Source organism: Helianthus annuus, chromosome 13 (assembly GCF_002127325.2).
Source record: "Helianthus annuus cultivar XRQ/B chromosome 13, HanXRQr2.0-SUNRISE, whole genome shotgun sequence".
In the NCBI taxonomy this organism is placed as follows: Eukaryota; Viridiplantae; Streptophyta; class Magnoliopsida; order Asterales; family Asteraceae; genus Helianthus; species Helianthus annuus.
Window position 1 is genome coordinate 76372416 of NC_035445.2, and position 72089 is coordinate 76444504.

The 72089-nt window shown below is 36.7% G+C and overlaps 4 protein-coding genes across 6 annotated transcripts in view; 3 read left to right on the plus strand and 1 right to left on the minus strand.

Annotated features, from left to right (window-relative positions):
- Positions 1-11323, plus strand: part of LOC110898247 — a 14847-nt gene extending 3524 nt beyond the window's left edge. Inside the window, exons 3-10 of the mRNA XM_022145006.2 lie at positions 1-45; positions 239-408; positions 492-625; positions 900-1077; positions 1759-2317; positions 4842-4954; positions 6904-7144; positions 10997-11323. The exon at positions 1-45 is cut by the window's left edge and continues 54 nt beyond it. Coding sequence (XP_022000698.1) covers positions 1-45; positions 239-408; positions 492-625; positions 900-1077; positions 1759-2317; positions 4842-4954; positions 6904-7144; positions 10997-11251 — 1695 coding nt within the window. The 3' untranslated portion in view covers positions 11252-11323. The remainder of the gene's footprint in view (positions 46-238; positions 409-491; positions 626-899; positions 1078-1758; positions 2318-4841; positions 4955-6903; positions 7145-10996) is intronic.
- Positions 11324-17845: 6522 nt separating this feature from the next.
- LOC110898246 (endoribonuclease Dicer homolog 3a) lies at positions 17846-27854 on the minus strand. The gene is made up of 15 exons (XM_022145005.2): positions 27586-27854; positions 27263-27431; positions 25892-26029; positions 25673-25807; positions 25503-25572; positions 24741-24805; positions 24365-24662; positions 23595-23869; positions 22473-23004; positions 22152-22390; positions 20742-21434; positions 19281-19880; positions 19029-19182; positions 18306-18417; positions 17846-18218 (listed from the first exon to the last, which is right to left on the minus strand). Exons 1-15 carry the CDS (start codon positions 27720-27722, stop codon positions 18017-18019), a joined length of 3819 nt encoding a protein of 1272 aa, XP_022000697.1. The 5' UTR covers positions 27723-27854; the 3' UTR covers positions 17846-18016.
- Positions 27855-37933: 10079 nt separating this feature from the next.
- On the plus strand, positions 37934-41152 carry LOC110898245 (plant cysteine oxidase 2). Its single transcript, XM_022145004.2, has 5 exons — positions 37934-38302; positions 38382-38485; positions 38922-39078; positions 39170-39373; positions 40879-41152. The coding sequence occupies exons 1-5, from the start codon at positions 38035-38037 to the stop codon at positions 41010-41012; spliced, it is 867 nt and encodes a 288-aa protein (XP_022000696.1). The 5' UTR covers positions 37934-38034; the 3' UTR covers positions 41013-41152.
- A 30927-nt stretch (positions 41153-72079) lies between these two features.
- Positions 72080-72089, plus strand: part of LOC110902838 — a 1040-nt gene continuing 1030 nt past the window's right edge. For all 3 annotated transcript variants that reach the window (XR_004877218.1, XR_002571451.2, XM_022149208.2), the window contains exon 1: positions 72080-72089. This exon is cut by the window's right edge and continues 126 nt beyond it. The gene's annotated coding sequence lies outside the window, so the exon portion shown is untranslated.

Sequence of the window (72089 nt, forward strand, 5' to 3'; positions counted from 1 at the left end):
CAAGATGAAACACCCCTGTTCTATTCAGACATCCTGCCACTTTTAGTAAGTCACCTTCTTGCATTCACAAATCACATATTTGTTTTCATATTCAACTTTATGTTTGTGCCATTGTACATCTCATTTTTCTAACAATACTAAGTAAAATATCTATGCTTGAACTGTAGTTAACTATATTTCTTATGCCTTTACAGTAGCTTAATGGTATATTTTGTAATCCTATATTCTGTGTTAGTAGGTTAACGATAAGCCAAGTGTTGGAGAAAATGCATTTGTGTGGTTGGGATCATTAGTTCCGTTGGTGGCTGATTTCATAAACGGAAGGTTTACTTTTGAGACACTAACAGCATCTACAGAAAACCGTCTTCACTTCCCTGCTTACGACAAATTCCTTGAAGAAATGAACAAGTAATTCATCTCATATGTACTGAAATGGACATGATAGGTTATCTACAATTTGATATTCCATTTTTGTGGACTGTTGTTATCAGATGTGTACATCATTTGCAAAAGCAAGCAACACCAAAGAATGTTGACATGGCAGATGACGAGTTTATTCTGCACGTTGAGGGGACTGCAAGTTCACAAAGAGTTATCCGCCATATAGGGAAACAGAGCTGGCCTGGTTTGTATAATTTTTTTTTATATCCATTCTCTTTTAATTCTTCTTAGAAGTGACGTCATTTATTATGAATGGTTGATTTCGGTTTTGTACAAGTCAGATGGGTCGATTTGAATATGGGTCAAACAAGTTGAAAGTCCTGCATAAACCCTTCTAAATTGTTTAATTCTAAGATTTGGATTTTGTTGATTAATTTTAGTTCTTGTACATAAATAAAATATCTTGAGAAGTGATCTGATATTGTTACTATATGTTCTCATGTAGCTGAATTTTGTAGGTAGGCTTACATTAACTAATTATGCGCTCTACTTTGAGGCATCGGGGTCAGTGTCATATGAAGATGCAGTCAAACTCGACTTGTCAAAGGACATAGAACAGTCAATAAAGCCCATAGCCACCGGCCCATTTGGTGCTCCTCTTTTCGACAAAGCCATTGTTTATGAGTCTGCTGAGCTGTGAGATTAATTACCACTTCATGTACTATTTCAGTTTAATTATCTAGAAACATCTAGTATGCTGATCGCTGTTTCTTCTTGCTTAATTATCTAAAAACTTCATCTCCACCTTCATGGGCCTTGCCCTTATAAATATACTGCATTTCTTACATTTTATTATATTTGTATACTTCTTTAATTTTTTTCCTTTTTTTTGAGTAAAATGCCATTTCCGTCCCTGAGTTTTGGCCAGCTTTACGACTTTCGTCCAAAGGTTTGTTTTTCCGCATCCAGATCCAAAATGTTTGAAATATTGTCATTTTCTTCCGTCTCGTTAACTCCATCCATTTTCTCCGTTAAGTCAGGGGTATTTCTTGTCTTTTTTTTTTAACTTAAAGGGCAATTAGGTCTTTTTCACTTTATGTAAAAAGATCGAATACCCCTGAAAAAGACCGAATTGCCCTTTATCTTAACATGAAAAAGACCTAATTGCCCTTTATCTTAACAAAAAGATGGAAATACTCTTGACTTAACGAAGAAAAATGGATGGAGTTAACGAGCCGGATGAAAATGACAAGATTTTAAACCTTTTGGATCCAGATGCGAAAAAACAAACCTTTGGACGAAAGTCGCAAAATAGGCCAAAGCTCAGGCCTCAGGGACGAAAATGTCATTTTACTCTTTTTTTTGGACAACTTTCAGGGAGGAAGGTTTTTTAATAGAGTTCCCAGAATTGACTAGCTCCACAAGACGAGAGCATTGGCTTGCTCTCGTGAACGAGATTATGTTATTACACAAATTTTTAGTGAAGTTTAAGGTTGACTCTCCTCTACAAGCATGGGAGATGCATGCAAGAACCATATTAGGGATAATAAGACTCCACGCAGCCCGAGAAATGCTCAGAATCTCGCCACCAAATCCCAAAAGTTTCCTAATCTTTGCATTGTTTGATGAGTTGCCTACAGGAAATAACGTGTTAGAAGAGCTTGCTGAGAGTTTAAAATCGGTAAAAAGTGGAAACCCGTGCAGTGCTAGCTCGATGTTAAGGAACTTGAACGTTGCGCAGGCTTGTATCCCGTGTGTTGACGCAGAAGTGGGGCCCAAACAGTCGGAGATTGTAAGTAACCAGCCGGAAAATATTTCGTCTTTGGAGACAGCTGTTGAACAAGTTAGAGAGGAGGCTAAAGAAATCAACACCGCTAAAGCTGCTGCGGATGAAGTGAAAGAAGACGGGATTGGTGACAGCGCTCTTATATTGATGGTACAATGCTTGAAAACATACCCAAAAATTCACTCATTGTCATGTTTTTAATAGCACATGCATTATTTTTTGTAGTGTATCTTTTCACAAACATTTACCATCAATTCATATTAATTTTTATAGAAGTGGCCCCTCGTGCTTCGCAACGGGGGACACCAATTTTGAAGGAAATTTTAATGGAAATGTAGTCGAAATAGTAAAAACAACACTAATAAATTAAAAAAAAAAAACTCAAATTAAAATATTACAAAAGTAAAATAAAACAAAACACGATTTAGTTTCCCGAACCCCAATCGGTCCAAGGAGGTTCGGTTTATTTTTTGCCCAAACCCTGTTTCAAGCCCAATCCGATTTGGCCAAAACCGGTTCTAATCCTTCTTAAAAAAACCCGAACCAGTTTGAGAAAAAAAAAAAAGTCTGCAGGGTTCTCATGGCTATAAAAAAACATCCGAACATACGTTGTTATTATTTACTGCATGCCATTATTATTAATATTTTTCTATCCATTATAATATTTTTCTTATGGGATCTAGTTATATTTCTAGTATTTTTTGTATTTGTATGAGTGTAATTGATGCGGGAGCATATGGATACGAACCCAAACCATTTTAATCTTTAATTATTTGAATTTTTATCTTTTTTTATTTAGTTTCCTATTTTGTGGGGATTTAAATTTCCTAGTATATCTCTTTTCATTCTTTATAAATTAGGATCTAGGGTTTATGATTTAGTAGTTTTTGATTGAATTTTAATAGAAAAGAACATTGTTCTTGAATCTATCGGTTCGTTATGAGACTTTGATTAACGAAGTGATCTTGAGCCATTTGATCGCACGCGAAACTGCATCAGGTGGTATCAGAGCTTTGGTTTTCAAATGGCTCTACGTGAAGACAAGTGTTTTCTTGTTCGAAGAGTCGCCGACCGAGGCATCGACAAGAACATTGGTGATTCACGTGCTCGTGGAGATCGATTCAACCGTGATCGTAGATTCGCCACGCGAGGCAACAAGATCGGAAACCGTGATCCACAGGATATTATTAAGATCAAAAGACTCCGACAACGAGTCCGAGATCTTGAAGAGATCAAACGGCTTCGACAACGAGTCCGAGATCTTGAAGAGATCAGACGGCTCCATCAACGAGTCCGAGATCTGGAGTTGCAACGGGAGATGCACAAGACGGAAACCGAGTCGAACACCATCGTCTGGGACGAAGGTGGCGACGGAGAGGAGCATCCGTTTGGCTGTCACCCACCCAGGTTCTACGAACCGACCTATCAGGAATGTTTGGCGGAAAACCCACCGAAATTCGATACAGACGGGATTGAACCCAATGTGGAAGAATGTGCTTTCGTGCAAAAGGTTTTTAGTGGGATTGCTATTCAAGATTACGAGGTCATAAAAGAAACTGATCACGAGTTTGCAGAGGTTTCTTCAAGTATGTTTGATGTTTTTAATAAAAATGCGGTTGTCGACGGTTGTGCTAAGGTGACAGTTGGTTGTGAGATGGTGGTTAAGAGTGATCATGCGTTATCTTTGGGTAACACCAAAATCTTGTAGGTTCATGTGATAAATTTGAATGTTAGCGATTGCATAAGTTATCTCCTACGAAGTTGGGAATGATTATAAATTTGATGGAGGAGATTCGGTTGCTATAGATAATAATTTTGATGCTAACTTGATGATATCTAAAAATCAATTTGAAGAGATAGAGGAGGTTGCAGAAATTGCGGCTCATCATAATGATAATTCTAATTTTGTAAACCAAATCATTGGATTGGTTCAAAATAGTGATAATCTCAAAGCTAGGTATAAAAGCTCAATAATTCCTAATGGTCATTTACTTGCAACTAACCTGGCCCAAGGTCTAAATGAACCATTGGTAAAAAGCCCAACACCAACATTCTCTTCTTACCAGTTAGATCTACTTCAAGTGTCTATGGATTTAACAATCCAAGGTGGTACATGTTCAAAGCCGGGCGAGACAAATTGTGAAGTTGGACTCTTTAGGCAGGTCGTGATAATAATAAATTGGAAGCGGGTTGATGTTCCTTATGATCCAGGTGGCTTTAGTCCTAAAGGTAGAGGAGTTTTTTCGAAGATGAGGAGTATGATGCGGGAACATATGGATACGAACCCAAACCATTTTAATCTTTAATTATTTGAATTTTTATCTTTTTTTATTTAGTTTCCTATTTTGTGGGGATTTAAATTTCTTAGTATATCTCTTTTCATTCCTTATAAATTAGGATCTAGGGTTTATGTTTTAGTAGTTTTTGATTGAATTTTAATAGAAAAGAACGTTGTTCTTGAACCTATCGGTTTGTTATGAGACTTTGATTAACGAAGTGATCTTGAGACATTTGATCGCACGCAAAACTGCATCAGTAATAACTTGTGTAAAGAAAATGCATTTAATTAGAAGTTTATTAAATAATGTATTAATTAATGCGTCTTAATCTTTAAGGAAATTTACAATACTATCCTCCTTCGATGAAGTTAAATTACCTTGTTTGTGTTGTACAGGAGCTTGTGAAGCCATTTAAACGTGCATTGCCATGGTTTCAAGAGATTATTGGATGGGAAAGACCTGCAACTACCATTATGGTGATTGGCAGTTTGCTAATCGTTGTCTACAAGTAAGTAATTTGTAAATCATAGTAATATGACTGAAAATTTCTGGTTGTCTATATGCAAGAGAAGGTTTCTCTTAGGCCTGTAAACGAACCGAACGTTCATGAACTTGTTTGGCGGGAAGTTCGTTTATGTTCGTTTATTTAATAAACGAACGAACATGAACACAACTTTTAACATGAACATACGTCGTGTTCATCCATTTATGTTCGTGAACATCTGGTTTCGGCTTTTTCGTATTATTGCACATGTGCAGTACAATTTTTTTTTTTTTTGAAAATTTTTTTTATATATTATATATAGCGAATTTTAATAAAAAAAAATAAAAAAAATGGTATGTTTTTTAGGCTTTTTTAGTTAGTTTTTTTGTTTTCTCATTTAAACTAGTTTTTTTCATGATCCATCCCCTATTTATATAAATATTAAACATAAAGGAACTTTCTAACTACTTATAAAATGTAACTAACGAGTTGATATTAACCCGCGCGTTGCGGCGGGATGTTTATTATTAATGTAATTATTATTATTATTATTAACTATATAAGATGGGAAAAAGAATAGTAATGAACGCTTGAATCTCTTGAAGAAAGTTTAAGAATATTATTTTTATGTAAGAGAAACAACATGTCTTTAAACAAAACAAAAAATTAATAGTTCATCCCTATGCAATACCCCAAAGTTATTAAAGGATGATAAACCCACAATAATTTAATGTCTTGAAATATAATTATGGACATAAATTAAGTTACACATTATCTAAATTAGAAAAACTGAAAAATCTATCCAAGCGATGAAAAAAGTAAATACAGACCAATGCAATGTCTACGTAAACACAAAAAAAAAAAAAAAAAAAAATAACGGATGGCAATAAAACAAATCGGTATGAATAAATATATATGTATCGTTGTTTTACGGAATTTGTGTTAGAAAATGAATCGCAAAACAGGGGATTATGATGTAATTGATAGATATTAGAGAGAGAATATGCAATTATCAAGTTGTGAATGAAAACAAATGCAAACAAACAGAAGGTTTGTAAACATGAGATTCAAGTGAGGGAGGGGTTCTTGGAGGAAATTACCATTCTTGTGGGAACTTCCGATTTGTTCATCGATGCTTTCAATTATAATATCAGAAAGAGAGGGTTCTAAAATAAGATAATTTAAAGAGATACATGTCTTATATTATATATATGTATAAGATACCGAATGGTGGTATACCACTTTGTGAAACATTGTAATGGTTTAGAATGAAGTTTTTCTTTGTGGGACGAAAGCTTTGTCATATCAACCAGAAGGAAGGGGTGTGTTAAACAAAAGATCAATCAATTAAAAGGAAGGGGCATGTGTCTTAAATAAAGGAGTATATGTGTTAAACAAAAGGGTATGTGTTAATCAAAGGAGTATGTGTGTTAAATAAAAGGGCATGTGTTAATCAAAGGGGTGTGTGTTAAACAAAGGGGTATGTGTTGATCAAAGAGGTGTGTGTGTGTTAAACAAAGGGGTGCATGTTACTTTTTGTATAAGAGATATAATTGGTAATTGGGATTTTTAGTAATAAAAATAAAAATGGGTTTTCCAATGAAATATCGTAATTAATCACTAATTTATATAAAAATTTTACTTTATGTTCATTTATGTTTAGTCAGTTATCTTCATTTGCGTTGTTTATTGTAGTTTAGTGATGTTCGTTTAAGTTTGTTTGTTTATGGTCGTTTACGTTCATGAACAGTTCGTTTAGGTTCTACACGAACAGGAACATGCTCATTGTTTTGATAAACGAACATGAACAAAGAAATGTGTTCGATTATATGTTCATGTTCGTGTTCGTATTCGGTTAAAGTTAAATGAACAAACATGAACATGCCTTTGTTCGTGTTCGTTCGGTTCATTTATAGGCCTAGTTTCTCTTAATCGTTTTTGGTAGTGGCAATTTAATGGTAATTTGTTTGCAGAGAGTGGGTCGGGCAGGCCATAGCGGGATTGTTACTGTGGATGGTTTCAAAGATGATAAAGGCAAAAAAAGACGAAGTAGGTAAACGAACAAAGTTCGTTGCCTCTGCGCCTTCGGATCTAACAACAATGGATAGTATAGTGGCAGCACAACATGGAGTGAACACTATATACGACATTGTGCACAATGTCAACGTTTCGCTACTCAAAATATGGTCAATATGGCTTGCAAATGCTCCCAAGGTATCTCGTATTTTATTTTCAAAATGTTTTTTTAATTCCAGAAATGTCCTAGTACATGGTTTTCTATAAGTCGTTGGAGAAAGCTTACACCAAGGCCACCATAATACCAGGGGTGTGAATTTCTAACACGACACGAACCTAATATGAAATTGCGGATTTAGGTTTAGTCTAAACAGGTTCGGGTCAGTTTCAGGTTGAACCCCCCCCCCCCCCCCCTTTTATATTATATTATATAACCCTACAAAGAGTAACATAGGGCACCATTGACTAACGTAATAGTTTTGTCTCTTAACATCACACCCTTTAAATAATACCCTTAAATTAATAACCACATATTATACCACCGATGCCATGCACTTAAATGGATGTTGAATTATTAAAAGCAAATGCAGTCACCATCCGTAATATAACCGACATGTCCATTCAAAGTTCAAACACCCCGTTCAACAAATAGTGTGTTCCGTTCAAAATTTATAGGGTGTTGAACTAATAAGCCACGACCGGCTATTGGATCGTCATGTCCACCCAAATCACACCGTTCAAGTATCATTTGCAACACCGGACAATACAAAAACCTTTCGTTAACTTTTCTTTTAACCGTTGTTTCACATTAACGTCGTCTTTTACAACAGCGGACAAGAGTACTACGTTTATGGTGTATGACGGTTACCCACCAACCATCGCATCGCTTCGTCCACTGTGTGTGATGGGTACATCATTACATTATTTTCAAATTATTAGTAGTGTTAGAATTAGAATTAATCAATAAATTCTTTTTTATTAGGAGTCATTGGAATGAAAACGTCAAATTGTTCAGATTCAGAACGTAATGTTTAGCAACGGTTTTGACCGTTAGTTAGGAATATAAAAAAACAGTTAAATAACCGTCAATTGCAAGGGTATAAATACCATATATTTTACCCACATTTGGTGTGTGAAATATATAGCAGTAGAAAGGAGACCATATAAATTATTTTAATTAAATAATGGCATTGTTTAATGTTTGTGGCCCTATACATTTAGTAGAAAACTTTATAAAATTGCCATCCATTAAAAATATATTTGATTTATTGTTCCACTAAAATAATGTGACAATAAATAGTTCATATTTAGGTGAAATATTTATAAGATTTAGAAATTTTAAATATAAAGAGATTCAACCTATTTCATTATAATTTAAGTTTTAATATACACATTTAATACGTTACAATTAGCATTACCAACAGTGGCGGATCTTGCCAGTTGAACGTGCCAGAGCCGAAAGACACGGGCCCTAAAAAAAGCCCGGGCTATAAAAAATTTCGATCGAAATGCGGAAAATTAGCACTACGCCCGAAAAACTTGTCCGGGCTGTGGCCCTGCCAGTGGCCTTCTAAGAACCGCCCCTGATTACCAACATTTCTTACAAATATTTCTTACCCTTTTTTAGTCGCATGCTTCTAACCAACACTTCTTACAAATATTTCTCACCGTTTATTTTTAATCACATGCTTCTAACTTTTCTCTTTACAACATTTAAAACACACATGTTAATAATTTAATGGAGTTTTTTTCCAAACTAGTGTTGGTGGAATAAATATTTACCAAAATAATGTTTCTTGAAAACTATTTACCAAAAGAGTGTTCTTTGTTAATTTGGTATTTATTAATCAAGTATCTCTTTTTATTCTTTAATGATTTATATTTTTTCAATCAATCCAATAATTTTTTTATAAATCTTTGATTTCTCCAATATATTTTTATAACTCGTTTACGTTCGTAAACACATATATAATAAAAACGAAAGTGCGTTAAAAATTTAATTCGGAACATTGATACAAACAAAGATGCCTCCACCTAAAATTCATAAAAAAACAAAGAAACGAAAAACCATTTGAGAGATTATTACAATTCACAACTAAAATTTTGTTTACATATTGCAGCTTAAAATATCTTTTACAAATTTTTGGAATAGAAATTAAAGAATAAAGATGAACTCAAAAATACAAAGCCAAATGATTCGATTCTGTCATTTGGTGCGTAACCCAACAAACAAATATGCATATTAAATATTGTTGATTGTGGTATTATCAATAACAAAAGTATGTGGCAAAATTTGAACATTATTAAAAAGTTCTTGGGGAACTATAGTGCCCAGTATCTAAGTAAGTTTTATTTTAATATTATTAGTAATAATAACTTAGATTAATCTTAAAATACTGTTAAAGATGAAGATAAATAAAAGATCAATTCTTATTTAGTAAAGAAGTTAAATAAATAAAAATAGCTACTGGATCAATTTACTATAAACATAAGTGTAATATAATAATAAAGAAATAGATAATGATTTAATTGTATAGCGAAAAAAAGAAAGCTAATATGTTTTTTTTAAAGGTATTACTAAAAAAATGTAAAGAGTTGATCGGAGAAATTGAAGAAATCAAAGAACTAAAAAAAATATTGGATTGGTTGAAAAAAAAAATATAAATCATTAAAGAATAAAAAAAATAGATACTTGATTTATTTAAAAAAATAGAGTTAATTACGTAGTTAGTCCCTGTGGTTTGCACAGAGTAACATACTTAGGTACTAATAGTTTAGAATCACATTCTAGGGTATTAACTTTTCATTTTGTAACGTTTGAAGGTATTAACGTTATTTGTAGGCTTAAAATCACATTCTATTAGAGTAACTAAATATGTTATTTTGTGCAAACCACAAGGACTAACTATGTTAATACCCTAGAAGTTAATACCTCCAAATGTTACAAAATGAAAAGTTAATATCCTAGAAGGTGATTTTAAACTATTAGTACCTAAGTATGTTATTTTGTGCAAACCACAGGGACTAACTATGTAATTAACTCAAAAAAATATTATAAAAGTTTAATATGTTGTTTAAAAAGAAAAGCAAATAAAAAATAAACAATAAACACCATTTTGGTCAATAGTTTTCAAGGAACACCATTTTGGTAAATATTTTTTTTTTACTAACACTAGTTTAGGAAAAAACTCTAACTTAATGTACATAGCACAACGCCCGATAACACCATTTTCACCAACACCATTTAAACGGTAAATGATAACTATGATAAAAAATTATACTTACAAAATATATCATCATGCTCATTTCACGCTTTTGAAGTAAAATGTTATAAGCTAGGGATAAGCAAAATAAAAAGGTTTGCACAAATTTAAGAATTTTCGTAACTCATTTACCGATACTAAAACATTCATAATCAACCACCCCCCGCAACGCGCGGGTTGGCTTCAACTCGTTATATTATATTTTTCACAATATGTTTTATGTCATAAACTAAATTGGGCGTATACTTTATGACGTAATTATAACTTAAAAAAAGAATTCACATAAGATTTTATAATTTAAATGTAATTGTATTATATACATTTATGTTTTTTTTAGTAAATTTTAATTTTAATAAATTAATTTGGGGAAAAAATTAAAAAATAAAGAAAATCGGGTTGAACGTCAACCCGTGAATATCCAGGTCGTGTTCAGGTTCATATGTATGATAGATTTTCAGGTTCGGATTCGTCTCGTCTAAAATTTTCGGGTTCAGATCGGGTTGAACCCGCGAACACGACCCGTCTAGCAACCGTAAATAATACCAAAATAACTTCACAAGCCACCCAAGTAAAAGCTTGGCTTTATTACTTGCTGGAGAATCATTACTGTTGCCTTGGGCCACCCAAGTATAAATTTGGCTTTATTACTTGCTGGAAAATCATTACTGTGGCCCTGAGCCACCCACCCAAGTATAAATTTGGCTTTATTACTTGCTGGAGAATCAGTACTGTGGCCCTGTTGTTCTGAAATTTTATTTGAACTTATATGATGACTCCATGCATGCAGCACACAGATGCAGTGATCACCGCGATGATTGCATGCGCGGTAATATTACTAGTCATCCCTCTCAAATACATCATCATGACATTGGTGTTATCGACATTCGCAAGGACGTTAAAACCAGGAGACGGAAGGAACAAGAAAAATCAAATGGGAAACCGGCGATTGCAAGGATGGTGGGACTCGATCCCGGTTATTCCTGTTGAAGTTGTCCAAACGTCAGAACACACTCGTCAAGATTCTAGGCAGAAAAGAGAGTGATTTGTTCTACCAAGTGCTTTTTTTTTTTTTTACATCTGTACTGTTATCTAAATAAAGTTAGTTGAATGTTTACTAACAGTTTATGTAGATATTATGACTGGTTAGTGAAAATATATAAATTTCGATATTAGTATTGTATATTACTAGGTTAGAAATAAATGTAACTTTATATACTAAATAATAATAGAACAATTTATCTTTAAAAATCTCTTTTATTATACGGGTTGAATAAATGATTTTACATATTAAATAATAAAAAAAAAACTTGTATCTCTAAGAACCCCGTGTATTGTACGGTAGAATAAATGTAATTTTATACACTAAATAGTAAAAAAAAAAATTATATCTTTATAAACCGTATTACATGGGTTGAATAAAATGTAATTTTATATACCAAATAATAGAAAGGTTATATTTAAAAAAAAATTGTGTATTTCACAGGTTGAATAAATCTAATTTTATATACCAAATAATAAAAAAGTTGTATCTTAAAATATCACGCGTATTACGCGGGTTGAATAAATGTAATTTATATCTTTAAAAATAAAAAAATGTTATGGCAAAAAACATTGCTTTATATAATTGTAAATGTAATATTTATATCGCTTGTCTTTTTTACATTTTGTTTTGCTTAATTAAGTATTCATTAATAAATGTATTAATCTATTTTTCTATGTTATTATATATTGTCTCGCCTATTTAAGTTTATATTTAAAGATCTACCCTTTTATTCTTATATTTGTTAGTTCATATGTAACTTTTAACTTTATTTATGATTAATGTTTATCAACTTAATTTTAAAAGAATTATTCAACATTTAAAGATAAGATTTAATATTAAATTATTATTTATTTAATTAAGATAACTAGGAGAGAATTTTAGGATGAGATTTCATATTAATTTATTATTTAATTAATACAATCTAAAAGAGAGTTGGGAAATAAAAAAATTGGATGCCTTCAATGAATAACACGTATCACACATTGATTTATTTTATTATATAGGATCAAGATATAGATATAAATATAGATTGAACAAGTGAGCAATATGATTAGCTATTTGTTCAATACTCAAAAACTATTTAAAACGTTTTAAACTAATTAATTAGTCATGCTTTTTTGGAAAATAGCTAAAAGCTATATTTTTTACATGGCTATTTGAAAAAAAAAAAACTATTTTAATGTTTTATATAGAAAATGAAATTTATAATTTTAGGGTAAGGATATGGTAAAAAGTGTCTAAAATGTAAGAAGGGTAAGAAGTGTTTTAAACCATTGGATATTTGATCTAATGGTTGAGATCAATAGGGTATAAAAATGTAAATTGTGTTTTAATTAGAGGGACCTTATGTAAAATTGAAGGGCAATAGTGTCTTTTTCAATGTTTGAAATATGGTAACCATATCATACACAACCAAAAACTCCTACATTCACTCCTTTTTCCTTAAATATAGGAATTAATGATTCACCTTAATTGTAGGAGGTCTTTGGTTACATATTCGTCATACATTATCATAAAAGAGAACTGTAATCAGATTCATGGCGTGGTGTTTTAAAACAACTGGATAAAATTGACTATGATTCAAGTCATGGTGTTTTATCTGGAGACATTGTTCATGGCGTGGTGTTTTAAACATCTATGATTCAAGTCATTGTGTTTTATCTGGAGACATTGTTCATGGCGTGGTGTTTTAAACATCTATGATTCAAGTCATGGTGTTTTATCTGGAGACATTATTCATGGCGTGGTGTTTTATCAATACAAAACATTCCCAGATTTTAAAACACCATGACTATGATTCAAGTCATGGTGTTTTATCTGGAGACATTGTTCATGGCGTGGTGTTTTAAACATCTATGATTCAAGTCATAGATAAAACATCACGTCATGAACAATGTCTCCAGATAAAACACCATGACTTGAATCATAGTCAATGTCTCCAGTTTTTTAAAACACCATGCCATGAACAATGCATGATTAAAAGATGTTGCGATTAAAAGATGATGAAGAATATAAAACAATCAGATGTATAATGTTTCCTAAAATTTCTCCTAATTCAAAATTCGATTCAAACCTTAAAAAACTCATCGGCGGTTTTTTTTTTTTTTTTTTTTTGCAGTTATTCTTGGAAATCAATTAAATGATAAAAATGTCAAATTACTAATATACCCTTTTGAATTAATTAGGATAAAGGACACTTGTCATTCCCAAATTATTTCTCACACTTCTCACAAAAGTCCCACTTTTTACAGGATCCTCTACCTATAATTTTATTAGAAGTATTGTTATATTTTTTAGGTAAATTGTATAAAAGTACTATGTATGGTTTTAGTTTTTAAATCACCATTTGAGAGGATACACTTTTACAAGTATTGTTAAAACATTATTTTTTATGAAGGCGACCTTTTAGTCTTTTACATCTGGATCATGTAACCGATCACTTGGTGTCCTTGGTGGTATTTGATGTGTGGCATGAGTATTTGATGTGTGGCATCACTGGTTGTCATTTTGATAACAAACTTGAAATAAAACATGAATTCTTTTTGTCATATGGGTATCTGACAGATTACATCTCAGGATACATATACAACAAATAACTTATTTTATTTTCATGTAATTAGAAAGGGTTGGCTAAACACACCTCTTTTTTACTAGTTATACCTTTTTTTTCAGGGCTGGCCCTCAGAATTCGTGTACCCTGTTCGAGCTCGAAAAAATGTGCCCTTAGACCTTATCGAAATTGAGTATTTGGCTCAATAACGGTCTAAACCTAATGCCAAAGGGGTTAATAACTAATTTAAACCATAAGAATAGTTTTGTTAGGGGGCCTATGTTAGTGTTTGTATTGATATACCTGATTAAAAAATATTTTACATATACATATCGGGGTTTTTCATAAAAAAATGTGCCCCTCGAAATATCGGGCCCTGGCCGGTGGTCCTCCCCGCCCACCCTTAGGGCCGGCCATGCTTTTTTTTAAATATATAATTTAAAAGTTGTTAAATTTCACCCATCTATAAAATTCAAATATTTGTTTTTGAAACACATTCTCTAACTAGTATTTTATTATGTTTCTATAAAACGTCATTAGTAATCAATAAAAAAGATATTCTTAAAGAATAAAAAGTTTCAGAACTTTTTTTGAAAAACAGTTGATTTTATATTTTTTATTTATTTTGTATTTTAGTTCTCTCATCTTCTATTTCTATTATTATTATTATTATTATTATTATTATTATTATTATTATTATTATTATTATATTAAAATGTTTTTATAATAAAACTAAACTTTTTATCTATTAAAGGAATAAAATGCATTATTGAAATACATTATTCCTTTATTAAAAGTAATAAAATGCAAAAAGAAAATAAAACGTTAACTAGCACACTAGGTAGTATAATGATTTGATCAAACAAGTAATATCAATTTATAATTGATATAAGTTGGAATTTAATTATTGTGAGAGTATGTTATTGATTAATCAAAATCATTATCTATAATTTGAGTGTCGTGATTCTTAGATATATTTCTCTTCTTTTAACTCCAAAACTATATTAAGTTGCCCGCCTTTAAAGCTTCATTTAATTTTTTATGTATTACTTTTTTTTTACAAATTGTATTCGAATACCCACTTCAATCCTTATAAACAAAAAAAAAAATCTCACTTCAAAATTAAAACGACTCGCTTTAGTTTAAAACTTAAGAAAATGATTGTTTTTTCAAATAACCATTTTTTTCTTTTTAAATAAAACTAGAATTAAGCACCCCCGCGTTGCGGCGGGGGCCTAAAACTATGTCAAATAACATCAATGTCACACCGCTGGTAGCGACTACCAACACTGAAGTTGCGGCGTGTTAATGCGGAAATATAAGAACGAAACATATAACATGATAAAAATAACTATGTCGATTTAGGACACACGCGTTGCGACGAACTTGTTACATGGAAAAAATAGACGCAAAAACGTTGAACCACACACACACGTTGCGCCATGTTAATTCGCAAAATAATGTAGAAAATAATAACTAAGTCAATGTTGGATCCGCCCGTTGTAGCGAACTTGCCAAAAGGGGGAAAGTAGACACATTGCTACATACCTGTCAAATGTGAAAAAATAGACGAAAAACGTTGAACCACACACGCACGTTGGGACGTATTAGCTCGCAAAATTTAGAACGAAACGTAAAACAAAAAACTTGCGAAAGATAAAAAGTATGGGGACCAAAGTAGTAAATAAAAAAGTTTTGGGTTAGAACTAAACAAATTAAAAGTGTTAAAATCCAAAGATTAACACTTTTGGGTTGAAAATGAAAAATCACAATTTTTTTTTGAAAAACCCCCCAAGCATGGGGTACAACACATAATGCAACAATTTGTTACAAATTTATATTATGGAAATAACATCTTAAAACAAATACTAGTAAGAATAATAATAATTAAAGATAATAAAATGAAAAAAAAAGAGGTTTGAATTGTATTAATATGAAAGTTAAAGAAGATGGTACGTTCAGTAGAAAAGGGGTACATTTAGCAGTACCCAATTAGAAATCATGTTTGGTATTGAATATAGTAATTATTTAGCAATCAAGTATAGTATAGAAGAAACCATGGACGGCACTGGGGGTGGGTGAGGAGGACCACCGGCCAGGACTCGATATCTTGAAGGGCACGTTATTTTATGAAAAAAAAACCTGATGTATATGTAAAATATTAATTTTAATAGGGTATACCGAATACGCATACAAAAACCAAGATAGGCTCACTTACAAAATTAATCTTATAGTTTAGGTTAGTTATTAGGCCATTGACATTAGGTTTAGATCTTTAATGAGCCAATACTCAATTTCGTTATGGTTTAAGGACACGTTTCTTCAAGCTTGAACAGGGTACACGAATTCTCAGGACCTGTCGTGGTCCTGGGAGAAACAAAATCTTAGACGTGTAGAAATTATATTTCTGAGTGTTAGCAAGTCAAATTTCATCATTGTATGTATAGACAATTCAGAAAAATCACTATGTCCCTTCAAAGTAGTACTTATTACATACAGACATACAGTTTGTACGACACTTTGTAGGTGAACTAGGTGATGCCCCGCTGACGTTGCGGAACGACGGCCGAATAATTTTCAATCAATTAAAAAAATAATACTATAGTTTTGCTTGAAAGAAAAAGTAAAAAGAGTGTTAGGCAGCTGCTTGACACGATTTTTAACGGAGGGCAAAGTCATATTTTTATTTTTACTTGGGGGAAAAATCAATTTTTTTCCCGAGGGTAAAATCATAATTTTTAGCTAGGGAAAACCATATTTTTATTTTTCACTGGGGGCAAAAACGTAATTTTGAACTGAGGGTGATATCGTAATTTTGAACCGGGGGGAAATCATAAATTTTAGCTGGGGCAAAGGCATAATTTTATTTTGAATTGGGGGCAAAGACGTAATTTTAAACTAGGGGAAAACCGTAATTTTAAAGTGGGTATAAAATAATAAACTGATGTAAAATCGTAATTTTGAGCCGGGGGGAAAAACAAAATTTTATTTTGAATTGGGGCGAAAACGTAATTTTGTCTGAGGGTAAAAGCGTAATTTTTTTACCGAGGGCGAAATCGTATTTTTTTAGCTCGGGGCAAAAGGGTAAATGTATTGTGAAGTTGGGGCATAACCGTATTTTTTAACTGGGGTCAAAAACGTAATTTTAAAGTGGATATAAAATAATAAACTGGTTGGTCCAGTGGGTATTGCCCTCCACCCATTTGAAACAATGGCAGAGAAACACTATTCAGGGGCAAAACCGTAATTTTAAAGTGTTTATAAAATAATAAACTGGTTGATCCAATGGGGAGGGTCGGCCGCCCATTTAAACCAATGGCAGGGAGATACTATTCCATGCCATGGTAAATGTAGATGTTGAAAATGAACTGAGTGCAAAATCGTAATTTAAGCTAGTCCAAAACCATAATTTTATGTTGACCTGGGGGCAAGATCATAATTGTAAATCGAAGGCAAAATCTTTGTTTTTAGCTGGGGGCAAAAGTATAATTTATTTTGAATAGGGGCAAAAATGTTATTTCGAGCTTCGGGAAAAATTGTAAATTTAAACTGGGGATAAAATCGTAATTTGGAACCGAGGGCAAAAGCGTATTTTTTAGCTGAAGGCAAAATCGTAATTTTATTTTGAATTTGAGGCAAAAACGTAATTTCGAGCTTCGGGAAAAATTGTAAATTTAAACCGGGGATAAAATCATAATTTGGAACCGATGGCAAAAGCGTATTTTTTTAGCTGAAGGCAAAATCGTAATTGTATTTTGAATTTGGGGCAAAAACGTTAAACGGAGGATGAAACAGTAATTTTAAAGTGGATATAAAATAATAATTTGGCTGGTCCAATAAAGGAGTGCCAAGCAAGCTACCTGCCACTATTCCCTTAACTTTTTTTTTTTTTGTATATATAGGATAATTTATCCTTCAAAAAAGATCATTGTTTGGCAACAATAACTCTCATAAACTTTTCTAGAATTGGGTAATATAAAATTCAAGGTTGTGTGTGTGTTCAAAAAATTTAACTTCCAATATTTTCTTAGATATTGGGTTGGTTTTGCATACTAATTGTAGTTTATTATATCCCTTGACACAATTAAAACATGTCTTATAGCAGTCTTTTTACAATTTCAGAACAAAAACAAAAGACCACTTAAAATAACTAGATTATTTTTTATTCCCCAATTTATTTTTACATTGACTGAGCCACATAACATGTAGACTTTCTATCCAATTTTGAGCATTCTCTGTCTCTGAAGCTGATAGAGCATGAGTAGAGCAGCAGAGTCGCATGAACTCTTCTTATCTGCTCGTGGCTCACCCATGAGTTTAATAATACCGTAATTAGGAATATTCAGACTTATTTCAGACTCGAACTTATTAAATGCTGTTCGTTTATCGACGCCTTCACCAATTTCAATCAGAGTTCTGCAAAATCATGATTCAATTTAGAATATTACAGCTCCGATAAGAAAAGAGGTTACTAAATTTAATTTAAATTAACCGTTTACTAACCTTGATTTTTCTTCTGAGTGAGTAAAGGTAGGCATTGTCCACTGCATTTTCCTGCATAACTCAAAAAGTGTAGATCTTGGTCCTCCCTTATTTTTGTTAATCGACTTTATCACTGCGATTAAAATAAACATCAGTTAAAAAAAAATTGAAAAAGTTGCCTGAAAAAGGGGAATTGGCGTGTAATAATCTCACCTAGACCTTATTGGCCATTAATAATCCCACCTCAGAATATTCCCCCCACCAGTCCCACCTTTCACCTATTTTTCCTACAATGGTCCCCCGTTAAAAAAACTTAACAGAGTTAAGCTTTTTTCCAAATTACAAGGGCTTTTGATCAAAACGATGATACGAGTCCATTGATGTAAAACTTACTTCGTAATGGTGCTCCAAGTGACTTGATTTTGGTTAATTGGAAATTTAGACACCCGAATTGAAGCGTCGTTTTCATCGTTTGGAGCACCGTTTCGAGGCAAGTTTTACATCAAAGGACTCGTATCGTCGTTCTAATCAAAAGCCCTAAAAAATCTGTTTGTAATTTCGAAAAAAGCTTAACTCTGTTAAGTTTTTTTTAACGGGGGACCATTGTAGGAAAAATAGGTGAAAGGTGGGACTGGTGGGGGGAATATTCTGAGGTGGGATTATTAATGGCCAGTAAGGTCTAGGTGAGATTATTACAGGCCAATTCCCCCCCTGAAAAAATAAACAAATATCCAAGAAAGTTACCAGGGATTTCAGTTTCCGAATTTGATTCTTCCTCCATTTTCGAATCAGCAATGGAGGTATTTGATCGAGATGTGTCGCTTTTTTTAACGTCTTTATTACCGATTTCTCCATCTCTATTATCTTCACCTTGATTCTTTCTTAAAATTCCTTTTTTCTGTCGAACAAAACAACACAAACATGTCAAAGACGAGCTTAATCGTCTAATTAGAGTGTTCCGATTACAATCAGATAAAACGGCATTTCGGTACAAACCTCAAGCTGACTCAACAATTTAAGAGCGGCTTGGCCTCTTGCGACTTTTCGGGTGGGACTCGTAGCCTCTGCAATCAACAAATCATCTTCAAGCTGCAAACTTAATTCCGCTGTTACACCATCACCCAATCTTCGACACTTGTCTTTAATAAAATAACCCTTGGAGTCGCAATATTCGATTAATTCCCGTAAAGGTGGAAGCTCAAGCTTTTCCGGTGTGACAATCGGAGTTAACAACAGCTCGAATATTCTCCAAACTTCATCAAGATTAAGTTTCGTATCAAGTAATACGGCCCCCGCGATACTCTCCACGAGGTCACCAAGTGCCTTTGGGCTTTTGTTGGTCTGGAGTGAGTTTGTATCGGTTGATGAGGTGGCGACAAACTTTACATAATCCGAAATTTGTGTTTGGAGCGTGACGGAACGGCATTGGAGGTACCCGTGAAGATTTCTTCTTACGGCAGCGTATGCAAAATTTTCATTATTAACAGACGCTGAACGTAAGTCGGTTAGTTCTCCGGGGTCAATGTCCTTGTGCTTGTTGAAAAGGTACCACGTAATGAGCAAGTCCAATACCGAGTCACCAAGAAACTCTAACCTCTGCAAGAAAAATACATACAAAAGTTCCAAATTTTATAATTAAGAACTAACTCGTATTTTGACCCACCGCGCGTTGCGGCAGCGTCGAAACTTGAAGTAACTCAAATTTATACTGTCAAATAGTTGACCCGACTCGTTTACGGACAAAATTTAAGTCAAAGCGTAGACCAACTGAAAACGCACATAAAAATAAGCACGAAAACGTACTATTTAACCTGACTCATTACCGAGAAAAAATTATGTCAACACGTAAACCAAGTTGGATTTATACCGAAACTTACTTAAAGAATGGTACCGCGCGTTGCAGCGGCGTCGATATATAACACTCGGTGAAAACATATTATATTTTACCGAACAAAATTTATGTGAAAACGTAGAACAACCAAAAATGCACATAAAAACAAGCATGCAATTTATTATATTCGACTCACGTACATAAATATAAGCTCGGAAAACTCGAGGGAGTCAAAATGACATTTTACAAAGTTTTTAGAAAACTGAGGGAGTATAGATGACAATGCTAAAAGTTGAGGGCAGGGCTGAGGTATAAAAAAACAAAAAGAAATTTTAAATTTAAAAAAAATTATGTCAAAACGTAGAACCAAAAATGCACATGAAAATAAGCACAAAATATATTATATTCAACTCACGTACATAAAAATAAGCTTGGAAAACTCGAGGGGGTCAAAATGACATTTTACAAGTTTTAGAAAACTGAGGAAGTATAAATGACAATTCTAAAAGTTGAGGGGTTGGGGTATAAAAAACAAAAAAAAGGGTCTTAATAAGAAAAAAAAGTGATGTAACTAGAGTAACTTTTGTTTTATAATTGTTATATTTATAATTGCTAAAACCATTCACCTGGTAACAGTATCCAACTCGTTGATCGGGATTTTGATCCGTTGCGTGTGTTATAGCTTCCAATAACAAACCTTTGACCACAAACTCATAACCGAGCTTTGACTCCAAACCTTGAAGCACGTCAAGTTTTGGGGTGTACACATGAAGCGATGCAATTTTAATAGCTTCATCGACACGTGATGAGTCAAGCTCGCAACTTATACCGAGCCATTTCATACAGTGCAGAGCACCGGTCAAACCACCGTCCACAAAGTAAGCTCCAACAAGGGCCTCGACACAGTCCGATACGGTCTTGGAACCTAACCATCGGTGGCCCATATCGCAGCACTTCCCAGTCAAAATTTTCGGATCTTCGGTATGGTATTTGGTATCAATCGGCACCTCTATGGTCTCGACACCATGATCACACGCGCAGGGTCGTGATGGAAGCTGACCTGGCGCCGTCCAACGGGTAGGATCGAATGCAACATCTCTTATGTAATTTTGTAACCGACAGACGATTCCCAAGTTATACAAGGCGGAATTGCTAACTTGCGATGATCGCGCAGAAGATAGTTGTCCTTCGTGTTTATTCGGATATCGAAGATAGAGATCGCAGCTCACTGTATACTTGAGCACCGAATCACCAAGCAACTCCAATCGCTCCATTGAAAAGCTTTCGTTGCATCGAAGAGTTGTGATTGCCTCCAAAATCTAAACGAAATAAGAAATCACAATATTAAAAAGAAAACAAGCACTTTCCAATAGGCCTGTAAACGAACTGAATGTTCATGAACTGTTCGTGAACTTGTTCAGCGGGAAGTTCATTTATGTTCGTTTATTTAATAAACGAACGAACATGAACGCACATTTTGTTCATTCATTTATGTTCGTGAACGTCCGTTTATGTTTGTTTATTAACATTTGTTTATGTTCGTTCGTCTGTGTTTGTTCTTCCATTTTAAATACATTATTAGTAGTTATATTTATATAAATATTAAATATAAAAGGAACTTTCTAACTACTTACATAAATATAACTAATTAGTAATTGGCTTTCTAGTAATAAAAATGGGTTTTCCAATGGAATTTATCATAATTAATGACTAATTTATATAAAAAAAATTACTTTATGTTTAGTTAATTATGTTTACTTGTTTTCATTTATGTTTGTTGATTTATGTTCAATTGTGTCGGTTATTGTTTGTAAAATTATGTTCATTTAAGTTTATTTGTTTATGTTCGTTTACGTTCGTGAACTGTTCTTTAGGTTTTAAACGAACACGAACATGAACAAAAAAAATGTGTTCGAATATGTTCGTGTTCGTGTTCGGTTAAAGTTAAACAAGCAAACACGAACATGCCTTTGTTTGTGTTCGTTCGGTTCATTTACAGGACTGTTGATGTCTAAAGAACATGAATAATAACTAACCAGTGAGCTTGAAACGTGTATGTTGGTCATGTGGCCAGTGATCTCTTCACGAAGCTGGCTAGCCAACATTAACGCCTCGAGCCGGTGCATTAACGATGGCAGCAAATACAACGATTTCACAACGTCAAGTCTTGCATCGATAGTAACCAAAAGTTCAGGCGGTAAACGAGCGTTATATCTCTGTCTGTCCGTATTCACCTTACAACTTTCAGCCTTTATCTTTTTTCCGTGCAAAATACCTTAAAAAAGAAATAAATCATCAATCAAAACGATTTGACGATTATCGGTAATAAACCGCATAATGTTCGATAATCAACAGACCTTCGCCGTTGAAGTCCACAAGAAGGTTATGCGCTCGATGACTTTGCTTTAGCAGCAACATGTTCTGCTCCGGGTACACTAGATCAATTTTGTACTTCTTTTTAAAATAATCTTCAAACGATAAATATTTTTTAATATCTCCGTCAAAAGGACTACAAGCGGTTTGATCTTGCAGAATGTCAATAACAGAGTACAGTTTTCCGGTATGAATTGCGAAAACGACCATATTTGTGATGTCATCTTTGTGAACACACTTGTTGGCAAAATGTATCATGCTTGTGTTTTCGGAATATGTCATGATTGAATCGACATTCTGTTTCTCGGCACTTGAAACAGACGATTTCTTGACGAATTCGATTGCGGATACGCATGAGTCGATCATTTTCCAATTGATCTCGAATGGATCAAGCGACTCTAGTGGCAAAAGTAAGTACATGTATGACGGGGTCCACAGTTTTGGGTCGGTTTCTGGAAAAAACTTCGCGTATATTCCGTTGAAGAACAGCTCTTGAAAGCACTTGCCATTTGCTACCTAGCATAAGCAACAACAACAAAAAGTAATTGAATGTAGAAAAATTTTAAAGAGTTAACTGCCATTTTCGTCCCTGTGGTTTGTCCAGTTATGCCAGCCCGGGCCAAATTTCAAATTTGTACCGTCCCTGACATTCTTGAAACATGCCAGTTTAATCCAAAAAGTTAACGGTTGTTAACTTTTGACTGTAAAATGAGGGGTAAAAAGGTAATCTTCCGTTTTTATTTTCTTTTTCAATTTTTTATACTTGTTTAACGCATACACACATATCACATATATACATACGCGCACACACACATATTATATATAGGTATAAATATATATACAAACACAGTCAAAGTTAACGACCATTAACTTTTTTGATTAAAATGGCATGTTTCAAGAATGTCAGGGATGGAAATGGTATAAATTTAAAATTTGGCCTGGACTGGCATAAGTGAACAAACCACAACGACGAAAATGGTATAAATTTAAAATTTTGGCCTAGACTGGCATAACTAAACAAACCACGGGGACGGAAATGGCAGTTAACTCTATTTTGAGTTAACCGAATATAAAACACAAGATAATTCACAAAGTTGTGGTCAAACCTGTCGTGCATCGAGATGCAATTTCGCACATGAAGAGACTTTGCAATTTACAAACTTTGACACCAGGTATAACCTCATTTCAAGATTTGCCACGTCATCGTCAAGCTTTGACTCAAGCAAAAGAACGAAACTTGAATATTTAACATCTTTAACGCTACAAACGAAACTGATTCCGTAAGCATAAAAGTCCACACCATCATCATGGTTATCGCCCCAAGTTCCGGATACGGCTCGAATCGGCATCGTCCCATGTAACTCTTTCCTCTTTGTAGTTCCTATAAAAATAAAACAACATAAAATATAGAATTTCATGGAAAACGTCGTATTTTGAGTTAACTACCATTTTCGTCCCTGTGGTTTGTCCACTTATGCCATTTCAAAATTGTACCATTTTTCTCTCTAACATTCTCAAAACGTGCCATTTTAGTCCAAAAAACTAACCCCAGTTAAAAAACTCAGTTAACTCAGGGGTAAAATGGTCATTTTACATAGATTATTTTTCTTTTTCTTTTTAAACTTCTGTAAAATGACCATTTGTGTGAAATCTCAAGGGTAAAAACTCAGTCCACTTATGTAAAATGACAATTTTACCCCTGAACTAACTGAACTTTTTAACTGAGGTGAGTTTTTTTGGACTGATATGACACGTTTCGAGAATGTCAAGGAGGAAAATGGTACAATTTTGAAATTTGGCCTGAAATGGCATAAGTGGATAAAACACAGGGATGTAAACGGCAGTTAACTCTTATATTTTAGTTAGTGCATCCTACCTGCACCAGAAGGTGATTCTTTGGTAACTTTCAAAGATTTGTTCCCCGAAACAGTCGGTGTGACATCAGCACCGGAAGGTGATTTTTCGCTAATTTTCAAAGATTCGTTCGCTGAAGCAGTCGGTGTGACATCAGCACCGGAAGGTGATTTTTCGGTAATTTTCAAAGATTTGTTTGCTGAAGCAGTTGGTGTGACATCAGCACTGGAAGGTGATTTTTCGGTAATTTTCAAAGATTTGTTCGCTGAAGCAGTTGGCGTGACGTCCTGTAGATCGGTCCGGTTTTGTATTGTGTAAACCTGCATATTCATCATTCTTGTCATCGAATTTCGTATTCCAAATTAACTTTGGATTAAAGAGTCAAATTTGTAAAATACCCGAGAATCCAAAATATTTTCAAGCATGGTTATACGTGCTTCACAATTTCCAGGCGAAGAGGTACCTAATGCAGAATCATATTACAAAGACGCATATAACACGTTAATTACCAATTTAGCATAAACATTTGAAAATGTGTGCTAAAGATTTATTTAGATTAAAATACAAGTTTTATTAACAGATTTGAAACGTCTATAATCCATGTGTGCCCTGTTATATTCTCAAATTGCATCACTAAATATGATCCACATATTGTAACCATATTGAATGACGCATAGTGAGACGCAAGCGTTGAGCCAACACGGATCATAACGTGGCATTGTTATAATCAATTTTAAAAGTCTTTTAGTGCGAAGAAATTAAACAAAGAGTAAACTTCTGTTTTGCTCCATGTGGTTTGGTCACTTTAACGGTTTTGCCCCAAACCTTTCAAAATAGCCATTTTACTCCCTGATCTATGAAGGCCTTCATGATTTTGCTCCCCGCCCCTAAACGTCATCCATTTTAACAGTTAGGGTTTTAAGCTGGAATTGTGAAGGGAGGGTTGGGAAAAGACATAATTGCCCCTCAGGTGTTTTGCACGTGATAGACTTTAACTGTTAAAGTGGATGACGTTTAGGGGCGGGGAGCAAAATCATGAAGGCCTTCATAGATCAGGGAGTAAAATGGCTATTTTGAAAGGTTTGGGGCAAAACCGTTAAAGTGACCAAACCACAGGGAGCAAAACAGAAGTTTACTCTTAAACAAACTAAAACCCTGACCTTTTTTATTCACCAGGAATGCAGTCATGCCGAAAACCTTTGGCTTGTTAACAGATTTGAGATAAAATTCCTTCACAAAAAAAAAAATAAAAAAAAAAATTTCTCAACATGTTCACAGTCACAATCACATATACCCAACATGTTGTTAGAACCGGATGATTAATAACTACCTTCATTATGCTTGCGTAAGGATGATTACCGCTAGCATGATGACACTCGTCAATAATCAATAAACATATCATTTCAAACTTTATAAACCCATTCCTCAACGCATTCAACAAAATCGTAGGTGTCATAACCATTATCTGTAAAACAATTTGCACATATGACTCAGATAAATTTCATCGAAACCGCTTTGACAGACAAAAAAAAAAAAAAAAAAAACTCACGTCATTTTTGTCGGTTTCGTGTTCCCAAACCGGAGCATCCCAATCATCAACCTTCTTTCCGTCGTCAACCGTTGACACTTTACTCCCATGGTAAAAGTCAACCCGGAGGTCTGTGTTTTCCCTAACAACATTGCATTGCTGCAACACACAAAAAAAAAAAGTTGACTTTGGAGTCAAACCTAAGAGTCACATATAAATATTATTTCATATCAAATGTCGTATATCTTTATGAACTGCTTCACAATGTATTTAACCGTTTACCAAAACGGGAACTCACACAGCGTAGCTGACTTTTAGCATGTATGTCAGGTTAAACAGATACTTGATATAAATCGATAATGTCATATCAAATGTTCTATATCTTTATGAACTGTTTTACGATGTTTTTAACTGTTTACCAAAACGTGAACTCACTCAGCGTAGCTCAGTGTTGTAGGAATCGTTAGGCGCTAGTCGGTCGGTGGGTACCGACTAGCGACTAATAGGGATTAATCGGATTGGGATTTTTATATATAACTTTTAGTTATATATATACACATACTTTTTATAGAGTAAATTACTTTTTGAGTCCGTGTGTTGAGTCCAAAATCAAAAAGTTTAACGCCCTGAGTCCCTAGCCATTTATTTTATAACGTTTTGAGTCCAATTTTGTTCATTTTATAACGATTTGAGTCCAAAAAATTGGACTCAAAAGGTTAAAATTTGGACTCAAAAGGACTCAAGTGGTTAATGAAAATGCTTATAGGGACTCAGGTCGTTAAACTTTTTGCTTTTGGACTCAACTAGTTAAAACCACTAAAACACAGGGACTCAAAAAGTAATTTACCCCTTTTTATATGTAGTTTATTAAAGTAAACATATTTTAACCCCTCATTGACCCATTTTCTTAAGTAATTGGCGGGAATTTATAAGGTTTGGTTGGAATCTGGCCAAAATTTGGCCATAATAGGACCGCCATTGGCCGCCTAGCTATTAATCGGTGAACCACCAGTTAGTGATTAATCGGCGACTAATCGGAGACTAGTCGGGAGCTGACTTTTAGGATGTATGCCAAGTTAAACAAATACTTGATATAAATCGATAATTCCATATCAAACGTTGTATATCTTTATGAACTACTTTACGATGTTTTTAACTGTTTACCAAACTCTGAACTCACTCAGCGTAGCTGACTTTTAGCATATATCGATAATTTCATATTAAATGTTCTATATATCTTTATGAACTACTTTATGATATTTTTAACTGTTTACCAAAACGTGAACTCACTCAGCGTAGCTGACTTTTAGCATGTATGTCACGTTAAACATATATAAATTATAAACACCAATCATGAATCAACTACTGAATAATAACATAATCAAAGTACACCTGTTCAACAAGCTTCCGAGTTGGGGCTAAAAAGATGATCAATTTCTTCTGAGATAATTGTTCTTTTGCAAATTCTTTAATAATCATAACAGCAATCATCCCACCACCAGTGTCAATATGTGCTATAGTATTCTGCCCCATAGCCACCTTAAACACATCCAAATCATACCTAATTTCAACAAAAATAACAAAAAAGGATATTAATTAATTTATAATAACATTTAATCAACCAAAAACATAATTAAATTTATTTAAACACACAATAATATCAAAAAAATGACCCACATTTTTGTTTATAAATTCAAGAAAGTTGAAACACTTACTGTGTGGATTGTTGGGGGTTATTTATCATGGTTTGAAAGTTTCTCTTCAAAGGGTTTGTTGGGGTTTCCGATGACTGCATGTTTCCGATCAAATTGGGAGGATTTTGTAGGGGAGAAGACGAACTGTTTGTGTGCATTATGAGTGTGGAGAATACTGTTTAACTTTTGAACGAAACGAATAGCGTGAGAATATTTTCAGAAAGTGGTTGGAAATCACCGTACGATCATTGAACACACAGTTTGTGTTTTTGATGCAGGGTTTTTCGTTTGTAACAATAACATTGGGGGTTTTCTTGAAACCCATTAAAAATATAAATATATTAATAATAATAATAATAATAATAATAATAATAATAACAATAATAATAATGAATTTCAAAGATTGTACTTTATCTTTATACCTATTGTCAGGTATTGTCCTTTATGTTCAAAATTGACGAGTTTTATCTTTTATGTTTTCATATCATACACGTTTTGTCCTTTAGGCCTAACCCAGTTAGTTTTTTCAGTTAAATTTGGTCATATGCTTTGTACATGAGAGCATTTTTGTCAATTCAAAGGTTTCAAAAGCTTTGAGCTGTAAATATGCCGTTGAATTTACCTTTGAATTAACAAAAATGTTCTCATGTGCAAAGCACATGACCAAATTTAACTGAAAAAACTAACTGGGTTAGGCCTAAAGGACAAAACGTGTATGATATTAAAACATAAAGGACAAAACTCGTCGATTTTGAACATAAAGGACAGCGTCTGAAAATGAGTATAAAGATAAAGGACAATCTTTGAAATTCACTCTAATAATAATAATAATAATAATAACAATAATAACTAGGATCCATTATGGTACGGGCATTCGGTATAGCTATTGAAAGAGACAACTCAAAACATAAAGTCGTGACAAGACTAAAAGCTATTGAAAAAGACAACCGAAAAAACATAAAGTTTTGACATGACTAAAAGGATGTTGATATATGTTTTACATCAATCGAAACTCATAAAACAAATAAGGGTATTGGTTCTGGTAATATATATAACGGTACGGATGGTGTTCGGTTGAAATCAGGTATGTTCGTCACGGTACTAGCACTCATATAGTTTTTGTTATATCAACAAAGGTTATATTCAAATGTCGAGGAAAAAGAATTAGACAGTTGTGTATTTGGTTTCTTTAAAAATAAGTTAATGACAAAAATTAAGCATGATTGCGTATTCAGTTTTCGTTTAAAAGTCAAACATGAAACGATGAAAACATATGGTTAGCCGACGGATCACCTAGACGAATGATGCTTTTTTTACTAATTTTTCGTATTTTGTTTATTTGGTTTGAAATATGTAATATTTTAAATTTAAATGAAAGTCTAGTTTAGTTATTTTTATTGAGAATTTGTTCTTTATTTAAAAAAACAAAAAAAAATTATAGGGCAATTGAAAGGAGTATTGTAATTGTAACGCTTCGTATTTTTGTACTTTCCTTATTTAGAAAGTTGTATTCTCATTTCCATTTTTAGAAACTTGTAATCGTGTTGTATTTGTACTTCACTTCCAAACGTATAATCCGAGACTTCGATCATGATGGAAATTCACTTTTATACTTACACTTGTTATATTTGTACTTATACACAATCCATCTTTGGATACACATTTGTGTGCAAACTAAGACTTTTATACGCGTGAAATACCAATGTTACGTACACGATACTCATCACATACTTACGTACACTTCCCATACCTAAAAACAAGTTTAAATACAAGCTTATGGCTTAAAATAACCTAACAACCAAGTGCGGGAGCCAAAAGTGAACAGAATAAACAATTTTTGAAAACCTTTCCCCCGCGCCATGCGCCAGATACCCTGGCACCCGTCACGTGGCGCAACGCAACGGTGCTCGATCCGGAGTTGAGTGTTTCCAGCCTACGGGTTGGTCCAAATTTTCACCTCTTTTATCCTCGAATCACCTCCTAACTCGTATAATACTAACCCTAATTAACCCCATTATAAATAGGAGCCTCTATACACTCCTAAACACTTTCCACACACTTAATCTACCTTCAAACTCTCTCAAAAATCCCAAGCAAGGCATAATACTTTCAAGTGTTCTAAGTGAGTGTTTACTCACTTTTCTTCACCTTTCTTCTTCAAAGTAGCATATCAAAATTTTGTTTTGAATCATCTTTTTATTTATTGTATATATTGCTTTAAACTCGGTAGAATCTTATACCCACCTTGCTCCCAACTAAGCTAATAGTTATGGGTTTGTGTTTGGGTGATTTCCACAAGAAATTAGGCTAAAAAACCTCAATAAAATTCTGCCTTAAAGGTCCCAAGTGACCTACAAAGTGTTGAAACTATCCAAGCTTTGAAAGACTTTGTTTTGGTGAATGTGTGAACCATGGAAGCTTTGGCTCTAACTTTGTTCCACTACCTCACTTGTTGATTTATGATATTTATACCACAAAATCTCAAACAATTTCCAACAAAGGGCAAGGTTACATCACGTCCCCAAACACTCTCCATGTTTGGGATGCACGAATCTAGGTAGCTCACTTTGTTGTTTTTAGATTTAGTAGGTTTGAGTTCTTATTTTCATATTCATGACCAACCGAAATCATCACCAAGTTGATGATTTTGTGCTTTGGTGAATCATATAATGAGGTTAAATGGATGAAATTCATCCTACCTCCTTGCATGACCACTCTCATGGTACGTTACTTTACATTTATATACGTTAACTCTTAAATTCCGAATTCAATCTGTTAAATAAAACCGCAACTCACACACTTTTGTTTCCATTTTAGGGTAACTTCGGTGTTCCAAAAACTCAAGACTCGTCAAACTCACTAAGTGGAATTACTTCGCAAATTGTGAGTATACATGACCCTCTTTTCGTTTTCACACTTCTGGGTGCAATATATATTACCATATCAAAACTCACGCGGACACACATGTGCAAATACTTTATTCATACAAACGAATCCGATATACATGCTTTATACGTTTATACTTTAGGAATACATGCATGCTAGAAGCCATTCTTGCATTATACTTTGTCATTAACTTCGTACAAGTCTTCCTTAACATGTATAGCGCTGTAGGAGTAGCACACCGCCGATTATAGGTCTATGTTAAGTAATCCAAACATACAAACAGTCTTGTCGTTGCACGACAATATTACACTAGTGGAATCTTTGGGTTGACACGTATGTGATGCATGCTAGTTCATGATATGTTATGCCTTAGTATACGTTTTTGCCATGTGGATCTCTTTGAAATCTTTTATACATATGTTAGTACACTAAACTTGTATGCTCACCGATGCTTTTGTGTTAACATGTTACTTTAATATATATTGCAGGAGCTTGATGTTGAGGTGTTGAAAAGAAATCTAGTATGAAGGACTAGAAATGCACTTACTTTAAATTTATGTTTTGTTGTTCAATTTGTTATATTTTAAATGTTGTGTGTTCCTTTGAAACAATGTACTTCCCTTTAACATGAAATGAAGAATCGTTACTTTAAATACTTGTCACAATTAGCCGTTATGAAGTCTCGAGCAATCTTGTTTTCGTATCACTCCGATGTTTCCGCCATCGGTTTGGGTGTGAAAGTCATCCCTTAAAGTTTCAGCAGCAGGGGGTGTGGAGGAACCATTGATGTGAGGGAGCAGATTGTGGAGGGAAATATGGGAAGCATTTGGCTTCGCCACGTCAAGTGATTGGATGCATTTAATTTGCTGGTGAATGGTGATCACGTGGGCAACAACACCGAGATTAAAGGGTGTTTAGCACTGGAAGATCTGGCCATTGTGTAAGAAAAAAGAGAGAGATGGGCAATAGGTGAGAGGGGAAGAAAGAAGATCAAATAGGAACGCAGAGGAAGGAGAGGGGATCAGAAGGTCTCTATAATATCATATAAGAATATGAATTAAATCGCATGATTCCTTGTTAGGGATAGCCTTCTTTAAATAGATTAAGCATTTTGTACATACATACATAAAGATTAGGAAAAATACATGTAAATACAGAAAGTTTATAAAAATACAGTTTCAAGTACGTTTAATAGTAATGATAATCTGGTGCTTCAAGATATCAAGCATGTATATGTGATGCTCAACCATAAGTAGTGTATAACAAAAACCTTCATATTATATATAAAGACATGGATCACATAGACAAAAAGTCATTTAAACTCATAAAAGTGTAAAGAACATGTATAGAGAGAATATAGTTGACCATTTAACCAATATTGCACATAGAAGCCACTAAAGTAAATTTGGAGGCGTTAATGATCGTAAGAACAATCGTTGTTTATAGCTGGTTCGTAATGTTTTAATCAACTACTCATGCGAGTGAATAACATATGAGAACTACTTTCTTTTTGTTGAAAGATGGATGACACTTGTTTATGGTTAACATTTAGTTGTTGATGTAGGATTGGTTAAATTTGATTATTCTCTACGCCGCACTATATTTTTGAGATGTTCATACTTCATACATTTCAAAGGCTATAATCTACTATAGTAGACTAGTTGAATATGGATACTATGTGTCACACATTCCTTATTTCACGAAACAATGGTAGTTTACAATTTCATGCTATCGTAGTCTTGTTAAGAGAGTCGTATTTACCCGAATCTCGCAAGAGACTTACTATTACCAATTGCATGATGTTTGTGGCGTTATGCTCGGTCTTAAACTGGACTTTGTCTTTACTTGCTCAACTTAACAAAAGGCAATGCTTATATGCCTCCAATCCAATAGTCATTCTTTCTAGATGTAGGAAATTGGTTAAATATTAATAATAAAATTAATAAAAGAATAAGAATGATACTCTCGTTATTCGTGTAGAATATAGGTTAAAATTTAATAAAAAATAATAATGATACTTTTGTTATTCATGTAGGAAATAAGTAATACCATATCGGATACAAATCCGAATGGAAAATAAATGTAAAATACAATTTTATTTGAATAAAGTGATTCAAACCGTTGTCTTCGACAAGAACTTGAACCGTGACTTTTTGTATGATCCTTCACCACAAGAGTGAACAAATTGTGTTGACGGCTGTGGCTAAGTATTCGAGTTTAACACGGGTCCCTTAAAGTATGTCTCCCAGGATACAACAATTGAAGTAGTGTGTAATGCCGGAGATGGCTCACTCACCCGAGATTACACCGAGTTAAGGTGTTTTTGACTTATGTGAAAAAAAAATGAAGTTGATGATGGTGGAAGAAAAATAATTATAAAAATGCTTATTTGTAAATTCTATAGAACTTTGGCAAAAAATTTCTCTCATACTGTCTTCATTTTTTTCTTCATTCTTTTCTCAACGGATCCCAAGTTTCATTTTATAATCAAAACCAAAATTCCATATTTAATTTATTTTATTTAAAGACAATTATAATAACATTGTAAATCATATATAACCTTTATTTGATTCATGACATCTTAATGTCAAATTAAATAAAATTATGAGACATAATCAAAACCTTCATGATATTTGAAAAGAAAATTAAGAGTCAAAACAAATAACATTTTAGAGTCACCAAAGTTTAGAGATATTTTCTTCAAGTACTTAATTTCGGGCATTAATATCTAATTCATCTTAGCTTCGATTTGAACATAATTGATTTTTTGTGAAACTTTCATATGCTAGAAGACAAACCCATAAATAATTATTTATATAACTCATCAATAAATACAATCATTTACATCAAAAATCATTTTGACCAATATTTTTCCAACACTAGACTTTGTCCAAAATAAAAAGAACATAGTGGAAAAAATGAAAATAGTTACTTCACTAAAGATTTATACTCTTTTAAGATAGTCCAAAATAAAAGAACATAGTGGAAAAAAATGAAAATAGTCACCTTCACTAAAGATTTATACTCTTTTAAGATAAGTTGGTGTCTTTTCAACCAATTTCTGAACAAGTGAACAAGGTATAATGACACATCAGTTTCACATTACTGTAGGAGGTGACTTTTGTTGTATGATAACTATTTTATAATCTTAATCTATCTTAAATGCATTTAAATAATTAGAAATTCAATATTAATTACATCTTTATTATTGAGTCTAAGAGACTAAGAGGATGTTTGATATTGTCAACAAGGGAACAAAAGATAGCACACTGGTTTCACTTACCAGTTTCCCCTAAAAGGAGCTCTTTTGGACCCCACATAGGGACTCTCGTCATGTTAAACCTCTAATGTGGAAAGTTACACTATTACCCTTGTATTTTTTAATTTCTAATTTATTTCTGGTCTCCTTTTTTGGAGGAACAACCTTTGGGGCCTTTTTTTACAACATAAACTCTTATTAGTTATGGAAATGATGGGTTTGCAACTCTTTTACTTTAAAGCAACTTCATTACCAGTTTGTTACTTATAATATTTAAACTCTTCATTTTTAAAGAGAGCTTTATTTTAACTTTAAAGACTTTGTGAACTGAACCCAACCCTCTAGTAGAGATGTACAAATTGTTTTTTTTAAAAGCAGTCCGGTTTTTAACCGAACAAGTTTGTTTAAGGGGGAAAAATCGGTTCAGTTTTGCCCGCTTGGCGTGGAGATTGTGCCTGGCGGGGGTGGGGAGGGTGACATGGCTGGTTGAAAGTAGGCTTGTATGGCTAGTTTGAAAAAAAATTATTTACCTATTAAACCAATATATATATCCTGTACTTACCATTTCTTTACTTCTTCTACCATATCTATTTATTTTTTATAAAATCACCCCACAACATCCTACAATGCATCCTTATAAACATTGCTACAACCCAAACAACCCCTTTGGATTCCAAGAAAACTCAAACTCTAGCCCGCCACCAAACCGTCCACCGCCTTATCAACAAATACCCATTACACACAACCATCGACAACAACCGTCACACGGTTTAGTATACTCACCGTGTCCTGATCTAGCTAGAATCACATCGTATATAGGAAACCGTGTACACACAAACTTGGAATAACTTTTATTTAGTTTTTAATTTTATGTTTTTTTTATTTTTTGTAGTTTTTTTTTTATTTTTTTGTGTATTATTTAAAATATTCTATGTAATCTTTTAATTTAATTAGTGTGTTATTTTTAATGAACGAAATTTTAAATAGTTTAAAAAAAAAAAAATTCACATGGCTGGTCACGCCCAACTAAGAGACGCCCCACCACACCCCTATTTTTTGAGTATTAGCTTGTGTATCACACCCTCATCACGTATGAACCAATACCCCTAACTCAAACCACTCCACACCCTATATTTTTCAATTGTATTTGTTTTCTTTTGACAGTAAACATGAGTTTTTAAAATAACTATGTGGTTTTAATGTACAAAGTGAATTGGATTTGGCCTTAAAAAAGGAATTCTAACAAATCTAAAATAGTAAATCATATATCCTTTCATGTTTTACAAATATTTCTTTTTTTTTTTTCATGACGAATGTTATAAGGTCGTGAGGTATATTTTAATTATCTTTAACTCCAATTAAATGTACATCACATATTTTTTTTTATTTTTTTTTTCTTACTCTAAGGTAATGGTTTAATCTCGTTAACTTCATCTAACCATTATTAGTAGTTTTTTTTATTAAAAAACAAAGAATAATTAATTCAATCTCTTAACATCCATTAACATGTTAACATACGATTCCTTTAACGTACCTTAACATAAGTAGGAAGTGCTTTACAATGCCAATTAACATGTCATGTCACCATTTACACCACAAATATTAAACTACACTCTATGGCCTAATAACCATACTTCTAAATTACACATTTATTCCTAATCTACTCTATGTCGGGATTTGAACGCTCGTTTTCTCCCTAAAAGTTTAGAGGCCAAACCAAAGCTCGAATGAAAATTATTCCTAATCTACTCTATGCCTCATTGAAAGTAGCCTCTCTATTCCTACTCCTATGGAGTAAATGTAAAACTGTCTACATCTATCCTTCTCAGACTCTAACTTAGTTTTGTTGAGATTAGTTTTATTTTTGAAAAGCTATCCACGCGTATTTTGTTGGTCAAAAAGTTCACAATATTGACTAGAAGCCATAACAAGAACTCTATAATGATTAATGATATCCATTCAATAATTTTAATAAAAGTGATTATGATATTTATTGAAAAGTGAATGGGTTGGAATAAGTGAATAACACAGCTTTGAGACCACCCGTAGTGGGGTATTATGTGGGCATTATGCTCAAAAAAAACGCCCCCCACTCCCATTACATAGGGCATTATGGGGCATTATGCTCAAAAAAAATTGCTTTGGCGTGATATATAAAACGCCTAAAGAGGATTGTGGGAGGGTTGACTGACCAATGAGATTTTTTAGGGGTTTTTTCTTTATTTTATTTAATGCCCCAATAATGCCCAATAATGCCCCATCCCCATTACACCCCATTTTAGAAAACGCCCAATAATGCCCCTTTGCTGACTGTACCGCCACATGACGTAAAATGCCCTAGGGTGGGGGCATTATATTCCCCTTCCACTACACATGTTCTGATGCTTTAAGTTAAGAGCAATTTGTACAAATCAACGGCTACTAACTAACTAATTAAATAAACAACTGATCAACAAGCTAACAAGCTGGAATAGCCCTTGTGGTCTAATTTATTTCAATATTCTATTTTCTTTCTCTAGAGACCATAGCCACAATTAGATATATGTCAAATTTGTTTGTGTATCGGCTTCTTCAAATCAAATTTGAAAGATGGAATTTGAATCAGATAAACCAAATTATGAGAAACAAATATATAATAATATAAATAATAAATATGATGTAATCTGTATTATCTATCTATCTATCTATCCATGTTTATTATTAATTATATTAATTTATTTCTTTGTTTATTAACTATATTAGACGGCCCCCAAGATTAAGGGTGTTGTCACATAAAGGTTGATTATTTGAGTTGAGATTATGACATGTTTGGGTGGCATTTTGACTCTTTTGAGAAAAAAAAAAATACATCGATAGTTTTTGCCAGGGGCGGATCCAGGGGTGTTTTAGGGGTTTCTAGGAACTCCCTCGGTTTGGAAGAAATGAAAAAAAAAAATAGTGAAAACCTAATATGATTTGGAAAAAATAGTGAGAATTAACCAAAAGGAACCCGGTGAAAAAAATTATTAAATCCGCCACTGGTTTTTGCATGTACAACATCAAACGTTTCCTTTAGGAAGAAAGTGAGGAAACTTTACAAGTTATATATAACCAATTAATTAATGATGCAAAAAAAATAATACTTATATTGCTTGGAATTAGTTATGATGCGAGCAAAAGCACATTAACACATTTTCTTACATAATTTTGTGCTTGTTTATTTAAACTAATTAATTTATGAATTTACATCGAGATTAGAAAGTAAACGCGCAACAAGTTGCGTCACTACCACTTTTTAAATAGCAAATCTAAGTCTTTTAAAAACTACGTCCATAAATCTCAGGGTAATTAGGATTTAAGACAACCAACACGTACATACGTGTACAAAATACATGTATGCCTACATATCCACATATATATGTATAGAGGCCGGTTAACGTACAATATTCCTTAACGTACTAGCGTATGCTGTGAAATTACGCACATTATAAAACTCAAAACCCTAATCACGCATGTTGAAAAACCATAATCACGCATGTTGAAAAAACATACTCATGCATTTTGAAAACCATAACATGTTTCATTACACAAGTATAATATGCGTGATTATGTTTTTTCAACATGCGTGATTAGGGTTTTGCATTTTACAACGTACGTAATTTAACAACGTACACTCATACGTTAAGCAATATTGTATTTTACACTTTCACTATATGTATAGGTTTCTTCATACTCTAAAAAGCCTTTATGAAACAGTGATCTACATATACGAACGTCACTGAAAAATGAATAATATAGGCTATGGGAAAAGAAATATGTCGTCTAAATCTTGCCAAATTAAATGAGAGAATAATAATTAATTAATTAATTGATTGGAGTGAAAAACTCTAAAAGATTACGATTATAATTTTTGTTTAACTAACTTCTGGTTTTCAGGATAAGAAAAAGTAGATGGTTCTTATCATAAACTAATTTCGCATTTAATACGTCACATGTATTATTTCTTTTTCTTTTAAACTAGAAGGGTTTTAATGCAATTTATTAACTAATATAGTAAAATAGCTAGTGGCATAACAGTAATCTTAGCATCGACTTGAGCATGATAAACGGTGGACGGTTAATGGATTGATTTATGAAGCCTTCTGTCACTAAAAACAACACAAAACGTCAATGGCCGCCCCTGGTTTTCCCTCCCAGTTTTTCCACTGATCATGTTTTTCGTACTTTAAATTCCACGTATTGATCATAGATCAACATCTGTGTTCTATACACTTATTTCCATCTCCTATATAAGTTCTTGATTGAATCTAACAAGGTTCGATTCAAAATCGAGTTTTATCTCGATCATGACGACTGAGACGAAGCCGTCAGATCAAAACCCGAGGGTTAATGCTAAAGTTGACGGTGTTAGTAGGAGAACAAAGAGGAAAAGACGTTGCCGCGAAACCAACATGACCATGGTACGATCTCCTCCAGTCATGTTTCCGACCTTGGTACGATCTCCTCCAGTCATGTTTCCGTTGCAGAGGTTGTATCTATCGTGTTTAGAGGTGTTTAAAGGCGTTGGCACTGTTCCTTCACCTGCTGGTGACCTGATGCTCCGCGGTATTCTTGGTAAGTGAATTCAATATGCATCTTACTTGCATGCATCCTGGATCTCTATCATATTCTTATTTAACAAGGCTTGTTGCAGATGGTCTGATGCCGGAGGATATCGGACTATCGAGGAATCTGCGATTCCTTGATCATGATAATACCGTATTTTACACCATGATATGTCAGTGCGAAAACTTTTTGGTAATGTCCATGAAAATCTTCACTCTTTATCTTTATTTATCGTAGTTTTGATCATAATTTAAAGAGTGTTATTAACTATGAGTAAAAATGGACATGCAGCCAGCAAAATAGATTTAGATGTCATTTAGACTTTAGACTTTAGGGCACATTCACTAATCGGCCTTTGTCTCGATTGTTGAGTGTTATGTGCCTTGTGTCCAAGGTTCGATGCAAAACTAATATCGAGCCGGGAGTCTCACTGGAAGCAGCCTCTCTATTCCTACGGGTAAAGGCTGTCTACCTCTTACCCTCCTCAGACCTATTGATGGGATTTACTGAGTATGATGATGATCACTTCTTTAGAGTGCTTACTTATAACACTTATTAAACCGATGAGTCGCTTTTTAAATGTTTATACGGTTCTTGCAGTTCTAAACATTGGTTCTTTTTGTCGCAGTTGTATGCTCTCCTTTTACCGGAAAATGCAGTCATACCTCTCCATGACCATCCAGAAATGACTGTTTTCAGCAAACTTTTGGTTGGAAAAGTGCACATAAAATCATATGATTTGGTTAATCCTGATGTCATTGATAACCCTCCACCCTCATCTCAATGTAAGTCCTTAATCTTTACACAATCTGTGTTGTCGATGAAAGTCCTTTGATTTAACACGAATATATATATATATGCATGCATTTTGTGTAGTGAAATTGGCATGTTTGAAAGAGGATGGTATCTTCACAGCCCCATGCAAGACTTCTGTACTGTATCCAACATCAGGAGGAAATATACATGCATTCACGGCTATAACACCATGTGCAATTCTTGATGTGGTTGGACCCCCTTTTTCTAAAGAAGATGGTCGAGATTGTACCTACTACAGAGATGTTTCACATGCCATTCCACCAAGTAAGTGATCATGAACTTTGAGTTGTTATTTGTAGATGCATGCATGCAGTCCATGTTTTAGAATGTTGGGACCAAAGGAGTGGTTCCGGTTCCGGTTCCGGTAAGTGGCCATTTCACCAAGTAAGTGATCATCAACTTTGAGTTGTTAGTCTTGACACCAATGGGGCGGTATGGGTTTTGCCGCATGCACTTGCCGATTTCAGTCAGTCGGCATGTGAAGGTGAGACTTTCTTTGTAATTTGCGGCACGGAGGTTTAAGATCTTAACCCTCCTTGTCAATTCAAAAGCCAACAAAACGCCTCTTCAACCCGTTCAACCCAATGAAAACATACCACCTAGTACATGCAATTGGCACCGAATTGGTTTTGCCGAAACCACTCCTTCCGCTCTTATACATGCAAGTCATTTACTTGTGATTTTGCATGAACATCTTCGGGGTAATGTTTAATCTTTAACGGGTCAAAAATAAATTTAGAATTAAGAAAAAACGTACTAGACTAATAGAAACTAGTTGAACGGTTGAAGATGTTGCAAGTCATAAAAGAACGATTATTATCGGCTTGGTTTTAAAATGAGCACATGATACATGCAACACATGTGATGTGGTGATCAAAATTGCATCATGCGATGCGATTTTATGATATCACATGAAATGGTTTGATACGACTTTTGCAGTTGACCAGTATTTGAACAAATTGGACCTTGATTGCAATGGGTCTAACTTTTTCAATTATGATGGAACAAATCTAACCAATGATTAAGCAACGGTTCGGGTATTTGAGCATATTAGACCATCGATCTAACAAATCTTACTAGAGATGATGAGAACATCTTATATTTTAGTGGTTAAAAGTTAATGAGTTAAAAATATTATTTAACATCTTTTAGTAATTCACACCTTGCTTATGTGATGCACGCGCTTCGTGCATTGCCCATCACGCTTCGGCTTTCTGGATCAATACGCATTGGATCGTCACATGCTTTTTGAAACCAAGATTATCGACATGATACGTTTAAACCTCCTACAAACCTGTAAGATGTGTTTGATGTATGATCATTGAAAAGTACTATTTAAAAAGAAATAAATTACCATGCAACATTAAGATGCTCATCGTTGATGATTTCACCAAGTAAGTAATCATCAATTATGAGCTGTCATTTGTAATGCTAATGCATGTAGGTTGTAGTCCATATTTTAGAATGTTATGTAAGTTATTTACTTGTGATTATGAATGGATATCATTGGGTTATGTTTAATCTTTAACGGGTCAACATTAAAATTTAGAATAAAAAAATATAATAACGAGTCGCATGAGTCAAACATGTTATAAAGCTAGTCATAAAAGCACGATTATTATCGACATGTTACATTTCAACCTCTAGAATCCCTAGCATGTGTTTGAGATGGGATCGTTGAAAAGACGAATAGTTGAATTTAAAACGATAAATTACTATCCAACTCTAAGAGGGTTTTCATTGAACGTTTACTTTTAACTGTTTGCCAGATGAAAATATGTTGAAGAAAGAAGAGGAAGGAAAGGGTTATCGATGGTTAGAGGAGATTGAAATTCCGCTAGAGTCGCTGAAAATGGATCGAATGGAGTATCTTGGTCCTGAGATCATTGAGGTTAGTCAATAAGTATGGTGTACCATGGAAGATCAATAACACATGTATGCTGTTCTCTTCGTAATGTTTGTGTTTTAGGTTTATCGTTGGTTTGTTGTACATGACTAAATGTTTCTAATGTAGTAATGTGCGTATTTTGTTTTCCACTCATATTTTATTTCAACAATTCACCAATAGGGTCTAATTTGATTTTCCAAAATACAAGGTATAGAGGAGACTTTCATAAGTCCTAAAAAATCAAATCTGGAGTTGGTATTATTAATTAATTAATATTATTATTTGCAAATCAAAAGTGATGTGCAAGTTGTGACCATAAGACCATGCGTAGTGGTAGAGAAAAATAATGCTCCCATCATGGGGCATTATTCGACACGTGTCATCTCAGTCAGTATAGAGCGTTATTGCGAAAGTGGTGTAGTGGAAATAATACCTAATAATGCCCCTTCCAATCATTAAACAAAAAAAAATGGTAATTGACTGGTCAAACTTGGACACATGAAAAAGTGGAAGTTGTCAGACCATGCTCAACATTGATTGGTTAAGCAAATATGTATATAGCGTTATAAATAAAACGCCGGAAACCAATTTTTGAATTTAAAAAAAAAACGCCCCATGTAATGGGCAGAGGGGCGTTTTTAGACGTTTTTTTTCAATTTAAAAAAAAAATGCCCCACTACGGGTGACCTAACCAGCATCTAATATGATTCATCCAAATTAAGGATCATGTTCGATTTTTTTTTTTTTTTTTGTGTGTTTGGGGGGTTCTATATGAAAATATATCACATGCACATGCATACATTATTAATAGTGCTAAATGACTACATAATGTTTTATTCTTGGATACAAAACTCCACTTTAAAGAACGATTTAAAAATAAACCTTGGAGCACATGGTTATGTACACTTTTGTACATAGTCATGTACTCATTCAACAGCACATGGTTATGTAATATTTTGTACATATAGTTTGGTCATAACTCACAAGACACAAAATTCTAAATTCAAGGTAATGTTAAGCTATGGTGGGCCATAGTATACTTAGGTTGGTAATGATAGTATTGCAACTGTAAAGTAGACCACATATAATATATTTAAATGTAATTGAACTCAATAATCCAATACAATATAAGATTATAATTAAATTTGTGCATAATTGTAAATGTCACTATTGTAAAACTAACACTTAATTCTGTCACTATTGTAAAACTAACACTTAATTCCTAATCTAGTTCACATTAATGTGAGTTATTCTACACCATAGAATTCAAGCTCACTAAGTGTAAAATATATAAAATCGAATAGATATTTCATATTTAAGTGTACACATGTAAAGGGTTAATCTACCAAATCAAAGTGCACAATACCAAGCACATTCCTTCTAAGACTAGAGGGTATGGAGGTCCGCCGCCGCCCCAAACTCCCCACCCCCATGCCCGTCGCCGCCCCAAGCCCGGCAACTTCGGCTCCCACCAGCCGAACTCGACGCCCCCACCTCCTCTCTCCTTCTCTCACATATACCTATACATACATACACATATATATATATATATATATATATAAAGAGGTTCATCCCCCACCCCCTGGGTCTATCACCCTCAAGCCCTTCCTACGTAGCGGTGACATGGCGGCCCATCCTCTTGAGGATGGGACTCTCCATACCCTGTAGTCTAATGTAGTAAAATCAAAGTGCACAATACCAAACACATACTCTATAATGTAGTAAGATCTCCCTAATTACCCGCTAGTCCTCCATGTAACATCAATTGATACCATGCCCACAATCCTCTGTGCAAAAGTGTTACTTGAAAGCAAAATTTCTTTATCAACATACTTTTTAATTCTTCATTCCACCCTATTAGATACACTATGTCTTTCCTAACACAATAGCATACTCTTACCTAGTATTTACTAACTAGAACCAGTCACACTTGACTTGCCTTAATCATGTGTATTCTCAAAACACTTAGTATAATGTATGGTTTTCTTCAAAAGCTTTATGTACCACCTAAACAATTTAAGCTTTCAAATTGCTAATCATTATCCACACACCGTTCATCACCTAAAAGCAACGTTTTTCAAGACCGGACCGGATGTTGAACCGGTCTCCTTACTGGTCCAACCGGTCCGATCGAACCGGATGTAAGAATCGGGCTGCACCAAAAGTACTATAAAAATAAATATGGTAAAATGGAAAATTTTTAATCAATTTACGATCCGGCTGGCAGTTTTTCAGTCCAACCTCTGGTTCTAACACCCTAACCCGGATCAGGTAAGGCCCCTGTTCCTAGACCGACCGGTCCGGTCTAGGTTTAAAACTGCCTAGAAGTCAACCAAGATCGAATAAGTGTGTTTCTTTGAGCATAATTAATTAGTTACAAGTAACACATCAGATGATCAAATTCAATTCTAGTTATTTTAACTCACTTCTAACCATCCACTTTTTTGTAAACACCTAAAAGTGTATATAAGTTCGCTAGCTCAATTTTAATGTAAGTTGACTCTTTAGTTCCAAAGTTATTAGTAACAAGTTTGATTAACATTCCATATGAACTTTTATGTTTAAAAAACACACCTGGAAGTATAATTGATCTTTTAAAATCTTTTTTACGATTATATTCATCAAATTGTTATCTAGATTTAACCATAATCATCATTTTTACCAAAAACCACACTCTTCAACTAAACCTTGGATTATACTCCCAATGATGACCAAATATTCACAGAAACCTTCACCTCTAATCAAATTGTTCAAATTTATCAAGAATCTGATAGCAAATTTCTTGACTAAACTATATATTCAAATTCAAACTTCAGTGATCTATATGTTCAAAATAAATCTTCAACTAAACCTTGGATTATACTCCCAAAATAAAGCTTATCCAACAACATCTTCTCATTAGCTATTGTGTATTTTAAATATTATGAGTTTCCCGAAAAGTGATGTTGGGTTTAAAACCCCATTAGGCCTTCCCCGAGAGCTCTCGGCGGCTCTACTCGTAGAGGTGCAAAAAAACCGTATATGAACCGGACTCGGTAAAAAAACCTAGAACCGTTTTTTTAATACCCGAGACCGAAACCGACCATACCCGTATGGTATAGATATGTATGTAGTTTGATCTCAATACCTAGAACCGGAACAAATCATACCCGATTAATACCCGAAACCGGAAAAGAACTTGGAACCAATTATACGGGGGGCTATACCTGATACATGATTTTAATATCTATCTTTTAATTGATGTTATTATTTAATTTTTTTCATTATATAATGCATATTTAATAATAATAAACAAAAAGACGAGAAAATAGGGTAATAAAAACACAATAAAGTATTAAAAAAACCTCAAAAAAAAGGTATAGAAACCCCGAAAATTCGGTATTTTAATACCCGGTTTTTTAAGAACCAACACCGACCTTACCTGGAACCGGGCACATATGGTATATTTTTTTGTCAAATAACCAGAACCGAACCGGTTATAGTAATAACCGGTTCCAATCCTTAAAATGAGAAACTGAAACGTGTTCCATAACTGAAATTGATTATTAAAAACACCCGGTTTGTGCATCTCTACATGTTCGAATATAAAAAATGGGCCAACTAAATAATTTAATATAAACAAAAAATTAACTTAAATAAAAATTTTTATATAAATAAAACAATTAAAAGTAATAAAAACAAATTAAATAAAAAAGAAACTTATAAGTGAATACGAATATTTGTATGTATTAGACTACAAACTCAATATTTTTAGAGCATTTTTCTTCTTCTTCTTTATGTTTGGGTTTGGGGCCCAAGCTTGAACAAATGAAAAAAAAAATAGAGAAAGTAACATGTTGCCATCAATGTTTTAAAAACCGGTTCAAACTGACCGATAGTACTGATTAAACCATCCGGTTAAACTGCCCAGTATACCCAATTGAACTACCCAATACACCCAATCAAATCGTTTCTGATCCTAATCCGGTACAATATAAAACCGGATTTTAAAACATTGGTTACCATGTCTCGCAACCAAAGATCTATCTATTAACAAATAAGCGCAAAACCATTAAAGCAACAACAATGATAATGTTTCATTTGGGACTGCAAATATTTTATATACAAATATAACAAAATAAATTTTTTATGGGCTCTGAAAAATTTTGGGTCTTGTTCGGTGACACATGCTGCACACCTTCTAAGATGGCCATAAACCCCATTCAACGTTGGCACCAGAAACACACAAGTAACAAAGCTTTGTTTTCTATTTGTCAAAACCAGCTTCGCTTAGTGCAAGTTTATCAATGTTTTAGTTCGGTTTTCTACAATAATGTTTGCCTAAAATCAACGACTGGGTCTTGGCTCAGTGGCCACCTACACCCATTTAGTGTCTCTTGAGGCCTCCCATTACTTGGAGGTCGCGGGTTCGAATCCTTGGTACTCCAGGCTCTTCAATCCAATCAAGTTGATAAGGGTATTTACCGTCAGAAATCGTTGTCGGGTCGTGAACTGGAAAGAGAGATCCAGATCCCTTCCGCGGCTTAGGATACCGTGCACCTATCTTTTTTTTTTTAAACGAAAAAATAAGTCCACCAAGCCATTTAACTTTTAAGACTTTGGACACGAGGGTGATAAGGTTACATTTTTTATCATTTAAGACTTTGGACACGAGGGTGGTAAGGTTACACTTTTTTATCAATGTTTTAGACTTTTAGTTCAGTTTTCTACAATAATTAAAATTCAGCTCAAATTAATGCATTATATAATAGAATTTAGCATTATTTTACAACACTAGTATTTAGCACCCATGCTTTACGGCAAGATCGTTAAATCGAACAAAAAGTAGATGTAAAAACTTTGAACCAACCACGCACACTGCAGCGTGTTAACTAGCAAAAATTAGACCGAACGTAAAACATAGAAAAAATAAGCAAATTCACTTAGGACTCTGGAGTAGTGACAAGGTCTTTAAACCGCAAAAAAATAGATGTAAAAACTTTGAACATGCACGCGCATGGCAGCGTGTTAACCCATAAAATTTGGACCGAAACGTAAAACATCATCGTAAAAATATCACTAAGTTAGAACGATAATTAAAACTCAGGTAAAAAAGGAAATAAAAAACTAAATAAACCAAAAAAATTAACAGAAATAATAATAATGATAATGCTTAAATCTATACATATAATAAAGTAAACCAATGTGTGACACGTGTCATTCATTGGATGCACCTATTTTTGGGTTTTCCCGCCTTTCTTTCATATTTATTTTCTAATAATTTATCTTCTAATTTGTAGATAATATTAAATAGAAAAATGTTTATCTGATAATTATAACCCTTTTATTGAAATTTGAAAAGGGTTTCACGCTTTTTTGGATTTTATTAAATTCATGACTACATTATATAATTATAAGTTTGAATATATATGTCAAAATTAAAAATTATTCTTCAAAAATTTAGTAACATCCATACTCTATATAAACATTTAGAAAAATGTTAATAATTGCAAATAATACTAAATAGAAAAATGTTAATTGAATACAAAAAAAATATAGGATATCATCAAATGTATATCGATTACTTAAATGAGTATACACGTGCATGGGCGGTGATAAGGGTGTGCGGGGAGGACCACCGCACAGGGTCTGTGATTTCGAGAGACACGTGTTTTTTATAAAAAAAAAAAAAAAAAAAAAACCCGATATCTATGTTACTTTTTTTACAATAGCATACCAAACATGTTCTTAGTGAGCCCAATACCCATTGGCATTAGCTTTAGGGAATGTTTGGCTAAGCTTTCTGAAAAAATTTATTGACTTATTGACTTTTTGAAAAGTCATAATCTACAAAATGATGTTTGACAATATGGGTGTATGTGAGAGGAAAAACTAATAAGTCAATAAGACACTCCATACTGACTTTTTCAAAACCCCAATAAGTCTATAAGTTGTTTCAAAAAACATAACCAAACATGCTCTTACTGAGCCCAATACCCATTTTATTTTAAAATTAAATGATAATATTAAAACATTACGAAAGAACATATTTTTTCAAGCTCAAACAGGGTACATGAATTCTTACAGACGACTCTGTACACATGTATGAGATTTTTTTACTATTATTATTAGTTTCATTATTTATCAAATATATATAAATGTCTCCGTATTTGATTTGCATTTACAAGAAATATTTATTATATTGTTTTAATTGTTCAACCCGTGTAACACACGGGGAACTAACCTAATTAAACTTATAAAGTAAAGGATTTATTAAAATTCAAGCTAACCCAATATGGTTATAGTGTATTTTTATTAATACTTTAAGAGAGAAAATAAGTAAAAGTTATTAATACTATAAGGGAATAAAATGAAAATTACTAAAGTCTAAGGGAAAAAAGAAAAATTAGGAGATGTACATAAATCTTCCTATACTAATATACGAAATTTTTTTATACATGTGTCACTTTCTGGTGCCTCCTCCCTTTTAATAATAATATTACATATTAATTTTTATACACAAATTATAATATAATATTAATTAATATAGTTAGAGATAAACGTATAAATTCAAATTTAATCAATAATTATCTATAACAAATATAAATGTATCAAATAATATAATAAATATAATATTATTTAATATAATTAGAGATCAAACGTATAATTTCAAATTTAATTAATAGTAAATTACTTTTTAGTCCCTATGTTTTAGTGGTTTTAACCACTTGAATCCAAAATCAAAAAGTTTAACGCCCTGAGTCTCTAACTGCTCATTCACACCCCTGTAAAAAATTCAAAAAACTTTTTGAAAGGCCGAGTTCTCTAAGTTCTCACAACTTGTAGAAATTTTCATTTTACCCTAACCATATATATTTGTTAAGATAAAATATATTATTTGGATATAAACAATAATTACTAATAAAGTATCAAATCACATGTACAAGTACTTATAGTATATAACTTAGAAGACTAAAATTACAAGCGGGTTTTCTAAATAAAGTACCAAATTATCTTTTAAGCGAACACTAAATGGTTTTCAAAAGACATATTTTTTTTTGTTATTAAGTATATAACATTATATTTACTTAAGCGGTGTAAGGTAGAGGATCCTGTAAAAAGTCCAACTTTTATGAGAAGTGTGAGAAATAATTTGGGATTGACAAGTGTCCCTTATCTTAATTAATTCAAAAGGGTATATTAGTAATTGTCCATTCTTATCAATTAATTGATTTCCAAAGATACTTGCCAAAAATATCAGGCGATATATTAGGGATGTGATTCAAATTCGATTTGTTCTATACATTTAATTGTTTACGGTAAGTTTTTGTTGTAGTGTTATATTCCCCAGTCAATAGTGTTATATCATGTACATGTATCTTTAATCTCCTTTTCATAGTGTTTTATCCCCATCAATAGTGTTTTATTCTGTATAGTGTCTTACAGCAAACAGATAGTGTTATATCTTTCTATAGTGTTTTATCATGTAATATACTGTTCCTTTTACTAATGTTTTATCCTCATCAATAGTGTTTTATTCTGTATGGTGTCTTACAGTAAACAGATAGTGTTATATCTTCCTATAGTATTTTTATCATGTAATATATTGTTCCTTTTCATAGTGTTTTATCCCCCATCAACAGTGTTTTATTTATGTATAGTGTCTTACAGTAAACAGATAGTGTTATATCTTCCTATAGTGTTTTATCATGTAATATACTGTTCTTTATAGTGTTATAAAAAGTTGTTGTGAAGGAAATCGAAGAATTTATTTCAGTATGAGAAATTCGCTGATTTTTTAGGAGATTGATGGAGGTTTTGAAACAGTTACCATAAATTCACTGATTTATAGGAGATTGATGGGGGTTTTGAAACGGTTACCATATTTGAAACGTTGGAAAAGTCACTATTGCCCTTTAATTTTACATAAGGTCCTTCTAATTAAAACACAATTTACATTTTATACCCTATTGATCTCAACCATTAGATCAAATATCCAATTGTTTAAAACACTTCTTACCCTTCTCACATTTTAGACACTTTTTACCATATCCCTACCCAGCGGTGTAATACACGTGTTCAATATTTTCTTCCAATTTTAAATTTATGTTAACATCAATATGTTTTCATCTTAAAAAATGGTCCAAATTCTTAATAACATTGAGTTTTAAATATTAAACTTAGTTTCAATCATATTACGCAACTAAAAACATTATCATCATGCTAAATAAAGACATTATATAATATTATAAAAATTTTAATTTGAATATTTAAATGTCAACTACTAATTAAAAAAGTTATTGTAGACGCTCAAATTTATAGTTTAAAAAACTTTTGTCCTATTGTTTTAATCGTGTACTTTATTTTTAGTATGATTTTTTTAAATGTAATATTTTCTATACAATGATGATATTCGTATCTTGTCTCATGATCCATATATCTAAAATAGTATTTATATCAAAGAATTTTTTATATCAGTAATATACATAGTAGAATTTAATTACAATTCATTTACCATAACCTCATAACTTATAATTATTTTTAAAAATACTTACAATTTTATGATCATTATTTTTTTTATTTAGTGTTACTTCTTTTCAAAACATATAATAAAATGGATTGTCGTATCTCAAAAGAGAAGTGAAAACTTAGAAAATTATTTTGAATAGCGAAAATATAACTGTTCTTTTGTTTTACTATTTTATCTAAATAAGTTATTTTATTAATAAGGATTATATACAAGTTTATAATTTACATTTTTTTCATTATTTAACCCGTGTAATACACGGGGTTATAAGGTACAAACATATAAGAAACAATGCAATTGAATATTAGATATGTGAGGGAAATCAACTTTTATAATTAATGTTTGGTTAATATTGTTCTATTAAAGTATTTCAAATATCAGAACCACGAGAGACATAATGGATAACAGGTAATACCAACTTGACGAGTCGTAGGCTTTTCCAAAATCCAGCTTAAGCATTATCATCTTCTGTTTCTTCTTTTTCACCCGATTAATAATCTCATCAACCACGAGAGTAGTGGCGGAGTCAGAAATTTTTTCTTATGGTGTCATTTTTTATGTATACCCCGGTTTATAGTAACCCGGAGTCGAACTTTTTTGGATCGGTTCGGATCTAGTCCGGTCAAATCACATAATAAAAGCAAATATCACAGTAAAAATACAATGTCATTGAATTAAAACACATAATAAAATTACAAAGTCATTTGAAATATATAATAAAATGCATTTAATAGTTACTCTGTACGCATTTTCATGTTTTGAAAACGATTCATAATGTTTTCAATGGCAACTTGAAAAAGAAACATCTTTTTCATTATAACAAACAAGTGCACGCATCATTCAAATGATCATCAAACATCTTGTTAGGTTAAACAATTGAAACAAAACCAATTGGACATGGGGCTATAATGCTTACTGGATTAGAAAAAATAAAAATTAAGTATGAACCTTTAATGATTCAAAATATACTAATTAAATTCAAGTAACTGGGCTTAATTTTTTAAATATAAATTTGTTTATTATATAATTGTTTTAGAAGAAAACAAAACAATGGTGTCGTTTGTAAAAACACAATGGTGTCACTCGTAAAAAAACAATGGTTTTGCTCGAATTTTTCCTATTATACGTTGTATTTGTTACACAAAATTTAATAGTATCGAAGGACACCGTTATTCAAAGTGTGACTCCGCCACCGAACGAGAGACCCATCCAAAATTTGTCTACCTTCTAAAAAGGCAGATTGTTCATGACTAATCACCAAATCAAGAACATGGCGTAATTTGTTTGCTATCGTTTTGTGTTTCTAAAACAATCTTTATCTTCATAATCGAGATCTTAATAATTATTTTCACACCCTTTTAAACTTTTAAATAATATGTACTTTAGAATTATATAAGTATGAGTAAGTAATCGTTTAATGTTAAATTGTGATAGATAGGGCTGTAAACGAACCGAACGTTCAGAGAACAGTTCGTGAACTTTTCGGCGGGAAGTTCGTTTATGTTCGTTCGTTTAGTAAATGAACGAACACGAACAAGAAAATTTGTTCGTTAAGTTAAACGAACATGAACAGAGGTTGCGTTCGTTCGTTTATGTTCGTGAACGTTCGGTAATGTATTCGCTTATGTTCGTGAGCGTTCGGTAATAAGTTCATTTATGTTTGCTTGTTAATATTTATTTGTGTTAGTTCGTTAAAGATTTTTATATGTTTTATTTTGTTTTATCTATAATATATTAAAAAGGAGAAGTGATGTACAAGATGATAATTTTACCATGTTTACAAGTTATAAAGCATCATGTACAAGTATGTATAAGCCATTTTAGATGAGTTTCACTCAAAATTTTAAGACACTTGAGGGGTAAACTAGGGTTTTCACCCAATGAATTGAATGTGATTTGATGCTAGCCTGCAAATGAAGCGTCTCGCCTTCTTACCCACACACGGTTACAAATCTCTTCTCCTCATCTATACGAAAACCACCTCAAATCTTATTATTCTCCTTCGTCACTCTCATCCACCACCCCTACGCCACCATAACCGCTGCCATGGGAGATGAAGGGGTATGGTCCCGTATCTCGCGTCAGCATCGACCGCGAGTGACCATTACCCTTATCAAAACTCCCACCAGCTAACAACCTACTTGTGCCTATGCGAAGAACGCGTCGACACAAGGGTTGAATCCAATCTATCTAGTAACGAAGGAGGACTTACATGGAACATGAGAACGGTAGAGTGATGCGACATAGCATCACATCTGGTGTATGAAAACGAAAGTATTCACAGCGATGCAGCCTCGCACCGCGTTCCAGTGAACACTTCTATCAATACAAAGAAGCTGGATAATAGCAACAGTCACCACAGGCGACGATGCGGCCAGCACCGCATCTCGCGTATTTCTTGATCACTAGCAAGAGACGCGATAACATCAGATGTTACCGCAGGCAGCGATGCGGCTAGCACCGCATCCTATACGTTCAACAAGTGGGACTGACACCACAGTGCAAGTGGAACCAATGGCAGTCACCTGTCAGATCTACGGAAGCGACAGACTGACGTGGCGTCGTCTCAACGACCGACATGTCTGACACACCTGCAAAGGTGCAGCATGCCGTCAGTCTATCCATCCACCTCCTCCTTCACTCCTCGGCTATAAATACCAACCCCAAACCAGGTTTGAGGTATCTCTTCACAACTCCCTCACTACTACTATAATCTTACTTTGCTTCCCAAGCAAACTACTGATTCTCACGCCGGAGAGTGGTAACAAGGAGCACCCCCCACCCCATCCTCCTTGTTACAAGTCACGGTTTGTTTCCTTATGCAGGAGATCAACCCACCGGTGATCCAGCCAGCGATCCTCGAGAGGAAGGGATTAACCCTTCTTGACGAGACCAGTGAGTTAACCCTGCCCGGTTAACCATTGTTTCATCATTGGCGCCCACCGCTACTCTTAGCACTTTTTCGATCATCCTTTGTCCTCTCTCAAAATCATGACTGATCACCAAAACAATACTACAGGGGATAATCTACTCCCCACCAACACAGGAAATCTGGGGAGTACCCCACCGGAACCGAATCCGGGCCATATCGGCACATCAACGCAAAGGGGTCCATCCCTAACGTTCGGACACGACTTATCACAGTACGCATCTGTGATCCCCCCGAACATGGACCCCCACATCTGGTATGACCAACAGGCCACCCTGCTGGCCACAACATACAACCGCGCTTGTGCGGAAGCGCACATACAAGCTGGGCCAACCCCAGCACCGCACACCCCTGCCGATCGTATTTTACAATACGAAGGCAGGGCGCATTCACGTCCAGCTTCGAGAAGCAGACGTGAAGACCGCGGATCCTCTTACTGTTCGGTCCACACAATCAACGAGGATAATTCCGCATACGGGTCCCACACCAGGGGACCAGTGCATACCCGCCTAGGTCCTTATGTTAAGGACAGACGACGATTCACATCCCGACATGGCTCTGGAATTCAGAGCCGGTTGGGCCCACAGCCATACACCGAAGGGTATGGTCGTACCGACCCGGACGACCGTACATATTGTGGGGATTCGCATGACACCTGCAGCAGACCGGGAGGACGCAATTATGTTCCTCCCACTCAACCCCGCAGTACATACCTTAGGGCTGCAAAACGCCCTGAGAACCAGCCCTATAGGCCGAAAGCTGCGGCCGAAAACTCCAAATTCGCCCCGCGAATAGCCCACGCCCATGTCAACACAACAAAATTCCCATTCAACGTTGTGAAATACAGTGGTTCATCCGACCCGGACGACCACATGAACATTTTCATCGGCGCAGGGTGCAATGGCCAGTGGGATGAGCCCACTTGGTGTAATTTTTTCCCCCAGACCCTTACGGGTCTGGCTAGGGCCTGGTTCGATTCTTTGCCAGTGGCATCACTGGCCTCATTCGAGGACTTTCATGCAAAGTTCCTCGCTCATTTCAGCCAGCAACAACGTCACGTGCGTGACTCGTTGGACGTCATGAATATCTGGCGCAGAGACAACGAATCCCTAGAAGCATTCGTTGTCCGATACAATAAAGAGTGCCTAGAAATAGGCGACGTGGCAGATCAAATGGCACGAAACCATTTCATCAAGGCCGTGAAGGATAAGCAGATGGTTATGACCATCTCCGGCAAAGAAGGCTTGCCTAAAAAATGGGAAGATGTCATGGCCGCAGTCAAGACATACGCCCAGACACAGCGGTCTCTCGAACCACATGTGGCAAAGGTAGAGCCCCAGGCCGAAACTTCCAACCACGGGTCCAAGCGTAACAATAAACGCAACTGGGACGTAGGGAATAGCGATATTTCCAAACCATACGTCCCGCGGTGTAGGTCCCTTTTCGCGGAGGATAACGAACCTAAACCTTGTTATACTAACCCACTAGCAAGTGCGGAATCCAAGCTAGTAGGCAAACCGGGATGAAGCAAGTAGAGAAACAAACACACAAGAATTCACCGATTAACACCACTGTATTAATGCGTATGAAGGTTCCGGTTACAAGCACAACGTTTACAAATCTAACTTGCAAACTCTCACTATGTGTGTGTGTGTTTCGGACAGAATGCTCTCTGCTCTCTATCTCTTGTCTGTGTGCATCTATTGTCTGTCTCTCTAAGTGTGCATCACTCTTTCACACTACACTGCATGGGTATATATATACCCAGCACAGGTTGTCTATCCCGAAGGATCCGATAGATGGTCCGAAGGATCATCTATCGAGGACAAGTCATTCGAAGGATGAGCAGGGACCTCGAAGGATGATCCTTCGAGGTCTATCATTCGAAGCATATCTTTCGAGCACCTCGAAGGATCAACAGTATCCTTCGAGGCTATCCTTCGATACAGACATACATATCACAACTTATTGGCCAAGTCAAACTAGGAGGATAGTTGACTTGGTCAACGTACAGACTAACTTTGGACATCGTTTATATACAGACCGAATACAGACAAAGTACAGACACAAGTGCACCAACAAACTCCCCCTTGGCTGTAGCTTTGTCTTTATCTTCTATAGTTGTAGACTCGTCTCGAACTTCGACGGTCTTTGGTCTTTGAGTTACCAAAACTCTGATGTCCTTTCAAGTCTTCAATGTCTTCATTGTCGGAGGATCTTCAAAGTCTTCACGTCTTGAAAGCAGAGAGTGTATCAACAAACTACCCGTATCATGTAGGAAGTGTGTTGACAAACTCCCCCTTAACATAAGCTCCCCCTTGAGTTATGCTCGTGAAATACTTTAACTTTATGAAGTGAGATCCTTGTGGTGTTGATGATGGACAGCGGCTACTCGATCATCTTCATCTTTTGAGCGCCTTCTCGTCGTGTCTTCATTCCAAAGCTTGTCATCGACCATGTTCTCCTAGCCTTTAGAATCTGCACATGCAAGAAATCTAAACGCGTAATGAGAACAACTGCTTGGAACATAGAATAAGCAAATGACACACGAATGACCATGTCACAATCAAACACCGTCCGACAGTTTGAAAGTTTAATAAATTTCTCAATTTTAGGCTTTAACTTTCAAAACATGCAAATTTCGACCGTTTATGAAGATTTAGTCATTTCGGTTTTCGTTCAGGTTTAAGGTAACGAAAACTTGAGCTCCAACATCGTACGATCGAAAATAAAGTAGAAAGAAAATCTTTTTGGCTTTTATAAAGTTTATATTAAAACACACCTAAAATCTTTTTGGTATTTTTGAAATTAAAAGACAACAATTTAAAATCCTTTGAGTGTTATCAAACGACATCACCGCTAATGTCGTGCTGATATGCACCAAACGACAAAACTGTTTAAAAGAAAAACAATAAAAGTTAAGCAGTAAATAACTATATACAGACATTCTTTTTGCGAGTTTCGAGGGTAAGAGAATCATATCAGTGTACGGTCATGCCAATACACTCTTGTTGTTCAGTTAGTTAACATTAAAATAAGCATCCTATAACAATTATCGGTATTGTTGTCCACTTAAGCTCAACTTATCAGATGTAATCATGTTTAGAGGATACGTTAATGTATGATTTATACTTACCAACCGGTGTTCATCCACATCACGACACATTCCCGTATCAAGGTATGCACGAGAGTTCATCTTACCGGTGAATATACCGATTATCATCTGTTTGACCGTATAAATTGTGAGATACTCACTTATTTGAATTGAAAACAAGCCCTATGTGATATAATCACTCATTGATGAGGAACTTGATTTTCGTATGCATGAGGGCACAGGTGCAAGTCCGTGAACAGGTCAGTACTTCCGTACAGCAGAGAGACGAACTTGACACCCGGATAAATGTGATATTTTATCACTTATTTGATTTGGACATGTGATTGTTTATCACTTATTGAGGTCGAATGCAGTATGCAATATGTACACGTATGTATAGTATCATGGAAGATCTAGACTTGCGTCCCCGTTATTTTTCGGTAAAAGATACAACCATGATACCCAGATGATAAGCAGCATAAAGACCGAATATCTCAGAACCTCGGCAATCTATCAAACGAAATTTCGGTACTAAGACCATATGCCAATGAATGGTTCCCACCTGGTCTTCAGTCGATTAAGATTTATATCACCCTGCACACTTTAAAATGATTGTGAGCCTACCGATACATCTTATATAGAGCTGCTTATCGTTTTACATTTAAGGTTTAAAGAGGTTTGGATAGACCACTGATGTACTATCATTTTCTCTTCTGCTCGCCAGGAAACTCATTTTTGTTTTTCTATTGTTTTTGTGTTTTTGAAATTTTTCGATGTTTTTGGATTTTCAGATTTTTGGATTTACTCCCCCTAAAATTCAATAAACTAAGAGAAATTTAAAAACACACAAAGATATTTACAAAAATGATTTTCCGATGTTGGTTTTACTCTTGCTTGACCTTAATGCCATTTACCAAAATTAATTTTAATCAGGAAAGATTTAATTGAGTTTTGGAGAAATCAGTTGGCATGTCGGTAAGCGGTGCGGACCATGACAACATTGACGAGTTTCACAAAGAAACAATCACGTGTGAGGTGATATTTGAGATCAACGTGTCAGGCCAAAGAGTGCTGTATGAGATAATAAAAATTCACAAAGTAGCTTAAATATCGACAAGTATAGGAGAGATTAAGAATTTAGAGGCGTATCCTGCAACTGTTCTGTGCATTGCAAGGAATCTGAGCATTCTCCCAAACTGGATATCCACCCGGTGTGGACTTCAAAGTCGATTTTGTAGCTACTAAATAATCTCTTGACAGCAACGAAATCATAAACCTCCGGGTCCGGCTGGTCTTCCACATTGTACCAGCGAAGGTCTTTGACTTTCTCTTTCAGAAATGGTGTGCGGATGTTCAATCCATGCAAAGGCATCGGCACACATTTCACTTCATTCGTTCCTGAGGACCCGATCAAAAACCATAATGACCAACTTTTGGCACGTTCTTCATTTGGTCAAATTTTGCACCATCATTCAACCAAAATTTCTTTTTCTTTCCTCTCTCTCCATCAAAGGCAACAATTTCTTCTGTCGCCTATCTTGTGCAAGGACATTCCACTATCAATAATCCTATGACTATCGATAGTTCCTCCTGGAACTTCCTGCACACTCACTCAAAGATTAGTTGGAGAGGGGGACCCAAGCCTTCATAGACTTGGGTTGCCCCTGAGAATCAAGAAATGTAATTTCAACTTCCTGATAATTTTCAAGCACAACACCTCCCCTTGAACCTTTACCTGTTTTAGGTTTCCAAGTTTGTTTTTGTTTACCAGAGTGTGTATTATGTACATTTTCTGGTTTTAATGGTTGTGACAAACTAGGTTTCCTTTTAACAGTTTCCGGTTTTAAGGCCTTTTCGATCACCTTTACATTTTTACGTCGTTGTTTCGTTTCTTGTTCTTTAATAGTGCGTTTATCATGTTTTGCAGAAACAGGACGACGTTGTGAGTGACCTTGTTCAGAGGGGGTTTTTCAACAAAATTTGGTTTGGGCAAGTTTGTGCAATCTTTAATGATGTGCCCAGACTTCCCACATTTGAAACAAGTTCTCCTTTCACCAAACTTAGGAGAATTTGTTCGACTGGCAGATGTTGAACCTGTAGAACCTGATGTACTTGCTCGTTCATCACACCCGTTTGTGTGTTGGGTGTAATTGTTATCGCTATTTCGTTTCAAAATCTTGACTTGTTGTACAAAATCGGTGTTTGATTTGTTTTCAAAAGTCTCAATTTTGTCCGTACCCCTTGATGCTACAAATTTAACATCTTTTGCTTTCTTCTTGTAACGAGCTCCTTTTGATTCAACCTTAGCCTTTGGCTTTGGAGCTCGTTGTTGTTGTTTACCCTTAAAAGCAATTGGTTGTTGCTTTGTCGGTGATTTCTGATTTCCAAATTGTTTTCTGATTTCAGCCTTTGGAATTGGATCACATTGAGTTACAGTAACTCCAGGGATCGTCTTTCCCAAAAACTTGCTCGTGTTATCTTCAAAAACTTTATCAATCAAGGATGGATTGACATTTTTAATTGGAAAATCATTGTTTGAATAGATTTTAACATCTCCGACCAAAGTGTACAACAAATTATTGCTTTTAACAGCAAACACACTTTCTTTGTCCTTCTTGACATCTTTGACAGGATTTATCACTTTCTTGGCAACAGGTTGCATGACAGGAGTAGGAGGATCACAAAGAATATGATTCTCAATTGGAATTTCTACTCCTTTCGCCTCATCAAGTGATTCACCCTGGTCATTCACATCTGATTCATCATCTGAAGAATCACATTCCTCAATAGTTGGAGGACTTTGATTTGAAGCACATGATGACTTTTCTTTGTTATCAGATGAGCCCTCCGATGAATTGTCCGGTTTGAACCCTAGCCCGGTAGCAAATTCCTCAACGTTAAGAGGCACACTGGGTTCATACCGCGGCATTTCCTCTTCATCGGGCATCTTGGTATAGTTGTTCATCAAGGGGGGTGGACACGCCTTATACCCTACACCTTTCACATTACCTTTCAGTTTTTGAACGTCTATGATGTGATCGAGCACAAATCGGGAGTTAGAATAACTCTCCAACTTTTGCTTGATAGCATCATGCTCTCATTTGGCAATGGCTAACTCCTTTTTGGTTTCCTCAACAAGATTAATATAATCGTTAATACTAACTTGTTTATGATAAACAACTTTGTTCAATTCGGAAACACTTTTCTTTAGGGTTTCAATTACAGATTTAAAATCCTTTTCGTTTTGAGTTAACACCATGTTTGCCTCTCTGCACTTGGACAGTTCAATAACCAAACTTTGATTGTGACTATGAACCGTTTCAGATTCACGTTTCAATTCATCACATTTAAGTTTCATATCGGCACAATCACTACATATGCTAGGAGTTTTAGCTTGAACCTGACTTGTAGAAACTGTGACATTATCCACAAAGGCAGTCTGAGAAGAGAAAGATCCATCTTCAGTGAGAATCTTCTCCATTTCGCTCGATGTAGCATCAGCTTTCTTGATCAAGTCAGATTTTTGAACTTTTGTCTCCTTGGCATCATCCGACAAGTTATCAGCTTCAGCTTCAGAATCAGTTCTTTCGTTTAAATCTGATTCTTCATTTAAACCTGATTCTTCATCCGAGCTGCCACTATATCCTGAACTGTCATCATTTCCCGAAGGTTCATCATCATTGACATTTTTGACAATTTCAGCATAGAACGCAGTTCTTGTTTGATCACCGTTTCCCAACTGTATGACCGGACCACAATCGACACTTGGATCAAGTTGAGGCTGTGTTGTGGAAACTTGAGGTTGTGGTTGTGGCTGTGTTGGGACAGGAATGTACGACCTCGGATCGAATTGAGGTTGTGGAGCAGCTATTGACTGAGGAAATGGAAAGGAACTCGTATTGGACACAAAAGCAGTTTGAAGCTTCGGTTGCTGAACAGAACTAGAACCAGCTGAAGGACCAAAACCAGGCAAATACATTTCTGTGTTTTGAGGAACAAGAGCTCGCTGAGCTTTCCGGATTTCTTGGTCATTCTTGTGTTCCAGCTTCTCAATGAATTCATAGATGTTGACTGTATTCAGAGTACCCGTATGCTTCAGCTGCTCAATGAATGAACTCCACTTTGGAGGTAGAGCATCAGCAAACCGTGCCACCATTTCCTGTTGAGATGTAGGAACACCAAAAGCACGCATTTCACACATTAAATGATAATAACGATTCGTTATATCATTTAGTGTTTCATTCTCTAAGAAAAGAAATGATTCGAATTTCTTCTTCAACAGATCCTGGCGTATCTTAGTAGTAGCTGCATATCCTTCTCCTCTTTCCACCACAAAATTCTGCATGTCTTGATTTTGCTTTGACACCAAAGCCCATTGACTTGCACTGATTGATGGCTGTGGAATCATACTCTTTGCCCAATCAGCAACAGAGATTTGTTCTTGAGTATGTTGTGAGTTCAAACTCCAATCCCAAGGACTTGTACAGCTCATTTTGATCAAATATTAATTTAGAAACTTCACAAACACAAACTGTTAAAAATACAAGCAACTAAGAATCGAAAGATACTGACTTGACTTGTTCGAATGATCAATGCTTGTTCGAATGATCAACAAGGTTCGAAAGATCCCTGTTGAGTTTCGAACAAAGACTTCGAAGGATTGATTTCGAAAGATTGATCACACGAAGGATCCTTATCTTTCGAAAGATGATTTCGAAAGATTCTCCTTATGTTTCGAACACAGGTCTCGAAAGATTCACAATGAAAGATCCTTATCTTTCGAACACTAATCTCGAAAGATTCACCAACACGAACGATCCTTATCTTTCGAGAAGATTCCAGAAACGAAAGATAAAGCCTAGACTCCGAAAGACTAAACGAAAGATGCTTATCTTTCGAGCTGCCTTTGATCGAAAGATGTCGAAGGATATCTTTCGATGTCGAAGGATATCTTTCGAATGCTCTGACACACTGACAAAAAGTACGACAGGTTGGTGAAAAGTTGATGTGGTTGGTGAGCCAACTTTCGGCAGAAAGGATGGTTCTGTCAACAACTTTTTCACCAACTATTTGACTTTCAAAAAGTTTACCCAAAATGGCAACCTTATCAACAAGATCTGGTCACCGGAAACACACCGGAGATATGGCCGGAAAAATCAAAGTCACTTAAAAACAAGTTTTCAAGTTACCCAACCCAACCTTGAACACTCCCGATGGTTTACAGCTCGTTTTTCAGTTTTAAGATGTGAGAAAAACCACCAAAACGGGTGCTAAACCTAGTGTCCAAACACACCAAGAACTTGAACAAAACCCGGTTTTAAACAAGGTAAAGAGCCAAAGCTCTGATACCACTTGTAGGTCCCTTTTCGCGGAGGATAACGAACCTAAACCTTGTTATACTAACCCACTAGCAAGTGCGGAATCCAAGCTAGTAGGCAAACCGGGATGAAGCAAGTAGAGAAACAAACACACAAGAATTCACCGATTAACACCACTGTATTAATGCGCATGAAGGTTCCGGTTACAAGCACAACGTTTACAAATCTAACTTGCAAACTCTCACTATGTGTGTGTGTGTTTCGGACAGAATGCTCTCTGCTCTCTATCTCTTGTCTGTGTGCATCTATTGTCTGTCTCTCTAAGTGTGCATCACTCTTTCACACTACACTGCATGGGTATATATATACCCAGCACAGGTTGTCTATCCCGAAGGATCCGATAGATGGTCCGAAGGATCATCTATCGAGGACAAGTCATTCGAAGGATGAGCAGGGACCTCGAAGGATGATCCTTCGAGGTCTATCATTCGAAGCATATCTTTCGAGCACCTCGAAGGATCAACAATATCCTTCGAGGCTATCCTTCGATACAGACATACATATCACAACTTATTGGCCAAGTCAAACTAGGAGGATAGTTGACTTGGTCAACGTACAGACTAACTTTGGACATCGTTTATATACAGACCGAATACAGACAAAGTACAGACACAAGTGCACCAACACGCGGACCAACCCGTTTGACCCGAGGAAACGCAGCCCTCAACGGGACAACCGGGCACCAAAGAAAGATCCTCGGGACCGCAACTGGACCGAGATCAACATGTCGCCAAGCGAGGTCCTTCTTGCGGACCCGCAATTCTTGCGACCGGCCCAACCGATGAAGTCCAAGAAAAATCAGGACTCACACTTTACTGTGAGTATCACAGGAACTCGTGCCACACCACCAACAACTGCATCAGTCTCCGGCTGGAGATTGAGCGGGCCTTAAAAGAGGGGAAACTGCAACATCTTTTGCCGGGTGGGCAAAAACCCACCAAGCGCATCACCCCTCATGGGGAAGGTACCTCCTCCGGAAAGAGAACCATGTACGTGGCTTCCACCCACATGATCAACGGAGGCAAAGGTAGGCCGCGAAAACCGGCGAGAAGGCCGGACAATGACTGGAAAGACGAGCAAGTCGTCTTTCCAAATGTCCGAGGCGGTTCGCGCGACAGGCGCGCCGTCGTTATTACAGGCCAACTGGCACACTACTGCACCGAGCGTCTATTCATCGACCCGGGCAGTACTTCTGACATAATCTACGAACAATGCTTTAACCAGTTCGACCAGGAGGACAAAGATCGGTTGCAAGCAGTAGATTACCCATTGGCCGGGTTCGCAGGGGAAACTGTCTTTCCCCTGTGCCAGATCACTTTTCCTGTGCGTCTTACCAGCGGTAGACACACAAGAATAGAGGAGGTAAACTTCATGGTTTTACCTCACACCTCCAGATATGACGTACTCCTTGGGAGAGAATCCCAAGGCGATTTCAATATGATTACATCCGTCCCCCACTCTGCTGTCGGTTTTCCAACCAAATCGGGGGTCGCGATAATATACGCACGAAAAGACGTCATGATGACGGACGAACTACGTCCGACCAAGGTCGCAAGGCCTACCCCCAGTAACCAACCAGAGAAATGGGTTCTCAACGCGAGATACCCAGAACAAAAGGTTATATTAGGTCACGCCTTGTCCCCGACCACAAGAGCGCACCTGAAGCAGCTTCTCTTCGGGAACCAAGACATTTTCGCATGGACACCCGCAGACATGACAGGGGTCCCGCGTGATATTGCGCAACACCACTTGAATACCTCACCAGGTATCAAGCCGGTGATCCAAGGCCAACGCCACCTTGGGTCCGCTAAAAATCAGGCGATGCAAGAGGAAGTCGAAGAACTGCTCTCCGCAGGCATCCTGCGGGTAGTCAAATACCAGACTTGGTTATCCAACCCAGTTATGGTAGAAAAACCATCCGGGGGCTGGCGCATGTGCGTCGATTACAAAGACCTTAACAAAGCCTGCCCCAAGGATTGTTACGCACTTCCAGAAATCGACGAAAATGTCGATAATCTCGCACCATTCAGATGGAAGTGTTTCCTCGATTGCTACAAAGGGTACCATCAGGTCCAAATGGCGATCGAGGATGAAGACAAAACGGCATTCCGCACTCCCACCGGGAATTACTGTTATACAAAAATGCCGTTTGGGTTGCGCAACGCGGGCGGAACCTATCAAAAGCTGATGAACGACACTTTCCGCGGCCAAATAAGCAAAAGTGTCGAAATCTACATGGACGACCTAGTCGTCATGAGCATGGAGGAAGATACCATGCTCACAGACATTGAAAGAACATTCCAGACTCTGCGAAGCGTTAACATAAAGCTCAATCCAGGGAAATGCTCGTTTGGAATGGAAGAAGGCAAATTCCTTGGGTTCATCGTGACAAAAGATGGATTCAAGGTAAACCCGGAGAAAGTTCAGGCGATCGAGCGCATGCCATCGCCTTCATCGTTGAAATATATGCAACGATTAGCCGGCAGGCTAGCGGCACTCAACAGATTCTTAGCCAACCATGCAGCTAAGTCTTATCCTTTCATCAAGACCCTGCGGAACTGTTTAAAGAAAGAACAATTCCAGTGGACCGCAGAGGCCGAAAACGCCTTCCGGGAAATGAAGGAGTGTTTGATACAACTCCCAACCTTAACCGCACCACGCAAAGAGGAGCCACTCATATTATACCTATCTGCCGCGGACAACGCGGTAGGTGCGGTATTGATAATGTAGCGGGAGGGGGTTCAAACACCCATCTATTACATCAGCAAGATGCTCAACGACCCAGAAACAAGGTACTCAATAATGGAAAAATTGGTATTAGCACTAGTGCACGCATCAAGAAGGTTGCGACGCTACTTCGCGAACCATGTCATCACGGTGCTAACCAATTACAGGATCGGCCCGATCCTATCCAAACCTGACATTTCTGGGAGATTAGCAAAATGGGCAATAGAGCTGGGCGCGCACACGTTGAACTACAAACCGCGCCCCACGATAAAAGGCCAAATCTTAGCTGATTTCGCTGCCGAAGTACCGGTGAATCGCATCCAAGAATGCGAACAAGCACAAAACCCTGCACCAACGCCATCTTCCTCAGAAACTTGGGCACTATTTACCGACGGTGCCTCCAACGAGGAAGGTGCGGGCGCAGGTCTGCGACTCGTCAGCCCTGATGGCCAAGAGCTTACATATGCCATCCGCCTCGATTTCAAAAGCACAAATAACGAGGCCGAATATGAAGCCCTACTGGCCGGACTACGTTTAGCAGTCAAACTCGGCGTGCAGCATCTGGAAGCACACGTCGACTCTTTGTTGGTTGCAGGACAAATACGCGGCGACTATGCCGCAAAGGGGGATATCATGATCCTCTACCTCGAGCAAGCCCTGCAACTAACATCCAATTTCGCTTCGTTCAATATCTGACATATTAATCGAATGAAAACAAGTCCGCGGATGCACTATCAAAACTCGCATCCACCAGCTTCCAGCACTTGGCAAAGGAGATACGCATCGAAATTCTGCAAAATACTTCGGTACCCCTGCGCCAAGTCAACGTCATTCAATACGGTACAACATCATGGATGACTCCTATCATCGCATATCTGCAATCAGGTGTGACTCCCGAAAGCAAGTCAGAGGCACGCAAGCTACAATACAAAGCGTGCCATTATCAAATGGGAGACGGTATCCTATACCGCAAATCATACCTAGGACCACTACTACGATGCGTCAACCCCCAGGATGCCACATACCTCATCCGAGAGATACACGAGGGCATATGTGGCATACACGCTGGACCACGCATGGTAGTGGCCAAAATCATAAATGCCGGGTATTACTGGCCCGGTATGCACCTGGACGCCGTCAAAGAGTTGCGCAAATGCATCGACTGTCAACGTCACGCTACAAAAACTTTGCGGCCAAAGAACAACTTAGTCCCCGTCACAACCGCATGGCCCTTTCAGAAATGGGCAATTGACGTTGTGGGACCTTTCCCTGACGCTCCGGGTGCGGTCAAATTTATCATAGTAGCGGTTGATTACTTCACAAAATGGGTAGAAGCAAAACTGCTCGCCTCAACCACTGCTATGATAACAAGAAAATTCATTTGGGAACACATCATCTGCCGTTTCGGTTTACCAATGTGCATTGTCACCGATAATGGCACCAACTTTGCTGCTGACGAATTTCAAAAATGGCTAAAAGAACTACACGTTGAACACATATTCTCATCCGTGGCACATCCGCAAGGAAACGGCCAAGTTGAGAGTATCAACAAAAGCCTAGTCGAGGGCATCAAGGCAAGGTTGGGAACAGCCAGGCGTGGCTGGGTCGATGACCTCCCAAGTATCTTATGGGCTCACCGTACTAGCCCAAAAACAAGCAATGGGGAAACACCCTTCAGCCTAGTCTACGGTTCAGAAGCGGTGATCCCCGCGGAAGTAGGTCTCCCCTCTCCTAGAATGTTGACTATTGAAAAACTAGACAACATCACAGAACGCAGGATCGATTTGGACCTCTTGGAAGAAAGGCGCGAAAATGCGGCCATCAACGAGGCCAAATATAAATCCAAACTTGAAAAGTACTACAACACGCGTGTCCGCGTTTGTACTTTCAATCCAGGAGACTACGTCCTACGCGACAACGAAGCATCTAATGCTGAGCGCCCATGCAAACTTGCCCCCAAGTGGGAAGGACCCTACCTCATCAAAGAGGTCTTAGGGAAAGGCGCATACAAATTACAAACGTTAGAAGGCGAACCTATCGCACGAACATGGAATGCACAACAGCTTCGACGCTGTTATATGTAAGTCATGTTCCTACATTTTCTATGTAACATATCGGGCCACAGGCCATTGGCAAATAAATAAATAAGCAATTTTATACATTATTGTTTGTTACTACTATTACAAATGCGTGTTCCACTTTGCGGTATCCCAAAAACAGATTGGCAAAATCTTCATTCGCGATACCCATACAAAGTGGTAACCACACACAAATATTGTCATAGGCCAACAAAAGGCAAAAAGACTTGCATATTTATTCGACCGGATAAACAAGTTTTGTTAACACTTAACACAATTCCTGAGCCCAAAAAGGCAAACAACGGAATTGACGCGTACTCATACGACAAAGGTATGGAATATACTTGACCCCATTCACAAATGGGTAGAGGTCCGGATATATAAGCTTTTACAAAGCTTACGCAATTCTAAAACCCTAACGGGGTAAACAATGGAATTGATGCGTACTCATACGACAAAGGTATGGAGTATACTTGACCCCATTCACAAATGGGTAGAGTTCCGGATATATAAGCTTTTACAAAGCTTACACAATTCTAAAACCCTAACGGGGTAAATAACAGAATTGACGCGTACTCATACGACAAAAGTATGGAGTATACTGGACCCCATTCACAAATGGGTAAAGTTCCGCATACATACGTTCAAACATGCAAGAATTAAAAACACTTGTACAAACTGAACAAAAAACTTTATATTCAAAAAATTCAAGCACCCACGCGATGCTTAATGGATTTACATAAAGTTCCTAGTATATACAAGAGGAAAACAAAAAGGGGGCACACTTGCCAACCTAAACCCTATTTCGTACCGCTGGTACCCGCGTCATCTCCAGCACCACCAGCGGGATCCTCCTCTTCGGCATCAGCATACAGCATCCGCAGCCGGTCAACGTAATCCGCAGCCTTTAAGCAGTCGTCCAACTTCTCCACACAAGAGAGGGACGTATCATAAAAGGAGGCTACGGCCGCGTTCAGGCGACCTTCGATATCCACGTCCCGAAAGCCGGATCGCTCTTCGATAACACCGCCTACAGACATAACGTTCATATGGGAAATGCAGCGGTTATAACCAGCTTTAAAACCAGCGTCACGAGCACGCTGCTTGACCAAGTCCAAACCAGCTGCGGTCTCAGGCGCATCCATGATAGCCTGAACAATCTGCAGTAAACAAAGGATAAGTCTCGGATACTAATACAAGCAAATATAAAGGCAAGGGATACTTACACGCGCGATACCGTGACTCCGCATCCACTCGCGGTCACTCTCAAGCTGGTTAAAAGAAGAGGTCAAGGCGTCCTTGGCCTCAACAGCGGCATTAGCCCGCTCTTCCGCAACCGATACGCGCACAGTAAGGTCTTTAACTGCGTCCTCCCGGGCCTTAACATCAGCCTTTCAAAGAGCATAAAATAGTTTACTCAAAATCCGTAAACATCCTCAAAAACCAGGGAAATATAAAACAAAGGTAACAAGTCATACCTGAAGGCTGGCAACAACTTTATCCAAACGAATGCGCTCAGCATTCGCCTCTTCAAAAGCCTTGGAAGAACGGCTCTCCCTCTCTTTGGCCTCCTCCAGGGCCTTCGCAGTACGGGCCCCGTTTCCTTGGCCTCTTCCAGCGCTTTAACAGCCAGGGCCTCTGCCTGCTGCGCCTTAACCGCAATTGCCTCAGCTGCAGCTTTCTCTTTGCCCAAGGTAACGTTCGCTGCCTTGGCATTCGTCAACTGCTGACGAGCACGAAACAGATTGTCATTCTGCTTCGCCCAAGATTCATTCCACTTCTTGCGCTCATTGGAATACTTTTCATTCCAACTCTTGCGTTCATCAGAAAGAAGTTTGGCAAGAGTACGAACCTGTTTCAGCTGAGCAGTGGCAACCCACTCCGAGGTCTGCTTCTGCTTCTCAAAAGCAGCCCTATCCTTCTCAAGCTGCTCCGCACCCGCACGAGCAGCCTTGACCAACTCTTCCGCTTCGGCCCGCAAGCGAGCAGCTTCCTCCTCTCTGCGGCCTAACACCCTGTAGTCTTCCAAAATGGCGTTCGCCACTATGGAACTTCCTACTAGCATGGTAGAAAGTTGGTTGATCCGCAGCTCACGGGGTGCCGAACGGGCACGTTCAACTTCAAATGGGGTGCCCAGACCACCCAAAATCTCCTTGCACGCAGAAGGATCGTTGAAAATATCATCCCCCTGCATAACAGTCCAGGGGGTCGGTGATAAACAGTACTTCGACCCTGGGTATAGGTGCGGTAATAATACTCCAATTCAGACTCCCCAGGCTGAATTGGAGGCCCATCATACCCCACACCGCCGGCAGACGAACCGGTACCCTTCTCACCAGCAGAAGACTTCCGCGGCTCAGCATCATGCTGCCGCACCTCAGCATCAGACTTCTGCTTACCAGCATCTGAAAACCTCAACTCCAATCCATCACCCTCATTAGGAGAGATCAGATTGTCAGAGGAATCCACAGTGTCGAATATCTGGTCAGCAGTCTCTTCCACCGTCTTCTCCACGGTGGGATCGCAAACCGGCCCAACAAAAGGGGCCGCAGGCTCCTTGGGCACAACAGGCTCCTTCGGTACCCCCGCACCCGCAGCAGCGGTATGCAGGGGAGACGAAGGGAAGTCAAAAAAAGAATAACCTGCATCTCGGGATTCTGCAACACAAAGAGCAAATTGTTAATCCAACATATGGTACATACAAAACAATGAAAAAAGATATACTTACCAACGGCAACCGCAGGTTTCTTTTGCGCCGGAGCAGCCCTTTTGGTCTGCAGTCTCCGACGCTTTGGTTCACCACCACCACCAGCCTTCTGCTCTGGTCCTCTTTTCTCACCAACAACGGGGGGACTCGCAGCCGCACCACTACCTATAACACCCAAACCCTCAAGGGTGTCAGATACTACCACGTAATCGTTATATCCGCGATAACAAGACCGATAGGTACCTGCGGCTTCAGAAACTGAAGAAGGGGCAACTGAGCCTTCAGAACTCCCCTTGCCACGACCCCGCGCGGTTTTCTTCACCGGTTTCTTCTCCGCATGCTTTTTGGGGATGCGCTTCTCAAACTTCCCCAAATCCGCAAGGATACCTGCATTGAAACAATCAAGAAAACCAATAAAAAAGATAAACTGGAAAAACAGATGCAACTTACGAACTACCTCTTGCGTCTCCCGGCACCGGGGCATCCAGCACTGCACGCGACGGCACGCGGAAGTTGCTAAGAATTTCTAGGTTGAAGCCTTTCTTCAGCTCAACCGCAATAAGCTCAACCCGGCCCTCGAAATCGGGCTTGAACATTCTCCACAAGCCAACCGCATCCACTGATACAACACATGCATACAGGTTACTACAAGGATTAGGAAGTAAGGAAAACAACAAAGAGTAACAAACTTACCACCACTCTTTTCCCGCAAAACGGGCCTTGCCTTCCTATCCGGTCTAGTGAGCATCATCCGCAACACCCACAGCTGATTGTTATCCAACTTCTTGAGTTCAATAGGCCGCAGCCTAGAGAACCAATCCACAGTCTTTGCGGTGGCAACGGGAATATCTTCATCAGAAACTCCGACGTTGACATTCCTGAAAGAAATGCTGGCATAGACCGCACAGGCTTTAACATAGAAGAATTTCTTCTTCCAGCCTGTCACACCCTTAGGAGGCGTCATCAACTTCAAGCTCCCATGCCGTTGAGTAAACGAGAAAAAACCAGTGTTCACCGTCAACTGGTAGAATCGCCGGAAATTTTCAACAGTGATGGGCAAGCCATGGGCACGGAATGTATATTCAAAGTTCCTGATTCGGAACATTCCAAAGGGACTAAGTTGGGAGATATGGAGATGATAATACTCCAACACCTCCGCAACGAACACCGTCACCGGCAACCTAAGGTTGCCGTCGTTGAAAAAATCAGCCCATAAAGTTATATAACCGGCCGGAGCATCGGCACCGGTATCCCCCTCTTGTGGGTAAGTAGCATCCCAATCGTCGGCCATCTGAACAGTGGTCATCAAGAGTTTAAAACCACCCTTTGACCACTTCAACACCGGTAACCCACCACCGGGAACATCAACGTCATCATCTTCGTCTTCATCAGCCGCTACTACCGGCTGTTCAGGGTTTTCACCCTCCACATTGTGTGGACTTGATGGTTCAGCCATCAGGAAACGTCGAAGAAACGAAAGAAAGTGAGTAGAAACACTAAACTCAGAAAACCTCACCGGAAACTTCAAACAATTGATCGGAGAAGACAAAGTAACTTCTTTTCTCTCACCGGAAAATTTTTTAAATTTTGAACAAGTGAGGGGAAACCAGGAACGGTTTCCCCTTATATACCCATCGCAATTAATGAGGAGGGAGAAAACGAATCATCACGTTCAAAAAGAACGAATTATGCGACACCACGTGTCAAGCGCCGTTTCCGCTGACGGTTATCACGCGCGCGTGGCCGCCCACGCGCCTGACATAGGAGACGTTTACACTCCTTGCTACAGTGCATTTAATGCCTCGGGCAGTGCAAATGTCCTTTCATTTCAGCACATGCCAGAAAATCTCACCAACTTCCACCAACTCACACGTGCGCTCAGCCACGTATGTAACAAAAAGCGACTACCTTATCCAATTGCAAGCGGTATGCGGTTTCTCTGCTTCCCGCACCATAACCCATACCGCATATCGTTTTTTTTACATACCCCTAAAAATAGGCAAAATATATGTCTTCACACTATAAGGGGGTATAATACCTTTCCGCACTACCCACGAGCACACGTGGAATATGCGGAAATGACACACACGAGCCCGTTCAGGTGTGTCAGATACTCAGAACCAGCGTTGTTCTTTGGACTGAACCGCATCTCAGATACAGGTAAACCGCATTGCCTTCATTCTTTTAAAGCTTCAAATCCCTCCTGTCCGGTTCACAACCGTAGAGGGTACATGAACACCTTCTTTAACGTGAAGAAGGAAGGGAATGTACGCGCGCGCACATCAGCAACCCTGACTCCTGAACCTTCAAGAGCCACATACGAGCAACACACCCATTTCGAGCGAATATGGGAATGCAAAACCGCAGACACTCATGAGTCACTGCGGACATAACCATAGCTTCCGGAAATAGTTGCTACGGTAGAGCCACAACTAACTCCACATCGAGGAACGAAACTACTCCAAGGAAAACTCCTCGGTATTGGAGCGGGAAGGAAGGTGCCTAAGGACGAGAGGCGGACGAGATCCCTAATAATCACAATAGCCCTTGTCGAACAACAAGCGGTCGAACAAGCGGTAACAAGTCTGCTTATGACTTTGTTACCCTACTTGTACGTTGGATAGAATAAACAATGATGGGCATTACCATGCCTATGATCATGTTTATTTGACCGTTATCCAGAATCACATTGTTCGACCAAACATGGCCAACAATGACGCAAGTGCCCAACGTTGCTCCCACAACCGTGGCCAACAATGTCAAGCAACGAGGTAACCGCAAAGGACATGCGGCTACTTGAGAGCTAATGTGAAGAACATGAACACCCCACGAAAGGAATCATCATTAGATATCCAATCATGGAAACAACATGCTCTCTTCTTCATTCACCACTTCAAAGGTTGGGTCGAAGTTTGTGCACACCTTCAACCACATCTCAAAGATTGGTTCGAAGTTTGTACACTTCCTCCAACTAATTCCTACAGTTGGTTCGGCACACCAACAGGTGGCAACCAGCCAAAGGCTGAGAATTTCGCATCAGACGAAACATTTTCACCGGTACGGAAGAGGCGTCAAAAGACCCTTCCAGACCTCCAGCTTGATTTACAAACAGCAAAGACCATCCACATGGTCTAGGATCTTCTCCAGACTCCAAACTACCTTCTAAACACCATAGTCCAGTACTCCTCCCACATACAACTTGTATGTGACAGCAACACTAGACTGGGGGGACTTGAAGGGGTATGGTCCCGGATCTCGCGTCAGCATCGACCGCGAGTGACCATTACCCTTATCAAAACCCCCACCAGCTAACAACCTACTTGTGCCTATGCGAAGAACGTGTCGACACAAGGGTTGAATCCAATCTATCTAGTAACGAAGGAGGACTTACATGGAACATGAGAACGGTAGAGTGATGCGACATAGCATCACATCTGGTGTATGAAAACGAAAGTATTCACAGCGATGCGGCCTCGCACCGCGTTCCAGTGAACACTTCTATCAATACAAAGAAGCTGGATAACAGCAACAGTCACCACAGGCGACGATGCGGCCAGCACCGCATCTCGCGTATTTCTTGATCACTAGCAAGAGACGCGATAACATCAGATGTTACCGCAGGCAGCGATGCGGCTAGCACCGCATCCTATACGTTCAACAGGAGGCAAGGTTA

Excerpts from the sequence above, each read along its gene's own strand:
- LOC110898245 (XM_022145004.2), top strand. The coding sequence starts at position 38,035 with ATGACGACTGAGACGAAGCCGTCAGATCAAAACCCGAGGGTTAATGCT. Across the intron at positions 38,486-38,921 it reads GTCAGTGCGAAAACTTTTTG|TTGTATGCTCTCCTTTTACC; the intron begins GTAATGTCCATG and ends TTTTTGTCGCAG. Across the intron at positions 39,079-39,169 it reads CCCTCCACCCTCATCTCAAT|TGAAATTGGCATGTTTGAAA; the intron begins GTAAGTCCTTAA and ends CATTTTGTGTAG.
- LOC110898246 (XM_022145005.2), bottom strand. The coding sequence starts at position 27,722 with ATGCACACAAACAGTTCGTCTTCTCCCCTACAAAATCCTCCCAATTTG. Across the intron at positions 24,806-25,502 it reads ATTCCTGGTGAATAAAAAAG|GTACCTCTTCGCCTGGAAAT; the intron begins GTCAGGGTTTTA and ends ATTCTGCATTAG. Across the intron at positions 19,881-20,741 it reads GAGTTGGATACTGTTACCAG|AGGTTAGAGTTTCTTGGTGA; the intron begins GTGAATGGTTTT and ends TTTTTCTTGCAG.